Source organism: Acomys russatus, chromosome 2, assembly GCF_903995435.1.
Source record: "Acomys russatus chromosome 2, mAcoRus1.1, whole genome shotgun sequence".
Classification (NCBI taxonomy): domain Eukaryota; kingdom Metazoa; phylum Chordata; class Mammalia; order Rodentia; family Muridae; genus Acomys; species Acomys russatus.
In genome coordinates, this window is record NC_067138.1 from 17,706,138 (window position 1) to 17,767,085 (window position 60,948).

At 46.6% G+C, this 60,948-nt stretch overlaps 2 protein-coding genes across 3 annotated transcripts; one reads left to right on the top strand and one right to left on the bottom strand.

Moving 5' to 3' along the window:
* Positions 1-28,103: 28,103 nt before the first annotated feature.
* Positions 28,104-54,836, bottom strand: Rdh10 (retinol dehydrogenase 10). 2 transcript variants are annotated; one of them, XM_051158768.1, is made up of 6 exons: positions 54,196-54,836; positions 52,505-52,737; positions 31,315-31,413; positions 30,193-30,338; positions 28,384-28,515; positions 28,104-28,299 (listed from the first exon to the last, which is right to left on the bottom strand). In XM_051158768.1, the coding sequence occupies exons 1-6, from the start codon at positions 54,482-54,484 to the stop codon at positions 28,176-28,178; spliced, it is 1,023 nt and encodes a 340-aa protein (XP_051014725.1). In that variant the 5' UTR covers positions 54,485-54,836; the 3' UTR covers positions 28,104-28,175. The 2 variants fall into 2 exon arrangements, with proteins under 2 accessions (XP_051014725.1, XP_051014715.1); XM_051158758.1 differs by having other exon boundaries at positions 52,505-52,740.
* A 1,189-nt stretch (positions 54,837-56,025) lies between these two features.
* Rpl7 (ribosomal protein L7) lies at positions 56,026-59,401 on the top strand. The gene is made up of 7 exons (XM_051158781.1): positions 56,026-56,156; positions 56,804-56,912; positions 57,032-57,198; positions 57,526-57,663; positions 57,756-57,865; positions 58,866-59,075; positions 59,274-59,401. Exons 1-6 carry the CDS (start codon positions 56,143-56,145, stop codon positions 59,072-59,074), a joined length of 747 nt encoding a protein of 248 aa, XP_051014738.1. The 5' UTR covers positions 56,026-56,142; the 3' UTR covers position 59,075; positions 59,274-59,401.
* Positions 59,402-60,948: the final 1,547 nt, after the last annotated feature.

Genomic DNA, 60,948 nt, shown 5'->3' on the forward strand with positions numbered 1-60,948 from the left:
TAGCTGAACACAAGCCTCGGGAAAAGCCAGTAAGCAGCATTCCTCTGTGTCTCTGCTTCAATTCCTGCCTCTAGACTCCTGTGTTTTGCTTATCTTGGCTCCCCTTGATGGTGTAAGCCAAATATACCCATTCTTCTCCCTAGATGCCTTCGGTCAGTGTTTTGTCACAGCATCAGAGAAGCAAACTAGGGTGTTTACCTACATGTGAGCTTCTTCTTTCTTTGCTCCTTGAAATAACTTTTTGCACTGGCTTACCCACTCCCCCAACCCCCCCAAAGCAGATGAGTGGTGGCATGCGCCTTTGGTGTGAGAGGGGGTGGATGGTGTCAGCATGATGCCTTAGAGTGAAGCTGCCACATAAGGGTACCCTGTGCCTGGAGCTGACCTAGTAAATGAAGGAATGGGGATATGTGCTGCATGTGTGTGCTGGGTCAGAGGAAGATTCGTGTCCCTGGCCAGATAGCACAGGATAAAAATATAAAGCTCCTCAATTGTTTGCCTCTGGTATTTTTGTTTTCTTTTTCTTTCTTTCTTTCTTTCTTTCTTTCTTTTTTTTTTTTTAATTTAATCACTTTACAGCCTTACCCCATGCCCCTCCCTCCTTCCTTTTTACTCCCACCCTACATACCCCCTCCCTCATTCCCCCTTCTTCTCAGAAAGCGGGGAGCCCCCAAGGGGTACCAACCCACCCTGGCACCTAAAGTCACAGTAGGACTAAGTACATCCTCTCCCACTGAGGCGTGACAAGTCCCCCAGCTAGGGGAAAGGGATTCTTCATTCAGTGTTTCCCATCAAGATTGATGCTGGGCACCTGAAACACTAAGACAATTCAGATGAAGAAAATTCAGATGAAGGAAGGCTACTGGGAATGGTCTTTCTCCTCACATCCTTTGGGGGGCGGTATGTGTAGGAATTTCTGAGTTTTATGATAACGGGACAACCTGCTCTCAAGTGAGGCTGCTGCCTTTTACTTTCCCACCAGCAATATGGGGAGTTCCAGTCTCTCCACACTCTGATGATGTTTATTTTCTGGAGTTTTTGTTGGTTTCGGTTTTGCCATAGCTGTGACTGTCTTATTGACAAGCTGACTGGATTGAGGGATTCCAGGAGTAAATCATATCTCTGGGGAGACCTGTGAGGGAGTTTCCAGAGGTTCCTGACAGGTAGGACAGTCCCTGAGGATGGGAAACTCAGCCTGGGTGTGGACAGCAGCATACAACAGGCTGGAGTCTCAGACGGAACAGAGAAGAGGGACAGCCAGAGGGTGAGGCCTGGATGCTGCAGCTGCCACCTGTACCCCATCTTCCTCAGCCTTTCCCAGAACACACACCAGCACCAGCAGGATGTGGGGGAGCACCCAGGCCTTCAGCTGCAGCCTGGAATTGCATCATTGCTGTCTTTATTCTGAGACTTTATCCTCCTGAGCCGCGCTCTCTACGAGGCTCTCTACTTCTCCAGTGCTCGGCCAGCTATTGTTGGACAACCCAGGTTCCAATCATGTAAAACAATCTGGTAAATGCATTTAATTTCCTTTGGGTCGTAGTCCCCTCGAGAACTCCAGCACACCCAATACTGTCTTAGAGGTGCAGTGCAGACAGGCTTTGGTTTTGATTTGCATTTCCCTAATGACTTAGCTTCTTCCCACATACTGAGTTGTTGAGTCCCAGGCAGGTTTTTGGTTTGGTGGCTTGTACTATATAGGGAAATGTCTTTTTAGAATGCCAGCTTCCTGTCCCCTTTCCCTTCCTGGCCAGGATGTGAGGTTTCCTTGCCTGGGTCCTGTTTGACCTCCAGGTGTGGCCAACTGCCTGAGTCAAACAAGGTCAGTGGTACCTGGCTCACACTGAAGGCTCCTTAGACAGTGGGGTAGCTGAGGGTGAGAACTGTGAAACCCTTGGGCTGTGACCTTGGGTTGCAGCAGTCCAGGGCACTGACTTAGTTTCTTGTGCATAGCTGACTTTAATAACAGTGACTGTCCCACAGAGTCATTAGATGAAACGAGCTAATATCTGAAGCCAGCAGTCAGCACAGGGTCCCTGTGGCCATGGCACTGCCCATCCATGTGTTCTTCAATCTCCTCGGAGGCCTTTATGAACCATCTCCATTTGAACTACATAAGGACTCTCGCCTCTGTTGTGTGTCTGTGACAGTCTTCAAAAGCAAAGGAGTGTATCTTCATGAGATGGGGCATTTGTGTCTGAGCAAGACTTTAATGAAAACTATTTGATGAAAGGGCAGGGAACAAGAGTGGGGCGAGCAGATAGGAAGGCCAGCCTCCTTCACCGCACAGCAGCTGATAGACACACCAGGGGAGTGGCTTTCCTCTTCCCAGCTCTCCCTCTCCAACTGTGCACACACCGGGACCCTGTGGCATGCAGCTGGGCCAGCCTAACTGAACATTCCAGAATCCACACTGATGACCACACCCATTTCCAACCATGATTTCCTCAATCCTATCTGGGATTTCTGTCACGCTCCCACTTTTGGTCTGAGGCATCCGAGACAGAAAAGCTCTTTATTTGGGGAAGAAAGTTCCTTTGAAATTTTACTTGAACTCCCTCTTTGAAGGACCATGGACAATATTTTGCTTTCTTTTCTTTTTCTTTTTCTTTCTTTTTTTTTCCTATGTGGTGCAGGGGATTGAACTCAGGCCTCCCTAGGTGCTGTGGAAGCTTCCACCACTATGCTAAAGCACAGCCCAGTGTAACCCATTCTTTTCTTTGGGAAGGGGTAACCATGGCCTGGGAACACAGATTCACGCTATTCCAAATGTCATGTTTGAATGCGCAAGCAGGTTCATAAAGCTTTTGTAGTTTTAAGGGACAAAGAAAGTCACAAATCAAGACAAGTTTAAGACACATAGGTGTAAAAATCAGAGAACCAGGCACAATGTGATGGGAGAAGTTTTTGTATGGGTCCAAGATGGAGATCATTCTTGTAGCAAAGAAGCCAGGTACCGACTATCCATGACGGCACACGTCATGAGTGTGTGTGCGTGCGTGCGTGTGTGTGTGTGTGTGTGTGTGTGTGTGTGTGTGTGTGTGTGTGTGTGTTACGGTAATGCCCTGGCTATGAGGGCCTATTCTGCTCGCGGTGGGTCAGGATAGCCACCCAACGACCCTTTCCAGCCAGCTGCAGAGAGAAACACCACACCGGGGCTCAAAGTTGGGGCAACCTTGCTGCTGATCCTCATTTGCGCGATGGGTCTGATGGCTTTGTCCGTGGCCGGCATGGTGTCGGGACAGCTCACATTGATCCCCCAGGTCTTGAAGCAGGTGTTTCCCTGCTCCCCATCCAATCCATTTTGGTGAAAATCCAGATGGCAGCACCCACAACCAGGACAGGAAGACTCCTGGGCACGTCTTGCAAGCTCCAGGCTCTGCTGGAAAGCATCCCAGAGCACTTTCAACATGCCCACCCTACCTGTCCATCTCCTGTGGGCTGTGGGTCTGCATGCGGGAAAGCCCAGGTCTTCCCAGCTTTGAATCATACCTTGTCACTTCATGGGTTACTCTACCTCCCCCAGTGAGCGCCCATGCACCCCTATCGTCTGAGGAGGTTTATATTTCTGCTTCTGGTGGACATTTTTCTCCCCTTCTTTCTCTCCCCAACCCCTCCCTTCCTCCTTCCTTCCCTCCCTTCCTCTTCTTCCCTTATTCTCCCTCCTTTCTTCTCCTCTTCCCTCTCCCATTAACTCAGATCCTGTACTAGGAATTGACAAGAGGCTACAGACTAAATAAAGACAAGTGTCACTGTGGCCCAGGGCAGGCACTCCACAGAGAGGGCTTTAGGCCTCAGGGGATGGCAGCCCAGATCCTGTTCATAGAGTTGGGCCCCACTACAAATCTGTGCACATCCTTTTGCTCTACTGTTTTATCTTCCTTCGTTTACTCTTTGACCAAAATCTAGCTCAAGAGGATTTTTTGTTTGTTTGTTTGTTTGTCTATTTGTTTTGTTTGCCCCATATTCTGTAATCCAGCCTTGAGCAGTCCTTCAGGATAGGTCAGTTAGCTCAGGAACTCTCCAAGAAGCAAAGGAATGTGCCCACATATGAGCATTGTGGATTCACTGTGCTGTGTATATATATATATATATATATATATATATATGCATATATATATTAGGCTGAGGATTGGGGTCTTTCCATAGGGACTGCTCCTCAAAGTGTCTCAGATATGTATAGCATGCTCCTGCCTCAGAACTGTTGGGATGGCTGTTTCCTTTGCATAGCACTTTCTCCTCTCAGAGTTCTCTGTAGAGGAATTTTAATCCAGCAACATGGCTACTCTGGCTGGAATACAGACCTGCCTTTAATCCTAAGAAACAGAGGCAAGCAGATCTCTGAGATCAAGGCCAGCTTGGTAAAGAGCAAGTTTCAGGTAAAGAAAAGCTTAGGTCCAGGCATGGTGGTAGACACCTTTTAATCCCAGCAGCACTCAGGAGACAGAGGCTTGCAGATATCTGAGTTCTGTTCAGGCACTTCAGCTGAGTCTGAGCTGAGGGTAGTGCAGTGGAGTTGAGTTCACTGCAGTTCAGTTCATGGAATTCAGAGTCAGTTTTTAGCAGAAGAGTCTTACAGAGAGGTTGAAGGGCAAACAAGCTAGACACAGGTGAAGAAGCCAGTTTGAATCAGTCAGCTTGGAGAGCAGTTTGAACCAGAATAACCGAGTTGAACCAGCCAGAGAGAGGGGGAAAGGATGAAGTTATTTAGCAGTGAGTCTCAGAGACTGAAAACACTCTAGGCCTAGGTTAGATTGTATGGGGGCTAGAGGCTTCCAGGACTAGGCCTAGGTTAGCAAACGAAGGCTGTCAGCCTCCCAGATGATGGTTAGTTACGTGAATAAAAGATACTTTTTTGTTTGTTTGTTTGTTTGTTTGAGACAAGGTTTCTCTGTGTGGCCTTGGCTGTCCTAGACTTGCTTTGTAGACCAGGCAGGCCTCGAACTCACAGTAATCCACCTGCCTCTGCCTCCCAAGTGCTGGGCTTAAAGGCGTATGCCACCATGCCTGGCTATAAAAGATACTTTAACAGTTCCCTGTGGTTGGCCTTCTCTCTTGCCTCTTGCAAGGTTTTCCTGGCAGACTTGTTTGTCTGAGGAGGACCTGGGATAAGGCATGACTCTGTCCCAGCAGGGACCTTTCCTTGAAGGTTTGCTGAGTGAACTCATAGTGAGTAGATGACACGTGGGGCACCTTTTAGCTTTGAGAGACAATGGTTTGGGATAGTGACGGGAAAGGAGACTGGATACCCAACCTAAGGAGCTTGGTGTGGGTGCCACTTCTGCCCCTCACAGACCAGCTGAAGAACTCAACTGCAAGTATGGGTATCTCCACTCCCTCATAAATAAAATGGGGTCCACACTTACTTGCTGTGTCTATACACTCGCCAAGTGTCCCGCCTGTGGGGCAGGGCACTTTGTGTCTTGTGAGGCAATGTAGTATTCAGTCCATATCTGTACCCATTATCCCCACAGTGGCTCACAACCATTTGTTGGTCCAGTTCTGGTGGATTCAACGCCCTCTTCTGGCCTCCTCAGGTACTGCATGCATAAGGTGCACATATATACATGCGGGAAAAACACCCATACATGTAAAATTTAAAAATAATGTATAAGAAAAAGAAGAAAGCTAGCTGGGCATCAGCATTCATCACTTCCTGCTTCCTGGCTGTGGCTATCATGCGACCAGCTGCTCCACACTGCTGCTTCTGTCCCTTCCCTGCCAGGATGGACTGTACTTTGACCCATGAGTGTAAACAAGTCATTTCTCCGATAAAATGTTTTCATCAGGGTATTCCATCGCAGCATCAGAGTAAGGTGCTAACACAAGAGGCATGGAATATGTGCTTCTTGCTTGCAATGTAGTTAAAAAAAAAAAAGAAAAACATCATTTGGCCAGGCATGATGGCCTGTCATCCCAGAATTTAGGAGGCTGGGGCCAGAGGACCGCTATGAGTTAGAAGCCAGCTGGAGGGCTACAAAGTGACATTCTTTCTCCAAACAAAAAAAGGCAAGAAAAAAAATCATTGTCTATATAGGCAAAGCCTAGAAACAATAGCAATGCATAAAGTGGTCAATGAACATATAAGCCTGTGTCTAACATAGAGAACTATCAGGATGGCAAAGCTCATTGAGTACCTCCCCCTCCTCCTCCTTCCCCTCCCTCTCCCCTTCCTCCTCCCCCCCCTCCCCCTCCCTTCCTCCTCCTCCTTCCCCTCCCCCTCCCCCCTCCCCCAGCTGGCTTTGACCCTGTGCTCCTCCTTCCTCAGCCTCCCTATCTAAAACAAGAGGGTGGCCTCTAACGCCTGTGCCATGGCTGGAGGTAAGAGACCCAGGCAGGCAATACTACACCCTGGCCTTAGAGGGAGAGACTAGTGGAAGTTTGCACTCTCCAAAGACGTTTCTCACACAGTACAGTCTTGGACACTGCTATCCTACCAAGCCCATCACAGCTATAGGGTTATCCTTTTCAGGAAAGCTTCTTTTCTTTATTTTTATTCTTTTAAATCATGTGTATGCATGTGTGTCAGTACGTGGATATGTACACACAGTGCACATGCCTGAAGGACCAGAGGTGTTGGATCCCCCAGAGCTGGAGTTACAGGCAGTTGCTAGGATTCAAATTCAGGTCCCCCCAGGAGAGCCATAGCCACTCTTAACCGATGAGCCATCTCTCCAGCTCCTCCCCTTCCAAAGAATAACTTTTATTCATTCTCTGACAATTTCATACATATATACAATATATCTTGAATATCCCACCTCCGACTAACCCCCCCCCCCACACACACACATCCAATAACCCTCCTACCTTCATGCTCTCTGTTTCTTGTTTAGCTGCCTGCTGGAATGCTGGCTGATTTTGTTGCCTTGATCTGGTGCAGGTAACCTTAACTGTGGTGAGTTCACAAATGCAACAGCCATGCCCTGTCCAGAAGACAGCATCTTCCACTATGCCTTCCCATGCTGCACCCCTTTACATGATGGCCCTGAGCCTTGGTGAAGGGGACAACATAGACGCTCCCTTTGGCTGAGCATTTAGCAGTTACTTATTCTCTGACCAGTTCTGAGTCTCTGCGTTGTGATTGCTATAACAGAGGAAAGATGTGCACACTGGTGCAATGGCGCTGTGGCTGGGTTAAAGGCCCGCTTCATGGGACAGAATACACACCACGGTTCCAGAGCTCATAGACCTGACGGGGAGCAACCGCTATTACTGTTTTACTAAGTGAACATGTTGTCAAGCTGCCTTCTATTTGTGTTTACACCCAGAGGTTAGGGCTATTCTCAGGCTTGACGGTTGCTTTTCTAGTGGCTGGGCGTAGTGCTCAGAGCCTTGTACTTTAGGCAAGGACTCTTACCAGTGAGCCACAGCCTCAGCCCTTATACCTAAAAACACAATCCCAGATAAATAAAGTAAGCTCAGAAGAACAAAAAGCTTACTGTCTGGATGCACTAGGATGTGGGGTTTGATATAAATAATGTCAGGAACTTGTTAATGGTGTGATATGATATTCTGGCTGTGTAGTTCAGGAGATTTAAACACTGAGGCATCTTGAGACATACGCCCACTTACTGTGCAGTCCTAAGAAAGAGGGTTAAATATGAGAAAAAGAGAGAGGGGAAGGTAATGTTGATCTAATTAGGCAGAAATAAAACCACTACGATGGTCAGTTGGTTGACAGGTGCAAGATCTAGGTAGCATTTATTGTATTGTATGCTTTTGCCTTTGAAAACAAAATTATGGTTGTGTGCGCACGTGCGTGTGTGTGTGTGTGTGTGTGTGTGTGTGTGTGTGTGTGTGTGTGTGTGCGCAGCACCCTCAGAGGCCAGAAGAGGGAGTCAGGTCTTCCTGGAGCTGGAGGTAGAAGAATGTTAATTCAGAACATGGTTGTTCTGGCAAGAGATCACATCCAAAGACCTTCTAGGTTTGTGTGATTTGGCTGGCAAGAAATCACATCCAAAGAATCTAGGTCTGGAAGCCTGACATGTGGTACACGCCTTTAATCCCAGCACTCTGGAGGCAAAGGCAGGCAGATCACTGTGAGTTTGAGGCCAACCTGGTCTACAAAGCAAATCTAGGACAGCCAAGGCTACACAGAGAAACCCTGTCTCGAAACACGCCCCCCCCCCCCAAAGAATCTAGGTCTGTGTGATTCAGCTGGAATACAAACATGCCTTTAATCTAGGAGACAGAGGCAAACAGATCTGAGTTTAAGGCCAGCCTGGTTCAGAGCAAGTATCAGGTAAAGAAAAGCTTAGATTCAGGCTGCATGGTGGTACATGCCTTTAATCTCAAAGGAAGGGTAAGTTAGTTTGTAGTGATTTTTGGAAGTGATGTCTAATTGAGTGGCAGAAAAGGTGATGAATCCCAGAAGATTTGAAGACTAGGATACACCCAACTCTCACAAGAGAGTGGAAAGGGAAGCTACTTAAGAAGCGGTTTTACAGAGAGAGGAGGCAGTTTACTGGGACAGTAAGAGAGAGATGGGCTGCAGAGAGAAAACTCAGGTGAACCAGATCAGAATGAGCCAGAAAACGAGGAGAAGCCAGATTAGAGCAGATTGCTGAGTTAGTTTGAGGCCAAGCAGAACAATTCTGGGCCAAGAAAGAAACCCTATTAAATAAATCAGCTGGGAGAAGAGTTTGAGCCAGAACAGCTGAGTAGAACCAGCCAGCCCAGAGCTCAGAAAGAATAAGTAAGGGTGAGCTTATTAAGCAATAAGTCTCAGAGGCTGAAAACATTCTAGGCCTGGTTAGATTGTACATATGCCAGAAGTTTCCAGAACTAGGCCTAGGCCAGCAGAAGGAGGTAGTAAGCCTCCCAGACAACAACTGAAACAGGAGAATAAAAGTTACTTTTACACAGTGCAATCCCCTACCTTGGCTACTAGAAACCAAACCCAGCTTCTCTGAAGAGCAGCAAGCACATCCTTACCTGATGCACCATCTCTCCAGCCTCATTTATTATTATTATTTTATTTTATTAATTTATTCAGATTAGAACTCAATTGTTATCCCATCACTTGCATCCTCCCATTCCTCCCTCCCTCCTGATTTCACCATATTCCCCTCCCCTAGGTCTATGACCGAGGGGGACCCTCCCCCACTATATGGTCATAGGCTATCAAGTCTCATCTTGGTAGCCTGCTTACTCTTGGTTTGAGTGCCATTAGGCCTCCCCACCAAGGGGAGGTGGTCAAATATGGGGCACCAGAGTTTGTGTCAGAGTCAGTCCCTGTCCAGCCTCATTTTTCACTTTTTTGCGTATTAGAAAACTTTTTATAATTAAAAGCTGTGAAACATTTCTAGGTATCTTGGTGTGTGCTTGTATTTCTAGCTACTCAGGAGGCTGAGGCAGGAGGGTTGCTTGAACTCAGGAATTAGAGATTAAGCTGAGCAACAGAATGAGTGCCAATTTAAAAGAAGAGAGAAACAGAGGGAGGGAGAGAAGGAGGGAGGGAGGAAAGGAAGGAGGGAGGGAGGGAGGGCAGCAGGAAGGGAGGAAGTGAAATTCCATTAGTTCTGCCCATTGTGTTCTGAGGGATATGAGCAGTTTCTCAATCAGGGGGCCCTGGAAGGCCCCTCTGCCATACATAGAAGCTGCTATGCAGGCATGAGCTGTTGTGGTTATTGTTGTTGTTGTTGTTGTTGTTGTTGTTGTTTTTAATGTTCCTTGAGGGGAGTTCTGTGCACAAAAGAAGAAATACTACTTGAGGATAGATTTTAGACATTGCATTTAAGGCTGGGAAGGTGGCTCAGCAGCAAATTGCTTTTCATGCACGGATGAGGGCCTGAGTTTAATCTTCAGGTGTGGTGGCTTGTAACCCTGTGCTGGGGAGGAGGGGATGGACCCTGGGCCTCTCTGTCCAGTCAGTCTAGCCAAGATTGGTAAGCTGCGGGTTGGTTGCCTGACATTTCCACACCAGTACCCATACCACCGTACATAAATGTGCACATATGCATACACAAAAACTGTGTCTGACTTATTTAAGAAATACACTGGGGGAAAAGAACTCTTCACTTTCATTAAACTTTTAACTTCAACTAACAACTTTCATTTTATTTATGAACGTAAATCTTAACAGTTGCTTTGAGGGGGTATTTTATGTTTCACTTAATTAAATCCCCTTCTATATTTTAAAGGGAATTTATAAATGTAATATATTTGAGTTTATTTATAAGGACTTCAAATGCTTAACAATCAGAACATTCCCAAACACTTAACCAATTCTAATAAGGATAATAAATTACACTTTAAAACAGTGCATCTCAAGTACTCATAAACATTCCAATATTGTTTACAAATCTAGTAAAATCACAAATCTAAACAATTACTCAATTACACATTTTAAACTGGAATCATGAGGCTCATATATTAAATTCTTTAATACTGACTCTTTTTAAACATTACACACTGAAAATGCCCAATCTATACAGATCGCTGCTAAGCCACACAGAAAAGTATTCCTACTCCTTCTGAACCCTTCCCAAGGTCAACAGACACTTACGCACAGAGGAAACAATTAGGTCGACCCCAGTGACTTGCAGTTTCCACCTTGGAGGCTGAGGCAATGTGGAAGAGTCTTTTTTGTGTGACATTCATAGACAAATCACCATAACAGAGACACCATGGGGAGGGGCACTGGAATCCACTGCTTAAGGGTCCCATTTATTCTGAGTCTCTCCCTCTCCCTCTCTCTCTCTCTCTCTCTCTCTCTCTCTCTCTCTCTCTCTCTCCTCTCCCTTCCCCCCTCCCTCATAGCTTTAATGTATTTACTGATTGCCTAATTTTGGTCAGGATCTGCTCCTCAAATTCTACCCCTACATATTATTCCTGCTTTGTGGGAACACAGCTCTTAGCTGTAAATGACACCCAGATAGAGCCTATGTCTCTCTAGTGGCTTTGTTTAGCTTTATTCAGAAGTCATGCTGGAGGTTGACCAGGACTCCAGAACTCACAGACTGCCTCTCTGCCATGCTGAGGGCTCAGATACAAGCCATGCCTCTGGCCTAGGTCTCTCCTACACTCCAACCCCAAGAAGCCATCTTGGCAGGGTAAGGGCAGGGACCTCTTTCTTCTTTGTGTTTCCCAGATCTGGGAGGATTTCCCTGGTGTAAAAGCGAGTGGTGAGCGGCGTGCGGGAGGCCTCTCCAAACCTCAGGAAAGAAAAACTTTGTCTCTACTTTGCCTGTTCCCAATCCCCCCACCCTCCTTTGTTAGAAGGCAAACACCAAAGACCACCACATCCCTCCCTCCCTCTCTTTATTTTATGTTGTTTCTTTGAAATAAGGTCTTACTATGGAGGCCAAGTGGCCTCAGCCTTGCTTATGCTGGGTGAGATTACAAAGATATGCTACCATGTCTGGATTGCTCCTTCCTTTCCTCCCTCTTTTCTTCCTTCCTTCCCTCCTTCCTTCCCTCCCTCCTTCCCTCCCTCCTTCCTTCCTTCCCTCCCTCATTCCTTCCTTCCCTCCCTCCCTCCTTCCCTCCCTCCTTCCTTCCCTCCCTCCCTCCTTCCTTCCTTCCCTCTCCCTCCCTCCCTCCTTCCCTTCCTCCCTCCTTCCTCTCTTCCCTCCCTCCCTCCTTCCTTCCTTCCCTCCCTCCTTCCTTCCCTCCCTCCTCCTTCCTTCCTTCCCTCCCTCCCTCCTTCTCCTTCCTTCCCTCCCTCCTTCCTTCCTTCCCTCCCTCTCTCCTTCCCTCCCTCCCTGCCTCCCTCCTCCTTCTTTCCTTCCTTGTTCCCTTCTTCTTCTTTCCCTCCTTCATTGTTTTCTCCTTTACTTTTTTATTTTTAGAAAACTATGGAGTATTTCAATCGTGCAAAGAAGAGATAGTATAAAGAAGAATCTATGATGCCTTTTATTGTGTTTGCCTGTGTATTAAAAAGTAAGGCATTTGTCCAGGAGGATCTCTAAGCTCAAGGCCAGCCTGGTCTACAGAATGAATTCCAGGACAGCCATGGCTACACAGAGAAACTCTGTCTCAAAAAAAAAAAAAAAAAAAAAAAAAAAAAAAAAAAAAAAGTCAAAGTAAATAAATAAATAAAAAGTAAGGCACTTGGCCATCTTTACACACTCATCCCTCACCTGATCTTCCTTTTCTCTCTTTGAATCTGAACACTGGAGCTGGTGCTTAGCTGTCATATATTTTAACAAGTGCATCAACAAAACAAAACAAGTGCATCTTCTGTATCACAAGCAAATGACATCATATAATGTAGCCTTTGGCTGTTTACTTTCCGTGTTCAGAAGTATGCACAAACAGGTCATTCCTTCTTTCTCAGCTTTTCAAAGGAGCATGCTACAATGGATCCATTCTCCTTATGATGGACAGGTTCCTTCCATTTTATCTACACAAGCATACTAGAGAGAGAGAGACGGTCTTGCCACATCCTCTGGGGTGCACGTGTGAACCCTTCTCCAGGCAGTTTTATGGGAGTGGGTGGTTGGATAACACAGCACACGCATGTATCTTCTCAGAGTGGGAGGTCGGATACTCCCACCAGTACTGATGGGAGTGCCTCTCCCTCCACACCCCAGAGAACCATTCTGGCTGTCGGACTTTGATAGACATGAAATGATCTCTCTGTGGCTTTAAATTGCATTTCTCTGATTGTCAGTAAGGCTGAGCAGTAACTCACTGACCGGTCCCTGCAGGGTTTTCTAAGCTGTGGCTTTCATCCCCCTGCACTCATGAGCAGAGCTGGCCTGGTTGTTTTTAAGAATAAAGAAAGGGATGAACAGCTTCAATAGCCCTTCAAGAAAAACTTGTTTATTTTTTGATCCGAGGGATCAAACCCATGCTGGCTAGACAAGTGCTCCATGCCCCAAGTCCCACAGTGCCTCCTTACTAGCCTGTGGCTGCAGGGTAGCCATCCTCTGGTCATCTTGTGTTGCCTGCCAGTGTTTCTTTCGTAACCTGGCTCTGTCCCTCCAGCCAGGATTCTTTCTTCTTTGTTTCATTTTGATTTTCTGACAGGGTTTCTCTGCTCTTTAAACCAGGCTGGCCTCAAACTGAGAGATTCACCTGACTCTGCTGGGATTAAAGGCGTGTGCCACCATGCCCAGCTAAGGATCCTTTCTTTAACTGTCCACAATGGCCAAACTTACAAAGGCTTGGTACCTGCATGCAACCTCTTCCTGTGAGCACGTTTTTGTTTGTACCAGCAGTAAGTGCTGCACATCGGAATGTTCTGGACTTTGATGTCTGACCATCTCCTCCCCCACTAGTGCCCGGATTCACAGCACTAAAGAGTAAGTCTTGATATTTCCCAGAAAAGCTCTCAGAAGCGTTCACTGTACTGTAAGAGCATGGGCAGTAGTGAGCCTTTGATACCTGTAAATGCTGGGCTTCTTTCACTTCTTCTCACAAAGAAAGTAAATTAGCATTTTTATCATCAATTATTATAGTTTTAAAAGAACGATCAAACCAGCCAGGTACAGTGGCACATGCCTGTAATCCCAGCACTCTGGAGAGGCAAAGGCAGGTGAATCTCTATGAGTTCAAGGCCAGCCTGGACTACAAAGCCCAGGATAGCCAAGGCTACACAGAGAAACCCTGTCTTGAAAAACAAACAAGCAATCAAACAAACAAAAAGAACACCCAAACCATGTGTGCAGAAGGCTAGCATCCAGTCTCCCGACTGAGCCCAGGGACTCCCCAAGTATAGCCAGACTCTCCATTTGTACACTTGAAATTAGATCCTAGCAAATCTTATATGGAAATATGGACATTCTCACCCATTAATGCTAACATTTGACTATTAAAAGTTTAAGGACTGGCAAAATAGCTCATCTGGTAGAAGCAATGGCCACCAACCTGATGAACTAAATTCAATCCCCAGGGCCGTGTGATGGAAGGAAAAAAAACTAATTGCAGACCCCCACATCCAAGATGTAGCATGAAAGTGCAGACACACACACACACACACACACACACACACACACACACACACACACAAATAGATAAATAAATGTTAGGTGTATTATTTAAAGCTTATTAAACATGTTCTTTTTTTTTTTTTTTTAACATTCTTCTTATTTAAAAAGTTCCATTGGAAAAAATTTACACATCATAAAAGTTGCCATCTTGAAATGAGTGGTTTAATGATTTTCAGTATCTGGAGTTACGTGCACCCATCACCATGGTCAGTTTCAGGTCACTTCAGCACCCCAAAGACAGACTCAGCCCCCTTTACCCACCATCCTCCTATCCTCCACTCACACCCTCAGTCTTAAGCAACTACTGATTTTTCTGTGCCTGTACACTGCCTCCTCTGGGTATTTCATTAAAGTGACGTCATATATCTGGTATGTTATGACTGGCTTCTTTCACTTCACACTAATGTTTTCGAAGCTTATCTTGTTATTTCATATACAGCACTTCATTCCTTTTCAGAGGTCAGCTGATATTTCATGGCATGGATGTACCACATGTGTTTATGCATTCGCCCTTTGATGTGCATCTGGACCAGGCCTTCTGTGAACGTCCATGTATATGTTTGTGCTCGAATACCTGTTTTATCTATCTTCATTTTTTTGTTTATTTTAAGATATGTTCTATGTGTTCCTGTCTTAGAAACTGGAGTGCTGATATGATGTATATGTACCACCAAACCCAGGTCTAAATTTTTAAAAATTCTCTAGAGTATATACTTAACTAGGAGAGGAGTTTCTAGTTCACATGGTAGTTCTGTGTTTATTTTTTTAGGAGCTTCCAAAATGTTCCCTATAAGAATTGCAGTGTCAATCTCCTTTCTGTCCTGTGAATTTGTCTATTCTGGGCATTTCATACAAGTGAATTTACAGAAGCAAGGGAGAGTGTTCCAGGGTCTCCACATTCTCAACAGTACTTCTTCTCTGTTAAAAAATATATTTTAAACCGGGTGTGGTGGCACAGGTCTCTAATCCTAGCACTCGAGAGCAGAGGCAAGCAGATCGCTGTGAGTTCGAGGCCAGCCTGGTCTACAAAGCAAGTACAGGACAGCCAAGACTACACAGAGAGATCCTGTCTCAAAAACAACAACAAAAACAAAAACAAAAAAAAAATATTTTAACCCAGTTGTAGTGGTGCATGCCTTTAATCCCAACACTCAGGGCGGCAAAGCCACATGGATCTTTGAGTTTGAGGCCAGCCTGGTCTACAAAGCAAGTCCAGGACAGCCAAGGCTTCCCAGAGAAACCCTGGCTCAAAAAAAACCAAAAAATAAATAAAAATAAATTGTGTTTTGGGGTGAGGAACAAGAGATAATAGTGGAAGGGAATAAAAACATTATCATAGCCATCCTAGGGAGTGAAAAATCCTTGTTATTGTTTTAAGTTGCATTTCTCAGATGACTAAGATGTTAAGCTCTTGAAAATGACCCCTTGGCCATTACGTATCTTCTTTAAAGATATGTGCGTGTGTGTGTGTGTGTGTGTGTGTGTGTGTGTGTGTGTGTGTGTGTGTGTAGACAATTGTATATATACAATTCTTTTCTCTTTTTAAAATTGGGATGTTTAGCATTTGAGCAATGAGTTGCTTGTATTGTTTCCATTCATATTTTCCCAGCATAAATTATGTGCAAGATACTGGGCTGCAGTGCTTGGGAGAAGGAACCAGGTAGGAATCTTCCTAGCTGTCATGTGACCAGGGAGCCTAGGAGAGGTCAGTGCAGAGCAGGACGTCTCCCGTTCAGCCAGACAATCCTGGGGCCCTGTGGAGGAGGGAAAAGCTGAGTTGAGTGAGCTTGGGAGCCACTTTTGGAGTTGGGGAAATGGTAAGAATGCCTGGCCAGAGTCCAGGGATCCCTGGGGAGGTACTGAGTGTAGAATGCTAAGAGTGGAGGTGGAAGAAGGCATGTGAGTGGGAGCGAAATATGAACGAGAAGATGCATAGTTAAAAAACCAACGAGGTTGGGCGGGGGAGATGGCTCCATTGGAGAGCTGCTGATGAAGCATAGGGATTTGGGCCAGGCAGGCCTGATAGCCAATGCTTGGAACCCACTGCTAAGGTGGTGGAGACATCCCCCTCACCCCCAAGGCTCACTGCCCGGCCAGCCCAGGCAAAGAAGTAAGCCCCAGGTCGGTAAAAGATCTTCCCTCGGCTCCTGAAGATCAATACCAAAGGATGGCCTGGCCTCTACACGCACAAGTACACACACACATGTGCACCTGTACACATTAACGTGTACCTCTCCAACATAAACATGAGCACACACGTGCACACATGCATTAACGAGGTAGGGTAGGGATGTAATTCAGTGCTAGAACACATGCTGGCATGTTTAATCTCCAGCACCATAAAAAAATAAAATAAAACTAAAGTAAATTTAAATTTTTTACAAGATAAATGAGTAACATAAAACCCTCAAACCATAGGACATTTCACCCCATTACTGTTACTACCTGGGGTGTCAGTACTAAGGCTGGACTTCCAAATGATTGCTGGAGTAACTGCGCCCTTGTATAGTCCCAGAAGCAATGGACACGCCTCCAACTGATCTCCCCATAGCAGCAATGACAGTCCAGAGAGGCAGCAAGAGGGAAGTGTTCGGCTTTGTATCTGTGCTGCGTTGCTCAAGCTTATGGGAGTTGCTGAGAATAGAGCCCAAGGCATATTGGCTCCGACTAGGGATTATCACCATTAAATTCTGGACTAGAATGAAGGGTCTGTGACTATGTGTGGCCTCAGTCCCTGTCCCAGGGTTACCGCTTGGCTGTTCAGGAGCCACCCTGGGCTCTGCAAGCTGCCTCCGTGCTCTGGGTGCCTGCCAGCACCTCAGCCGTGTGGCTACTCATCGTGCCTCAGGCTATCTCTGTGGCAGGGAGAATCAGAAGAATAAAGCTCCATGTTCGTCGACCAGAGGCCAGCCAGCTCATTCCTGAGCATTCGCAGGAAGATACGTAGTACAATAGCCACTCTGTCCTGAGGCCTACTGGGTGCCGGGTACTCCATCGGGAACGAAACCAAGGAGGAGCTTGACTCAGGAAGACACCAGGTCCAGCCAGAACCCAACTGTGGGGTGTAAAGACCTTCCTAACACTGCCAGAACTGTGTGTCTCTCAGAACCGAGGCAACTAATGTTGCTGCTGGGCGTAGTCTATGGCTTAAACACTTTTGAATAATTGCCCTCCCCAGACTACCACTCCAAGGGACACAGTTGGGGAAGTGCTGCCCCTGGCCTTTTGTACGCACATGACATTATGTCTGCGTGAATCTGACAGCCACTGAGAAAGGAGACTGGAAAGGCCTCAGTATGCCAGGACACACACACTGCAAAGGTCACTGTGGTAGATGCCTTTATAATATCCCAGGGAGATGATGGAGCTGGGGACACTGATAGGCTCTTGTCATCCTCAGTGCCTAAAGTACCATTGGCTTACAAGTTGTGTGTGTTTTTCCTGTGGTTTCTTCCTTTCTTGTCACACAGGCAAGGGTGACATAGGCTTTGGAGAACAGTGGCTACTTACAGATGCAAGTCCACTCTCTTAAATGTCCTAAACAAGCCAGGCTAGTCTAAAATTTTACATGTATTTGTGGTTATGTCTATAAGAACTTAAAGCCACTTTGAGGTCACCAAGTGTGGTGGTGGCTGCCACTTATAGTTTTTGTTGAGGAGTACAGAGTTTAGGGCCATCCTAGACAACATACAGATCATTGTCTCTTAAAAAACAAACAAACAAAAAAGCAAAACCCACAACATTTTGGCAGAAAGAACAATGGTAGAACAAGTATTCAATATGCATAAGGCATATTTTTTTGGTGTGTGTGTGTGTGTGTGTGTGTGTGTGTTGTTTATTTGCATATGTAGAGACCTGAGTTCAGTGTCAGAAGTCTTCCTCAATCACTCTCACCCACTTTCTTTCTTTTTTTTTTTTTTTTTTTTTTTTTGAGACAGGGTCTCTTATGGAACCCGGAACTCACAGATTTGGCTAGAACAGCTGGCCAGCAAAGCCCAGAGATCCTCCTGTCTGCACCATCCAACACTAGACGTAGAGGCCCAAGATGCAGCGCCTGACTTTTTGTGCTGACCAGCCTTTCATGTGGGCGCTGTTGATAGAGACTCAAGGCTTCATGCTTCATGCTTCTGTGGTAAACTTCACCTCAAGATCCATCTCTCCAGCCCTTGTTCCTTTACCCTTTCAGGTTCAATAACATTCCTGTGTATCTGTTGTGTTTTGTTTGGGTCGTTTTCACCGTTTAGCTGTTGTATTTAATCTGCTAAAAAGAAAGAAAAAAAAAAAAGTACACATTGAGACTACTTGGGCAGGGGCAGGTACACAGAAGGAGAATTGCCGGTTAACATGAGATTTCTGGTTTTATTTTAATTTACTCTGTGCTTTTGGAACCACGTTTCCCAACATAGTTCAGGCTGGTCTTGATCTCAATATCCTTCTGCTCCTTGTCCCAAATGTTAGGATTATAGGCGTCTGGCTCATTTGTAAAATTTAAAGGGCTACTCCACCATCTGGTCCTGCCAACATGGTGGCCACTCTCATCTTGGCCAGAGCTATTTTAAGACTGGAGTGTGCTCCTTAGATTGCTGAAAGTATAGACCTCCCCCCGCCCCACCCGTTGCCCCTTTCTTCATTTTCCTGCCTTCCAGGAGTGGGCTTTAGAGGAATGAAACAAAGCACAAAGAGAAAGTGTTAGAAGCACACTAAGGCTGATTGCAGACCTACGTGGGCTTGCAGTCCTGTGCAGCCATGAAGCATCTAGCAGGCTAACAGGCAGGGCTGTGCTCCAGAATCTCATCCCTTTCTTTTTACCTCATACCTCAGCTATCTCCAAAATCATTTAGTGTCCCCTTAATCCATAAAACACCTCTTTCTTTCTAAGATAAGACATTTCAAAACGACACTCCCTTACATAGGATAACCAGACCGGCCTCAATCAAACTTCTAACTCCGTGGCTCACTGAAACAAACCCTCTGTGGCTTGAAGGAACCATATTCCCAGGTTCTGCTCTAGGGCTTTGCAGTCCCAGCTCTCCTGTGTTCACTCAAGCTCCCTGCTGTCCTGCTGTGTGTGCTGCAGGTAGGAAACTCGGGTTCCTGGGTTTTCAGCTGGCCAGGGGAAGGTCTCCGGAGACACACTGTAGGCAGTGGGGGACAGGAAGTTGAACAGCTGGCGGAGCCGTGGTTAGGGAATGTCCCCTGGGCTGCAGCTTTCGCTCCCTCCAGCTCTTACCATGACAGCCATATTCATTTCTTCACTCCCTGGCCACGTTGTGCATTTCCTGGCTCTCAGGCCTCCAGGAATGCGAGGGCAGTGACTCGGGCTCTGGCGTCCTCAGGAGGAAAGGGCCTCAGGTGCTGTTCCGGGGGCTTTTCCAAGACCCTCAGCATCCTGCCTTTCCGTCTCAGAAAACCTGACAATGCCCAGCCGGCACCGATGGAGAGACGCGGAGGGAAATGAAGCCGCGGGCTGCAGACAACACAGATGTCTGTACTTTCTTTCCTTTACAGACAAGCTCTTCACTGTCACTTCCAGCCAAACGGTGCTTATAGGTTCCTCTCTGCCTGCCTTGGTGCCTGCCCATTGAAAACTGGGCCAAATTTCTGTTTTATTCTCTGAAACGGCAGCTGTCATGAGGGTTTGGGGAGGTTCTCCCTGTTTGAGTCTGATTGACCTTGGCAGGACCTCACCAACTTCTCTGACTTTCTATGGTGCTGAGTCCTAGAGAGCCTGGTAGGAGTCAAAGCCTCCAAAACCTATAGATCTCGAATTTCTTTCTCCTAGCAGCATTTTTCTCCTCTAGCCGAAGAAAACAAGCATGGTCATATGCAGACGACGTGGAAAGTCCCTGTAAGGCAGATGTTGACATGACCCCACGACAAGATCATAGACTATAGGTATCTGAATCACACGGAGGAGCCCAGGCCAACGTTTGCGAAACACAAACTGTGTGTGTGAGTCTATGCTAGGACCAAGCCCTCGGAGGTAAATAAAAGAGAGACCAAGTCCTTAAGGTGTGCAGTAATTATTTCCAGCACAGTATCCAGAGTATAATAGACCATATTTGGACATGGGTACCATTATTGTGTGTGCGCACACGCATAAAAAAAAATTAAATGCTGTCCTAAATATATTTGGTCTTTGCCTTCAGTTCCCAGCATAGAGCTCCTAAAACTCAGAATTTCTGAGGTGGCAAGAATTTTTTTTTTTTTATGCATCAGGCACCTCTTTCAATCATATCCGAGTTTCTGCTAATAGAGATTAGGGGTTACAGGCCTTTGAGATTTCTCTTAGAGAGGGAAGGGACTTTTAACCACCACCCTACTCTAGGAAGAGAAAAGGAGATGGAATCCATCCTGCGGTGGCCAATGATTTGATTAATCACACCTCTATAACAAAAGCCTAGATAACCCATCTTTATTTGATTGATTGGCGGATGGATCAATTGATTGATTTGATACAGGGTCTCTCTCTAGGTTGCCCTGGCTGTCCTGGAACTTGCTATATATACCAGGCTGGCCTCGAATTCACAGAGATCCTCCCAACTCTGCCTCCCCCAGATGCTGGTACTAAAGGCGTGCACCACCCTGCCCGGCTGAATAAAACCTCTTGCACTGATGTGGATGGCTGGTTGTACTAGCACCCTGGAGGTGGAGGTCTGAGGGTCAGAAGGTCAGGGCCAGCCTGGGTATATAGGAAGTTCCAGGACAGCTTCAGGCTACAAGAATAACTTGACTTTGCCCATCTCAAAACGAAAGGCAACACAGACCAGAACAAATGAAAACCGATAACCAAAAGAATCCCTTGAACAGTAAGGTGGAGAACTCTAGGTTGCTGAGCACACTGGGGTTCCTGGGGGGCCTTGGAGTCCTGCACCCCACCCACACCCCTTGCCCTGTGTATTGTATAGCTGGCTGATCATCTGCATTTTTCCACTACAAACCAGAAACACTACAATGTTTTCCAGAGTTCTATTTATCAGTCCTCAGTGGGGTTATGGGGACTCCTGAATCTGTAGTTATATAGATGGGTAGCCTGGGGACCCCTTTTTTGGCTGGTATCTGAAGTAAGGGCAGTATTGTGGAACTGAACCATTTACAGAGGCATATGTGCTCATTCTGAGGAGTGTCAGGAATTGGACTGAACAGTACCATGCCCGGCTAGTATCAGAAGACAGGCAAATGCCATCAGAAACAAAGCAGTACTAGAATCTGGGACTTGAGTGTGACTGCTGCCACTGCCCCTGCTGCTTGCTGCTAAGGTGAACACACACAGTTGCTATTTCATATATACAAAGCTGAGTAAGGGTAGTGTCCTATGTCTCAGCCTAGCTCAAGCTATTGAAAGCTTACAAGGAAGGCCAGGCATGGTGGTGCACACCTTTAGTCCCAACATTTAGGATGCAAAGGCAAGTGATCTCTGTGACTATGAGGCCAGCCTGGTCTACATAGTGAAATCCTGTTGCAAGCAAACAAATAAACAAAGCAAAAAACAAAAGAAAGAAAGAAAAGTTAAAAGAAGGAGGGGGAGGAAGAGGAGGAGGAGAAGAAGGAAGAGGAGGAAGAGGAGGAAGAGGAGAAGTATGCCTGGTAGATGGCCCTGCCTTTAAATCCAACACTTGGGAGGCAGAGGCAGGCAGATTTCTGAGTTTGAGGCCAGCCTAGTCTACAGAGCTAGTTCCAGGATAGCCAGGACTACAGAAGAAACTCTGCCTGGAGATATATAGATAGATACATATGTAGACAGACAGACAGATTGATAATAGATATAGAAATAAACAAAACAAGGAAGAAGGGATACAAGATGTGGGAGGTATCATTTGAGTCCATTCTGGGCATCCCGTCTTACCCCTCAATACTTGATATAGGGCCCTGCTATTATTCCCACTCTGTATACAAAGGAACTGAGGCATACGAACTTTAAGACAAAGGCCCAGACCATCTGGCCAGGGATAAGCAGAGTAGGATTTGAGTTCAAACTGACAGCAGATGCTAAGGTTGTTGGGTATTCAGTAAAAGTATTTCAATCTGGGTGCCTTAAAGTAAGAGGAGTCAGGCTGGGGAGTGGCTCAGCGAGGGTGCCTGCCTCCACACAGGATGCCCTGGGTTCCATTCTCAGCACTGTAAACTGAAGTAACAGAAATCCACTCCTTTACAATCCTGGCCACTGGCCACCCGATATCAAAGTTTCAGCGGGGTTGGCTTTTTATGCTGAGGGATAATCAGCTACACTCTTCTCCTAGCCCCTGGGAGTTGGTGTCTCCTTGATGTCTCCAGGTTTATAAGGGTCACTGTCTCTGCCTCAGTTGTCACTTCTCCATACAACTCCTTACCCATCTCTGGCTTCTTTTGAGACAGGGTCTCATACATCCCAGTTGGCTTTGAACTCACTACGTAGCAGAGGTTGGTCTTGAATTTCTGATCCTCCTGCTTCCATCCAAGCTTATGGGTGTATGCCATACCCTGTTTTATGCTGTGCTGGGAATGGTACCCATGGCTTTTGTACACAGTAGGCAAGTACTCTACTCACTGGGCTACATTCCCTCACCTTCCAAGCCCCTTTTGATGAATGCGTTTAGGGCCACTCTGACACAGTGTGCTCTCCTCTTGGTTCCATCTGCAGATGCCCTATTTCCAGGTGTGGGCACATCCCCAGGACTTCACTACATCTTTTGGGAGGACACAGTTCATTATGCTCCTGCGCAGTGCATCCACAGGATGCTGTGCTGCTGACACATATAACATGTCCATGGTGGCCGAGCATGGTGGCCGGGCACGCCTTTAATCTCAGCACTCGGGAGGCAGAGGCAGGTGGATCGCTGCGAGTTCGAGGCCAGCCTGGTCTACAAAGCAAGTCCAGGACAGCCAAGGCTACACAGAAAAACCCTGTCTCAAAAAACCAAACCAAACAAACAAACATGTCCATGTTGGGCTGAAACGACCACCTGCCCAGTGGCCACCTGGACCATTGAAGACCCTGGATGAGATGGGCATGCTAAAAACAGTGCAGGCACAGGGGGAGGGTTGGGATGAAGGAGTGAGGCTCCCGGCTTTTCCCTAGGGGGATGGGAGGCCTGCGGTGAAATCTAGGTGGACCACCCAGGATGTATGGGCAAGGGGACGGGGCATTTTTCTTGGCTGCTAGGCACATACACCTCTCCCGGAGCAGCATGGTTTCAATCACCTTGACAGCGAAACCTCAAGCTTCGAATCTGGGCCGACTATGCTTTGTTTTTCTTGCTAATCAAGACTCTTGCTTTTGGCTCGTGGTAACAAAGATTTCAACAGGCACAGCTAAAAAGGTCGTCAGGAGCACCTTCCTGGAAGGCATTATGCTAAGCTCTCTATGGAAACAGAACAAGGGAAATAAGAAATAACCTGGGAAGGACTTTGTGGATGGTGGGGCCATGTATCCTTTAGCATGCCCGGAGAGACAAGTTGTGAGATGTTCGAGTGCTTTGCCATCCCCGAATGACTGAAAACCCAGGAAGTGGTAAGAGCGCATAGGAGCTGCTAAACGGAGACTTCAACTCTCAGCGGTGACATTCTCTGGAGGGCAGGCACATCCATCTTGATCCAGGCCCTGCCTTCAGCAGGTCTTGGCCCCCAGTGAGTTTAATGCTTCAGGGACCAGATTAGGAACTCATTGCTGTGAACAGATTGATAGAAGCTGGTCCCGTTTCATGTTTTGTCACACAAAGAGAATGCATTTAAACTACCATGTATCTATCCATTTGGTCACTCCTGAAATGTATTTGGTTTCCCCAGAGTTCTCGTGAAACCCTGCCTGCACATTTAAGCAGGCCTTGCTTCTGAGGCCAAGCAAGCAAGCAAAACTGCCAGAGAACAACAGCTTCCAAGTTTCCCTCTGCAAGGACAGTTCTTTTGGTGTTTTAGCAATCGATTCGGTCACTAGAAGCCCTGAAGGAAGGTTAAACACACCATGTGCTATCTGTTAACACTGCTTTTCACCTTGGGGGCTCCTGCCCCACGGCTTTTTTTTTTTTTTTTTTTTTTTTTTTTTTTCCTTTTTTTGGACAAACTGAGGTTTCTGGAGTGTGACTCAAGCTAGAAACTGAGCTTAGGCAAGAAAATGCTGGTTGTAGTTGGGTTTCAGCTTGAGAGAGGAAGTTTGCTTCCAAATGTCCACCTGTCAGCTTTTATGCTGAGGTTCCCTCAGCTGTGGCCAAACTGGGTCCCTGAGTCTTTTCTTTTCTTTTCTTTTTTTTCCTGGGTCTTTTCTTGTTCTCTCATTACCCCACTAGCACCAACCACACCCCTCCCCCACCTGGGTCTGACTGTTTCACAGCCTCTAGGAGTCTAGAATGCCAGCACCATATCTCTTTCTCCAGGGCATGGGTCTGTGTCCAGCTACAGGCCGTCCTGCACCAAGCATAACTCACCCCCACCCCCCACCCCCAGTACTGGGGCCTGAACCCAAAGCTGTGTACACGCTAAGGTTGCTCTACCACAGAGCTATGTAGTCAACCATGTTCTACCGAGACACGATCTTACTAAGCTGCACAGAATGGGCTTGAACTCACTCGTGTAGCCTAGGCGGCCCTGAACGTCTTGCCCCTCCTGCCTCTCTTCTGTGTAGCTGAGATAAAAAGCCTACACTGCCAGGCCCACCCATAAGGTAGCATTGCTAAAGCTGAGTGGCGTCTGCTCTTTCCCCTGAAGTCACCTTGACTCTTTGTGAGTAATCTGCTGCTCTTCCATCCAGAGAGCTGGCCAGTTAAATCAGTGCAGTTCAGCCCAAGAGCTCTGTTCTCATTCCTCCCTGACTCGCACACTCCCCGGGAGCCAACATGGCTATTGGCAGCAGCTGCCCAATAGCTTCTGGTGTTCACTTGCTGCCCAACAGCTCCCAGTTCCTTCCAGTGTCTTGGGAATCCACAGCAGTCTGGTGGATTCTACCGATTTAATTATTTTGCTTTCTTCTCGAATCAAAAGGAGCTGGTTCTCATTGAGAATGATAGCTAGTCTCAAAATGGAATCTCCTTAGAGAGTGGTGCCCATCCCCCACCCCGCCATGTTCTGTTTTAGCTACAATGAATATACCAACTTCTGGAGCTTCCCTGGGGTGCCTACCAGCCATGTCAGCTGCCACTTCTCCCCTCCCCACCTTGCTGAGACCTCACTGTAAACTATCTGTATCCTGCTGCAGGTGCCTGGTATCTGCAACTTATGGATACACATGGCCTCTGTGCTCCACAGCCACCTCTGCCCTTACAGCGTTGGCTCCCCCAGCCTCCGCTCATTTTTGTAAGCAGGTAGTGTGGACAGTGCATTTAGCACAGAATAGACTTAACCTGCCTCCCCTAACCCCCATCGGTTTTAGATTTTGTTGGAAGCAAAAGCAAATCTCCAAGATTTAGGTGAGCATCAATTCAGAATAATTCCTGCTAGTTGGAAAACAATCGTTGAAAAAGGCACTTCACTTTTTTCAACTTGGGAAAAACTAGAAAGGTATAGCCTTTCAAAGACACAGGAGGCTTGCATGGGCACGCACATACACGCACGCGCACACACACACACACACACACACACACACACACACACACACACACACACAGTGCCTGGCTTTATGTAGTTCAATCATGTCACACTAACATAATCTTGTGTGACAGAGCAGCAGGTGCAGCAGATGACAAGAGCTGGAATTTATCTTTGTCAGCTTTGAAACCTTTGACTTCTGAGTCCTATTCAATATGATTATCATTAAACTGGTTGAGAAACTAGAGAAGGGCCAGGCGTGGTGGCACACGCCTTTAATCCCAGCCCTCGGGAGGCAGAGGCAGGCAGACCGATGTGAGTTCGAGGCCAGCCTGGTCTACAAAGTGAGTCCAGGACAGCCAAGGCTACACAAAGAAACCTTGTCTCAGAAAAAAAAAAAAAAAAAAAAAAAAAAAAAAAAAGAAAGAAAGAAAAAGAAAAAGAAAAACTAGAAAAGACAGGGTCAGTGGGCTATCCAGGGTCAGCCTTGAGCCCTGTGGCCCCAAGTGCTCACAAGAAGCAGTCAGATGACAGCTGTTACTGTCAAGGTGCAAGTGGGTTAAGCGCACGAGGGGAAGGGCTGGGTACAGATGACCAGGCAGCCAGAGAAATCGTCTTGCAATCAATGTGAGAATGGAGGCTTGGGTGGAAGCAATCTCATGCAGAGGAAGAACCACATGCATGCACGCATGCGCACACACATTCAAGCCATTACTTGACTATCGTGCTAGGCGAAGACATACAGCACGTGTGATCTGCAGTTCTCAACCGTCACCAACATTATGCCCTTCCAAACTGGATCTAACCTTGGGAAAGACAGGTGGAAACTCAAGTGAGCTCAGAAGTAACTCAGTGAGGAGGGGACATGGAAAAGACAAAAAGTGAAATGAATTAGGTGTATTGACCTTGGAGATGGGCCACTTTATAAGGGCAACAGCAAAGGAAAATAGATACAGATGAGACTCCAACACATGAGAACAAAATTAAACGTGACAAGGATTCTCCTTGGCTTTAAGGCTGATGAACAAGCTGTTAAATTAGCAGCGATTTCTCCAGGATAGTATTGTATACCTTAAGCCAGCCGGGGAAAGACCTGGATAACTTGAAAACAGCTGTAACACCCAACATTGTTAGAACTCTACTTCAAAGTGCTTATATAAATCTATAATTTAAAGTTAAGCAGCAGCCAGTAAATTTACTGTTACAATGCCTCAAGGTGTGGTGGGTTGTCTGTCATTCATAAGGAGAAGTCCGAATGCACAATCAAGACTGGCAGTGAGCCAGAACCTTCCCATAATGTAGGGCTCCTGAACACTGACGCACCCATGCTAGGACAGACAATAAAGTTTTCTTTTCCCATTTAAAGCAAGTACCTTGGAGAAGTACCTACTATAGGTAGATGGTGAGCCGGGAGGCTGGAGTACGTGAAAGCTGCCCTGAGTGGGACCACACTCAAACACGTTCAATAACCACAGCAGTATAGTTGGGGCAGGGGTGGGGATTGGTGTGTGGGTGGGGAGACGACAACCTCATAATACTTTTCCTTATAATGTTGCCGATATCTAATAACCACGCAGTCAGTTATGTAAGTATTTAATCAGTCCTTTAGAAAACTTCCCGATTAGTAAAAGTTGGCTTTTTTTTTTAACAGCCTTAAACATTGGTCACTATTTAAACAAGACATCCTAAAACAAACAAAAGCAGTCACATAATAGTTCATAGTAATTTACAAGAGGATGGTACGAATGTAGATACAGAGGTAGAAATTCACTTTTACAATGTGTCACTAATACACATATACCAAATTCAAGGCACAAAATAGTTTGCTTTACAAAAAAATACTGTAAAAATGTCATTTGCTGTTCTATAATGTGAATAAACCTTTCAAAGAAATCTTCACACCCTTCCACAATGCTCCATATAAGATTTGTTCCCCACACTAACAAGTTGGCACAAATATGGGGACTTTTTAATGTAGAAATTCCCATTTTCTTTGTAGAGCTGCTGTGTTCTGTAGACAAGGTTCTCCCCACTCCCTTAAACATGGCTCTGCAGCTCCTTGAGGAAAGGGCACTTTCTATATTCAGTAAAATTCACAGGCAGAAAATGTACAATCATTTTGATTAACCAGGTCTCTACACATTTAATTCAGTATTTCAGAGATCGAATTTAAAAATCACCTAATATTTTAGTCACTGTACGTTTAAAAAAGAGACCCATGCCTTTACTGTGATGCTCAGACTGCACTGTCCTCTTTACTCAAGCTAAACCCACAGACACCATGGACAAGCCACTCAGGCTTGCATGAGAAGAATCCAGAACACACGACAAAACAGCACTGTCAGTCCTTGAATGCGTAAGGGTGCCTGCCAGCTGGCTAGACCTTCCTGAAAATGAATGAATGAATTCTGTGGAAGATCAGAAGAGTCACACACATGAAACACACTGTAGTCATCATTTCTAGACTTTCTGTTCATTAAAAAAATAATGATGTCACATAGTGTTTGTCTAAATAATTGGACTCATTTTCAGGGTCCTGTCTAAAAAAAGACCCCATTGGCAAAAACCCAAGCTCACATTTTTCAAGCACTCTAGTCAGTTAATTTACACTTTATTATTTTTTAAAAAGTTGATTAGGAAAAAAAAAAGCATCGACACAAGGTTAGAACCCAGACTGTCAGTACTGCTGATGTGCACGGAAAGAACCGTCCCGGCAGATATGGCGGTCCACACCCAAACTTCTTAGATTCCATTCTTCGCTTCGTTATTGTTTGTGGCTTGTTTTCTTTGAGCAATAAAGGGATACATACACTTGTCCGCTCCTAGGAACCGATACATGCACACGACTGCTTCGAAAGGGAGGATGCTGCCGAGGAAAAGGCACAGTTAGCAAGTGGCAGGCCATGCGCTCACTCAGGGCTGGGGGCACATGGGCAGGGCTCCGAGTTACCTCTTCATGAAGGTCACGATGTACATGAGGCGGGGGGTGCAGATCATGGGCTGGTCAGTGAGGATGGCCTTCATAGCCTGCTTCACACAGTAATCTGGCTTTAGTGGGGGCAGAAAGGGCTCGATTTCTTTCCTGAAAATTCGCATTCAAAAATGAAATTCAGAATTAGCACAGTATAGAAGACTGGGATCAACACAGCAGAATACCATGTGACAAGATTTTGGGGACATTTTTACTTCCTGGTATTTTGCCTCACATTTTCCTATTATAAACACGATTCATTTGTATTGTCCAGTAAGCAAATTAGGAGAAAAATAGCAAAATTAGTTGGCTTTCTGTAAAATGGGATTAGGTTGCTGAGATGCTTTGTAAGATACATATTTCAAATCATTCTGATTTTTTCTTTGAATAGGAAGGTACTTGTCACAAACATTAAACTCCAGCAAGTGGTGCAGCTTTCTGTATTAGATGTGGCTAAACGGTGCATAAGCAGCCATGCAGCCTTTCCTGGTGCGAGACTGTCAGAGCCCCGCCTCACTGTGCTGGCTGAGGACTGCTAAGCTATAGTCGAAGGAGCCTCTCAGGTGAATGAAACTGCATGCTAACTACGTAACAATGTCACTTCTTTTTTACTACTCATTGACTTCTCACAGCTTTGGACCTTTGCTAAACGAAAACAGGATGCCAGCAATTGCTTCCTCTGCAGACCCGAACTGACACGCCACAGGCGCATGGCACACTACAGGTATAGTCAGAGGACATGAGGCAGACCTAGAATTCAGTGTCTTCTCTCTCTCTTTCATTTTCCTTTTGGAGCTGGGAATCAAGCGCAGGCCCTTGCACATGTTTAGCACATGCTAAGCACATGCTCCAACACTGAGCCACATCACAGGCCTTGGAGCTAATTTCTCAGTCTGGACTTAGTGCGGGTTGCAGAGTGGAATGACTCAGAGCACTTGTCGGGCTCCTTAAGTCTAAAGGACAGTCCCCGACAAACAGGGAACTGTCCTGGTTATTGTCCTCTGCAGAGTCACCCAAGCAAACATCAGCAGGTCTTCACAGCGGTGTTCCTTCCCCTGAGAGCCTGGCAGGTAAACCCCGGTGTTGAGGTATTTATATCCCCATATGCTTCCTTCCCAAGTGTGAGGGATTCCTTCCATTTCATTGTTAGTAAATCTAAATGGGTCCATCTTAGCGGGTTGAGTCTAGCCACATACACACTTGCTAGGGGGAAAAAAGCTTTCAAATCTGGAGTGTGACATTCTGTCTTTTAACAAGAAAGGCATGCTAATCCTTTGTGACAGTGACATTGTTTCATATCCAGATTAAAGTCACATTAGGGCTTTTCTCCTGGAGCCATCACTAATAGTAGAGAAATAAAATAACCCTTAAGGATGTAGCTTCTAAGAAAAATCCTGGACATCTGTGCATCCTCTCTGAAGTCAGGGAGAGGCCCATTCCTGTCTGGTGCTCTGAACCAGTCCCAGAAAGTCTGTATGAGCGTGGCATCAAAACCTCACCTGCGAATCCTACACAGCCACGTTACAAACCGGAACTGGAGAATTACAGGTCCGCTGCCCTTCCTTCCCTTTTAGCCAAGTCTCACTTTGTAGCCTTGGTTGAACTGGAATTCATTATGTCGACCAGTCTGGTTTTCAAGTTCTGATGGTTTTCCTGCCCCTACCCCTCGTCCCACACTCAGCTAAGGCTAATTATCCACTGACAGTTAAAGTGCGAGACTGGCTGACTAAAGATTAATTCCACACATCTTCCTAATGTTGTAGCAGTCAAAGGTGTGTTCCCACTGACCTGATTCGGCAGCCTCTGAACATGCCCGTGTCTACAAGGTAAGGGCAAACCAAAGTTGTCTTAATTCCATCCTTTTCAGCAGCCTTTAGCTCATGGCTCAGAGATTCATGAAAACCCACAACTCCAAATTTACTGGCGCAGTAATCCTGGGCAAGAGGAGAGAGAACAGAAAACTGCATCTATGCACGTGTTCCAGCCAGTCTGCAGCTTCCTGGTCCCGTTTGCTTAGATGTTTACGACAAAAAGGTTAGAGGTAACAAAGCAAAGAGAAGGAAGCTGTTGCAAAGGACATATATCTGATGCGGGTCAGTCAGAGCAGAACCATTCTACAGGCAATGACAGAAACAAAACAATGCTTTTTGCCACATCAGCCGAGCGGGATATTTCTTTGAGGGAAGTTACAGCAAATGGGTCTATGAAAGCTAAACGACTGGGGTGAAAAATGCAGGAGCCTCCCTCTGAAGTGCCTGGAGCTTTTACGAAGGGTCTCTTGTTTAGCAGAGGAGACTAAGAAACCTGTGTACTTACACTGATGCAAGAAGAACAAGGACAAGTGCAAGCTGGGCTATAAGCTATGGGTTTGAAGTCAGAACGGCATTAGCACCAGATTTTCTGGACTAGAACTTAAGAGCACATGCTGAAGAAATATTGACATATTTGCAAGAAGTGATGTTTTCAGTTTTCTAGGCATCTGTATGCCAAGTCTTACAGAACAATGTACACAGCTGTTTTGTAATTAAACACAGGTAAGACCTGGTTTAGAAGCTCACTTACACAGCACCTGCCACTGGCCGTAAGTGCCTCATCTAACGAGCTGGCAGCAGGCAGCTCACTTTTGGCAGCTTGACCAAAACAGAATGTGAGCCTTTGACCTCACTTATCTCTTTTCCTCACACTGCCATGTTAGTCCATGAGCCCGTTCTTGACCCTGGACCTTCTGCCATCCAGCAAGGTTGCTAATGAAAATGGCTCTGTGAGGACTGCCCTGGCCTCCTCTACGCTGTGACAACTTGGTAAATTGGTATAGGTAATTTTATAGCAGAGGAGAGGGACTCCCCCTCCTCCATAGCTGACCCTGTGTTAAAGACTGTGAATGTGTAAGATGCTTCTGAGCTGACAAACCTCAACTCCAGCAGTGCTGAACAGGCCCAGGGAGCTCGCCACCGTCACAATGTGGCCATGGTTAATCTCCAGCATCGTCGGAAGGAACGCCTTAGTGGTCTGAAAGAAGTAAGATGCAAGCTTTAGAACTGACATGTCACAATCTCCTCTAAAACCCAGGATCACAGAACAGGCTCTGAGGCGTGAAAATTACATTTCCCAGTTCATTTCGAAACATCCTACGTCTACCAAAAAGAGACGCTCCTTCAAGTGTCTGGTTAACTTAGCACTGTATCAGTGACCTGCTAGGCCTATTATAAGCCGTGACCAACAAGGCTGTAACCCAAGAGCGTTGGGGGATGACGTCCAGAGATGAAAAGAAAGTCATTAGGAGAAGGCTCTTTATCACCTTTCAAGCGACAGTGATCTGCGAATCTAAACCACTGCTGGGTCAGAGGCCTCTTGACGCTCATGCCATGGTGGTTCAGCTGTGTTCTGGTCTGAGCGACTGCCAGCCTACCCATCAGCAGGTGCCCCATACTATTGGTGTCCTTGGGGCAATGCTTCCATGGTGACATACCCGTGAATTAAGAGTTATCCTAGCACTCTGTGACAGCACCCAAGGTTTATGGTCAAAGCAGACTGGCAGGAGGTGAGATATTTTAGAACATAAATCTTATTTAGTATAGAACTCCATTTGGGTGAAAAATAGTGCGATGATATGAATTCTGCACTGCCGGGACCCTGTAGCACTCTGAAGGATCACACTCCACTGAGGAGCACCTGCAGGGTCTCTCCCACAAAAGCAGAAGTCTAACCCACTCAGGTTGGCAGAAGACAGGGCAGGTCCACAACAAGGTGGCAAAATCAGAGGTAGTATGGACTTCTTACTAAACTCCTGTCTCCAGGAGACAAGGTTCTACTTAAACAAAAAGATCCTCCAAATTGCTTAAGACCTATAAACCATCCCACCAGGCTCCCAGCAGTTTTATAACCTGCTTCTTAAAAGAAAGCAGCAAAGAGCAATCTGTCTACTGTTGAGTTATGGTCTCCTGCCAGCACCGGCCCCCATAATTTATGAAGTTGAAGACAAAACACTACACAGCCTACTTGAAGAAGAGCTGTGTTCCATTCCAGACGCTTTCCTGGCTAAGGCATCAGAGTCCGAGCATGACTTTCTAGTGTTTGGATAACTCCTGTGTCCAGGATCACAAGCAGTGCTGTCATTCAGTGTGAAGCTTTAGACACTGGAGTTCATGGACCAGCTGCCGGCTGAGTCCTGGTCAGGTATCTCAAGGTCAAGGTCTTCCCCAGCCTGCCTCTGGATCCCTAGAGAGCCGCCCCATCCCCCAAACACAGTCCATTTGTTGGGGTCTCCTTTGGAACCCATGCCAACTCATTCTTATCCGCCCTCATTTCAGTCCTATATAAAGTATAATATTAACGACTTTTTGTTTAGTTTTGTCTAGTTTTTAAATGATTTAAGTGCTTCATATCACTGCAATTTTTAATACTGTCTTTACTAATTTTTAAAATTCCTATACTTCTTTATTGAAGATATTTTGGTCTCTGTGTATATGACATCAGAGATTGAACCCAGAGCATTAGATAGCATGCACACCACTCAAATACAGCCCTGTGTCATGCTGTCCAATATTATTCTAGACCAGCCTAACTTTATCTACAGTTCTGAAAGCTGTACAGTGTGTATCATTCACCTTAACATATCATTATATATGTTAGTATTTTGATTCTGCTTGTCTTATACTTACTTGTCTGACTGTCCCAGGCAAGCTCAGAGACATAAATTAACCAATCTTCCAAACTCTGGGGTGGACTCCCTCTCATACTGCACGGGCGAGCACACTACAGTGTCAGGAACACCAATGTTTTGGTTCTACTGTGTTTCTTTGTTAAACAGAAGCAGGGCAATTATGATCCTAATAATTACTTTGGTCAACCTGATACCTCAAAAGAACTGGTGCACTGGGTCATTTAAAGGCTCTGTGACATACATGTGGTTGTTATTAGCTCACAGGCCGAACTACTAGCCTGCTAGGTGGTCTGATCTGCCTCTAGGCTGCCTAGCAACCTCTGACATCACAACCTGCCACCAGGTTTGTGCCAGACTATAGAAGGACCGACCTGCCACTGGGTCCTCCTGCTTTCTCTCTCTTACTCTTGCACTCCTCTCTTGCACGCTCTGGGGGAGCCCTCTCTGCCATTCTTTCCCCTGCCTCTGTCTCTCTTTCTCTATCCTCATGGCTCACTCAGGCCCTAATTCCTCTCCCTCAAATAAGTCCCTGCATATCAGATCTGTTGCATCACGCCCTATTTTTATATCCTAATAGTTGTATATCACAGAGCTGAAATAGAGGTAATTTGCACAGGAACATATGCATTCCAACTAAAAAATATATCCTTAGGAATAAAGTCTTCTTTTTCTTTTCTCCTTTTTAAAAATGCGTTTATTGATTGTACATCCTGGTTGTAGCCCACCCCACCTCCCCTCCCAGTCTCACCTTGCCTCTCTCTCCTATTCCTTAGAAAAGGGGAGCCCCTCTTCCCATTCGCCCCAGCCCATCAAGTCACATCAGGACTGAGTGTGTCCTCGTCCCCTGTGGCCTGGCAAGGCAGTCCTGCCAGGGGAAAATTATCAAAAGGCTGGCAACAGAGTCCATATCAGAGACAGCCCCTGCTCCTATTACAAGACGACCCACATGAAGCCTGAGCTGCCCATTGGCTACATCTGTGCAGGGGGCCTAGGTCCAGTCCAAGCATGGCCTGTGGTTGGGGCTTCAGTCTCAGCAAGCCCCTCTGGACCCTGGTTATTGGCTCTGTTGGTCTTCGTGTAGAGCTCCTGCCACCTCTAGATCTTTTCTCCTTCCCCTCCACTTTTCCACAAGACCCTCTACGCATCACCCAATGTTTGGTTGTGAATCTCAGCACCTGTTTCAAAGAGCTTCTGCGTGGGGCCTCTCAGAGGACAACTCTGCTAGGCTCCTGCCTGCAAACATAGCAGAGTGTTGTTAATAGTGTCAGGGGTTAGGAATAAAGTCTTAAGAGTTCTACATCTTCTAAATATCTAGTTAAGATTAATGTTTGCAGATTAGCTAAAAAACCTAAAGTGTATATATTAGCTTTGCTCACTTAAAAACTGTGTGTATGTGTAAATGTTTTCTCTATGTGCAAGTGGTGAGGGTTAGGGTACACATGGATGCATGCAGAGGCAGGCTATACTTCTTTATACTTTATATTTCTATTGCTTTCCCATTTAGTTTTTGAGACAGGGCCTCTCATTGATCCCAGAGCTTACTGATTGGCTAGACAGGCTGAATGCCATCACTGGTCTCCACTCCACCAGCATTAGATTCACACCACCATACTTGGTCTTTATGTGAGTGCTGGGGACCCAAGTCAAATCTGACACTTGTACAGCAAGCACTTTTCCAGCTGAGCATCTCCCCAGCTCCAGAGAAATGTATTCTTAACGTTCATCTGAGGTCACTTCTCGAGGGTTTATGAGCTCTCCAACTCAGCGTAAGTTGAAAGGGCATTTGCCATACCAAATCTACTAAACACTCCAGCTAATCCCGGCCCACTTCAAGTGTGCTCAGAGCACTGTAGGAGTCAACCTACAGCTGGGCACTAGAGCAAACCATAACAGCACCTAACGCCAGCCTGGGGAAAGTCAAAATTCAAGGCATAGTTCCCTTCTGAATGTATTACCATTTCAAATCATCAAAAGTCAAAGGAGCCCAAGTCAAACCATTCTGAGTTGGAGGGATTGTCTATATTAAGTTTGCCTAGTGTTGAAAGACAAGGATAAATTTAGTGCCTTTCTAACTTTTCATTTTCAAAGTTCTTACTGTAGGCAAGTACAAAGACTTGCTCCTAAATGCCAAGAAACTGCATACAGTCTAAAACACCAGTACGATCTCCCTGGTTAGGTGGCTGGTCAGCAGCTGGCTGACTGAAAACCCATACCCCACAGTAGGCGAGATCCCAAGGAGGGACAGGCTTCATGTGCTGGGGTCCTGTCTACAAGTGGTAAGCAGCTAACCTCGGACCCCCAGCACAGAACAGAGGATGGAGACAGTGGGATGACATCTTCCCAACTAGGTTTCAAATGGAATTTGATGCAAAGTTTTGAAACTCATTAATGCCTCCTCCTCCCTTCAGAACAGAGCCTGGTGATCTGTGTATCCATGTGATAAATATTTCCTTAACATCTATTATTTGCAGGCACTGTGTAATGATAGGGCCAAGCAGTAGTTAGTGAGACAGGAGTTGGTCCCATCCCTACGTTTCCGTCTCTGAGGAGAATTCTACACTCACCTGTGCATCAGAGCTAAGCCAGCTAGAGTCTGCCTTGCACATAAGACAGCTGCTACACAGTGTAAGAACAATGTGATCTGGGTCTAATTTCGCCCCAGTTCCTCAGTGTCCATCCTACCCACCTGCAATACTTCCAGAAAGTGAAGCTCCTTTGTGTTTGAGGGAGGTGGGCAGAAATAAGACAATTCAAATATGGCCATATAATGAAAGCCTTTATGTGTGTACTACAAATACACCCCTGGAGAGAATTATTTGAATGGCTAGTAATATGATATGGAGAGGAATGTTTTGTTTAGATCCAAACCTTTTTTTTTTTAGTTTTAATCTTTCAGGTAGCTGTGGGTTGATGTTCAATTTACAGGACAGGATTTCTTCACCTAACAGGCACAAACCTCTGTATGAAGAACATGGACTGTGCCTTTGTATATTTTACATTTACACATCACAACGTGTCTAGTTGTAGGTGAAGCTATAAATCACGACACCAATTCCTGATAATGCCCATTGCAATAGTGCTATTATTGACACTTCGAGGTGAAGCCACCTGAGGCCACAGTCAGCCTGCCGGTCTCTCGCCACTTGCATAAAGCTCTTACCAGGCCTCACCTTTTGCTAAGCAGAGACAAGTCTGAGGTGATCGCACGCACATCAGGATCACGCTGGTGTCCCTGAAGCCTGTGCTCCTAGCCCCGTGACTGCACACCGAAGCTGTCAACCATTCCCGTGCTGCCTGAACGGAAATGGGCAAGTACAGCTCGCAACAAACAAACTCACTTGAGCTATGAGGTACACTACCAAATAAACTTTGACTTTTAGTAAGAAAACTACTGCAAATGGGTGACTAGAAACCACGGCACTTTCAGGAACGTTCTCAAGTAAGCTGACTAGTTTTCCTTTCTAATCGTTCTTGCCCTCAACAGTCTGCTAGATGACATCTGAGATAGCACAGTGTATTCTGTCCTTGACACAGCTTGACAGCACAAAGAAATCTGGCACTTTGCAATGAATTATTAATGTGCACAAATATTGTAGCATGTGTGAGGTGGAGACCAGCGAAAGGTGAAGTGCTAGTTGCCATGACACCAGTCAGTTCAAGCTAAGGTTCATGATCTTTACCTTTGTCTCAAAGAGTCGTTAGAGGAATATACAAGGCAAATGGGAGCCTCACACCTAAGAAACTTCAGGTATGAACTTGAGCATGTGCTCCATGTACGATCTCAAAGGGGCAACTCAGAAAACCTACTGCCCATCAAGCCTGTGCCAAGTCACCTGCAGAGATGGAGACTCTAGCCGGGGTCTCTTATGCACTGTAGCTGCTTGCCCTCGGTAGCTGGTTGATGCCCATGGTGCCTGATAAGGTTTGGGAGACTGACTTAAACTCAGACAACTGCTCCCTGCTTCTGTGTCTTATTCACATGTCTAAAAAACAGAGGAAGAAAGCCAGTGCTTCACTAGAGAAGCTACAATGGGTCACAATACTATTATTTGAAATGCAGGGATTTACTGCATTTAGAGTTGGAAATGACCTGGGATTGTTAAGGGCTTATGACCCCCCTCACAACACAACTCAATTGTAAAAATAAAAATTCTTTCAACAATTGCTCGGGCTATTAGTGTAAAGACAGAACTTCAATAATCTGTGATTAATTTTATCACAAGCCTCCAATACCACAGCTTGCTGGCAGCTAAGGGCTAGTGGTGTGATTAAAAAGAAAAAGAGAAAGAAAAAGAAAGAAAAGCACCTGCATGAATACTGGCCTCCATGTTACTATCTCCATAGCTCCTCAGGGTTCCTCTTCAGAGCCCGGACACTCGGGAAGAACTATAAAGGCAGCGTTTGCACTCTGAGCACGGCCTTCCTAAGATAGGAGCAAGTGGCTGCATGCCACAGCTTGAGGAATCTTTGAAAGCTATGTTCACACCAGATTAACTTGCAACAGCCCGCTGCCCAGACTGCCCTTGGTGCTCTTAATGACACACTGGGAGCAAGGGGGCCGGCAGCTGCAGTGTCAGGACAAATTAGGTTCAAGCCAAAGAGAATGCGAAGAAAGGTGGGATGCAGCAAAACCTGACTTCTGAGATTTGGAGAGGTATCGCACAGTGGAGGTGCAGGTGAGACCTTCAGAATGTATTTCATGTATCTGAGCCTTTTCAGCTATTTCACAGACACTAAGGGAAAAAGTAATTTGTCTCAGCAGAAAGAGGTTTCAGACTATATTTTTTATGCATTTGCCAGACCATTTGATGAACAATTTCAGAAATGCCATCTCTTAAAAAAAAAAAATGATTTCAAAGTATTAGTCTCTCAGTTGAATATTCCAGGAAGAGTAGAAACTCATTTCCAAACTGGATCATGAATTATATTACGGTGGGTAATGGCTTAAGAGCCCTGACGTACAAAGATTTCACACACGGAAATGTTGTGTCCTACTAGTGGCAAGTGCCTTTCCTTGTGTTCTGCTCATTATGCCTGGGGTGTTACCACTGTCTGAGGCCCACAAAAGAATATTGTTACAAGACCATCATGGGATCTGGTGGCACCCCTCTGTGAGGCCTCAGTCACTGTTCCCAGAAAACTATGATTCAACAGTGAAAGAGTGTGTGTGTGTGTGTGTGTGTGTGTGTGTGTGTGTGTGTGTGTATCTGTGCGTACACGAACCAGAGATGACCTCAGGTGCCTATGTGCAGGACAGGAGCCAGGAGCCACTCACCTGGTTTTTTTTGTTTTTTTTACACGAGGCTCCTTTCTGGGGCCTGGCTCTCACAGATAAGACAGGCTAGCCAGCCAGTGAGCTTCAGGAATGTACCTTTCTCCATCTCCCCAGGAATGGGATTACAGATGTGAGACACACCTGGCCTTTTTATGTGCATGGTAGGCATTGAACTTGGGTCTCTCAAAGCACTTTACCAACTGAGCCATCTTCCTAGCCCCTTTTTAAGGCATTAGAAATACAGCTAACTGTGTTAGGAAGGCTAATGAGGTGACACACTACACTCTGTGTAAGGAATACATGGCTAAATACTTTTTTTTTAAACACAGATTTGAAGGTATCAGCTTAATAAATGTAATGATCAAGCTTCAGAACTTCGGCCATACACAAGTGCTATTTGATAAAATACCTTTAGTTGAGAGATAAAGTGTATTTCCTAGGAATGTACTGATCATTGACAGATCCTGCTGTTTAGGTAGCTACATGAGAGCCTGTGCTCCCTGTCCCAGTTGGGCACATTTGCAGAGGCAGAAAGGTCTCTGAATAACTGTGCAACGAAGCCCTGAGGCATTGGAGACTGGGACTACTATTCTTCTAGCCTTAACACAACGTTCATATTAATTACCACTGAGACACAATGTTTGTTTTAGATACAGAAGGGGGACTAAAGAATGTGTCATGAAGCTGGGCGTGGTGGTGCATGCTTTTAATCCAAGCACTCGGGAGGCAGAGGCAGGCAGATCTCTAGGAGTTCGAGGCCAGCCTAGTCAACATGGCAAGTCCAGGACAGCCAGGACTACAAGAGAAAACCTGTCTTGAAACCGCCCCCAACACACACACACACACACACACACACACACACACACACACACACACACACAAAGAATGTGTGACGAGAGTTCCATGTGTTCTGGTGTTGCACTGCCTAGCCTTTAAAACACTTCTGCCAGTGAAGCCATAGGCAATGGCTTAAATCTGAACAGCGTCAGCAGCTAATACTTGACACACATGCACAAGACTCCTACCCTGCAACCAAGAAGCTAATAAAAGCTCAGCTTTTCAAACGAACACCTAGATGATGACACCATTAGTTATTCAGCAAAAATAAATGCTTCATTAACTTGTCTTCCCACTGTTAAAGATGGGATGCATCTAGCCCAGGGCAGAAGCCGTGATACCAACATTCGCTCACACTTAAGGCTTGCTGTGCAGAAGGACCAGGAAGCGGGTGACACATTCCATCTACTGGGGAAGCATGCTGGTCTTTGGAATCCAGAACCCACAATTCCTGACTGCCAATTACTTAACATCCCTCTCTGTAGCATGACAGAACCATTTGTGAGACAAAAAGGAGACCTCCAAGGTTTATACTCTATAGTCCTCAATCCCTTCGTTCATCCCTCAGCGCGGAGCACATTCCTTGCTTAAGCCTCTCGTAAATGACTCAATAAGGAATCAACTCTATTATTGCAGCTGCCAGCATCTGGTGATCGACCCATTAAATATTTATTTGTTGTCGTGGCTGTACCTTCTCACATAGTTTACCATGCACTCATGCCTTTTATCTATTAAAAATTACAAACTGCCAATGAGAAACACTAGCTATTTTTTGTTTGACTTGAGTCTGTGGCACTTTGCACGTGTTACACAATCAGCTGGGGATTGATATGCTGTTCTCCCTGCCCCAACTCCCACTGCTCCCTAGGTGATCAAAGGAGAGGTCCAAGAGCTCTCATGCTTCGGTCCCTCATCTGTTAAATAACTCTTACGGGATAGTGAAAATAACTTAGGGAAGTGCAGCCATATCACCTGATGAGTGGCAGGCTGCTGCCAACCCCTGTGTCTCGCACCTGCACCCCTTCCCAGAAACTATGAGACAGGTCTTCTGAAAGGCAGACACTGCTTCTGCACTAGTGACCAGGGACCACAGCCAGAGCTTGTGGCTGCATGCATAAGCATGCCACCTTAGCCACTGTTCAGGCCATTGCAAGCAGCCATGACCACCAGCCCTTGTAATTCACAAGTGCAAATAGTTCAAATTCTTCACTGCTTTCTAACATGCTTACAAGGAGTCTTTAGAGAGAACTCTTTATTTGACACGGGGTAAGTATAATCAAGGGGTTAACTTCTGAAATACCTACGGCCCCTGCACTGAGTTAGATGCTGCTAAAAACAAAACAAAAATAAATAAATACATGTGAATTATAGAAGCCACCTTTTCCTATAACACAGTGGTTCTCAAAGTCTGCATATACTAGAACTGTCTGGTAAGCTTTCTCCTGATGTCCAGGCCATGTACCACCAGCTATCCCAGAACTCCCTTGGGGCATATTCCTCAGGTGACTGCAGGCTAAGTCTAGGTATAGGATCCACTGCTCTAGCACAGAGCACCTCAGACTCAGGACCACAGGAAGTTTAGCATTTTAGGGGGCACTTGGGGATGCTGAAGGAGCAGGATCACTAGCTTCCAGCTTCACCAGGCTGGCAGGAAAAAAATGTTTCCATAGGTTGTCTGTACCACATGAAGGCGAGGCCGCCTCTTAGAAACTACTAAGGAACACAGCCATCAGTAACACAAGCCCTATGTACAACCAGAATGATTTTCTCTTAAGGTTAGGGATACACATACACTCAAGTGCTGAAAGCAAGCCTGCACACTTGTGCTCAATACCGCATCACTGTTAGCTTCTCCAGCTTGAAGGACATAGGTGCTGATGATACAGCTGGGAACAGGTCAACGGTAAAGGCTGGCTTTGCTGTTTCTTGTGTGGTGCTGGGGTTCCATGCCATGCATACTAGGAAACTGCTTTACTACTGAACAACACCCTTCACTAAAGAACACGAGAAAGCAATAGGGCTCATGAGATTAGTGAGCTCTGGCTCACCTACGCCAAATGCCATTACTAAACTCTGAATGAGAAAACACCCTTTTAAGGGTAGCAAATACATGAGATACCTCCTTCAACAGTTCTGAATGACCACAAAATGCCAGGCTGGGAGCTTGGGCTCAGGCAGAAGTGCCCTCCAGCCAGCAATCCACAGCCAAGGTTCATTTCAGTTCCAAGCAGGAAGAGCAAAGCTCTTCAGTTTCTGCCATATAGCATACGGCAGAGGACAACAGTGGCCTGGAGAGACACGGGAATACACACACCCTGGATTTGCCTAAATTTAAACAAACAAACAAACAAGCCTAGCTGGGTGTGCTGGTGTTTTTCTGGGACCTCTGGACTCAGGAGCTGAGGCCAACCTAGGCTATATACTAAGACTTTATCTGGAAAATAGATAATACATGGCTCTTGGATGGGTAGGCTCAGTGGACAAGCTGCTTGTGTGAGTGTGGAGACCCTAATGTGAAATGTCAGATCCTAAGTAAAACTGGGCACAGTACTGTGTGTGTGTGTGTGTGTGTGTGTGTGTGTGTGTGTGTGTGTGTGTGTGTGTGTGATATCTTGGAGCTCCTATGGCAAAATGGAATGTGGAATGGCCTCCCAATGCACAGGCTGGCCAGGCTGGCATACTCAATGGTGAACAAGAGTGCCTATCGCACAGGGTAGAAGGTGAGGACAGACATTCAAGGTTGCCTCTGATATCCATAAGGGGGGCAAGGAGCGGGTGGTGGGGGGGGGAGACAGAGACCTAGATAGAGACATACACAGATTTTCTTTTTGTTTAAAGAAAGAAATCTTGATTAGGGTGGGCTCCATTCGAAGTGAGATAGGATACACTTCCTAGTGTGCTTAAGAAAAAGGGGAGGAGAGGGGTTGAGAGAGCTGGAAGGCTGGTATGGAAGAGCTGTTCCTCTTCAACACAGATGAGCACAGTGTAGGAAATCAGACACAGATTTCCAGAGGGTAGGCTGGGGACTCTGCCCTCCTAACTCAAGTGCTGTCAATGCTCTAGACCAGCAGCCAAAGTGGACTGTGGATCTACTTTTAGTTATTCAGCGAAGGGGGACACCTACTCTGCCCAGCGTTGCTCTTGCAGTGCCTCAGGCATCACTGTTCACCAGGTAAAGAGCCCTGAGTGCCCTGTATGGAGAAAGAATTGAGGGGCCTGTGGTGTCTATTTGCCCTGGATCCACGCTCTGCACTAGCATGTCCCCATTTCCATTAGAACAAGGTCTCAAAGGACACAACAGACTTCAAAATCCACCGAAGCTCTCGAGGTTCGGCTGTCCTGACAATGGGACCTGAGCAGTCAGTGCCTCTTCTACTTTTTAGCTTTCCTTGGAGCAAGTCAACCACAGCTTGCATGCTCTGGTGAGCCTGTGAGGAAGCACTACATAAAATAGGATTACCTCCGACCAGTCAGGTGATTGGGCAACAGTGTCAGCCGGTGGAAACTGCGATTTTGAAAATCCATGAGTAAGATTTTTAAAGAGAAGCCTTACAGAGTGATCAGGGACTCTGATCCCGTAAGATGCTTACGTAACAGAATAAGGAATTTTTACATTTCCCAGGAGCTACACAAACAACACAAATTTGACCCACGAGACTAGAATTCTGGGCCAAGCACTTACAGGGCCTTGTTCATCTGGCCATGTTGAAGATCGTTTCTCATGTGCTGCCCTCTCAGGTCCGAGATGTTGGCCACTTCCAATATAGACCAAGAAAAATTACAGAAACAGCACAGAAGAGCCCAGAGCCAGACTTTGGTAATAAAATTCTAGTGTGACATCGCTTCGGCAAGCTAGAATTTTACATGCATGTCTAATTTATAGAGCAAACTTTCTGGGGATATTAGCCAGGGTTAATCAGTTATTGCTAAACTTACCATGCTAATAAAAAAGCCTCCCATTTGAAGATTCTTACATTATACCATAGGGCAAAAACTATATGTGAGTCACAGGAAAATCTCCTTTGAACATTTAGTCGGGATAACTACTTTACACGTTCTAACTTGGAGCTCTCAGCTGAGGGTCTGGGTCCTGCCGCCCACCCGCCTGCCTGCCTTCCCCATGTAAGACCTGAAGGACATGCCATGATCTATCTTAGGACGGCTGCTCTATCCACCAATGAAGGGATAATGGGACTTACTCAGACTTGCTGGGGGGCTCAAATGAAAGGCAAGCGTTTACGAAGACTATGCCAGGTGAAATGCCATATAAAAAGTACAGTGAGTGGACAGGCTCGTAAAGGATGCATGCAGGCTATTTTGGTTGAGTGCTGTCTATTTTTGGCTGGGTAGCTTGTTTCTTTCTTCAAGTTCCCGCACTTCCTGGTTCTGACTATGTGTAGCTACCAGTCCTCCTGGCCCTCACAGAGCACCAGCCATACTCCCTCCGGGGTTAAAACCCAGTAACCGCAGCCTCAGAGAGGCCTGTGCCTCATGCTGCTGCGGGGCAGCTGTTTCACACACCTCCCCCTTTCTTCCAGAATCCCAGAGGATGCTGGGAAACAGCAGAAACACTTCACAGTAACACCTCTCTTCTAATTCTTTTCTTCAGTCCTTTTGAACTGAGAGCTGAAAACAACTTTTAAATATGAACCAAAATACTTGAATACCGGTTACAAATACTTTACTACAAGTCTGTACAGAAGTGTTTTTAAAATAACTAATCACACCAATTACCCTAGATGTTTCTTTCCCAAGAGAATTTAGGAGTATCACACTTAAAAGTCCTTGAGAAATCAGTAGGGGGCAGTATGCTAATTAGTTTGCAGGTGGGAAAATCAAGGCTTTGAATTTGAAGTTTCACTTGTCCTCAAAATACCCATGTGTTTATGTAACTTACACTACAAATAGTTTCCCAGCTACACTGATTTGGGAAGTGTTATTTTGAGCCTTGTTGCTTAGAATAACACCAAGAAACCAAACCTCTTAATATTCAAAAATTTCAGAACTATGGTATTGAAGGAAAAGCAAGAAATTCACCTTTTATGCAGATAGCAGAAACAGTTGTGTGATCTTGGAGAGGCCACAGGCCAAGTAATGTTTTGTTTCCAAGTGTGAACTCAAGTGCTTTGTATCGGCAGACAGATGCAGCACCACTCACGTGCCCCAGCAGTCACCCTTGCCTGTTAACCATCCTGGCAGCGTTTGCTCCCGTGCTGATACTTCGGTGATCCTTACCAGGACATTCATTCCATCCCCCAACCCCCCACCCCCCAAGAGCATTTAGGAAAATGGGCCTGACAGGTGTGAACCCCAGGTTCAAGAGAATAGATAAATGTAATGAAAGGGGGGGCGGGATTCATGCACAGGCCACGCTTGAGAAACTTACTAAGTAAAACACGCCAGCATTCCTGTGGGCGAAAGCCTTCTCTGAAGTGGGGATGTGTAAGCCTGCACAAACCCAGAGATCCAGGTGACTGAACCTGGCTGGCCAGGTATGTCCTGGGAAGTGTGACTGAAGGCCAGCAGGGTTCAGTCAGCACACACTGACATTTGCTGATACTGCCTACCTACTTTACATGTTCAGAGAAAGAAGTCAGAGCGTCCATCCTTAGAGCTATTGTCTAACTATGCTTTCAGGAAGGCTTGGTCTGAGAGAAGCTTCTAGGGGGCTGACGAGGGGCAAGACTCTCAAGAGCGTATTACTTGCTGTACTACCCTCTGAGGTAAGAAATCACTAATTAAACCAAACGGAATTAACACATTTTAGTCTGAGTGTAGAATTACAGGCCCAAGCACTGGACTGGACTCATGTTAAGTGAGGCAGGCACTACAGCCTTGTTCCTGACTGTTTGTTTTTTGCCATACTCTAAAGACTAGTAACAGAGGGTCCTTTCTCTTGGGGAAAATCTAGTGTTTGTAGGAAATAAGATAGAAATCTGCCCTTCCATGACACCCCCTAGTGGAACTTTAGCAAACTACACTTTGGGGGTCTAAAAACATCTTGGGTGCAGGTTCTCTCCCTAAACCAAAATTCCTGGAACCAGCATGGTTTAGATGGTTTCCATATTTGCATATGCATAATGAGATATCTTGGGGACAGGACTCAAGTGTAAACACAAAATTATTGTCAGTTTGTCTTCATACTTAGCACGTATACCTAGCCCAAAGGTAATTTTATACAAACATTTTGCTTGTGCTTTGACCTTACCACACAGGCCAGTGTGGAACTTTCAGGTGTTCTTGCATCTCAGGACTTGCAGTGAGAGTTGACTTTCTCAAGGCCAGGTGTACCAGGCACCTGCCTACTACTTATCATTGAATAGAACAAAAAACAAGTAAGTAAATGAACAAAGCGTGTCCTCTGCACATTTACCCAAAAAGCAGGGCTCTGAAGGGAGGCAAACTGGCTGCTTGCCTCAGCTCAAGAGGTCTAATTTTTGTTTCTGAAAGGACTGAAACAGAAATGTACCCCAAGAAAAGCCTTAAAGAAGAGGGATTCCTACTTTAAATTCTTCTAATTCTCAAGCAAGGTTATTAAAGTGCTTCCAAGCAATGTTCTGTCACTAAATTAATTCACTAAGGTCACCAGCTCAATCCACTGGAATTTGCCAAAGATCCTGAAGGGCTCCCAGACAACTGAAGCAAAAACAAATTTAAGGGAAAAGAGTAAACCAAGGGCGCGTGGGTGGCTACGCATCTAACTCCATTTGTAGCTCTTCTCCCCACCCAAGCGACCAGTCCTGCAAGGAACGGCTGAAGACTGCCAGGGGCACTCTCTGCTCAGCCTTTTAGAGAAAGCTCTTCAGTGTTAGCAGGACCATGGGTTAAAGAATGCCCCACTCTGGCATGTCGTCTACAGCAACTTCTACTCAGGCAGATAATGAATAAAGCCCTGAAAATAGAAATTCCCAGGGAGACAGAACAAATACCAACTTTGCTTCAAAACTGAGATAAACAGCACAATTCACTGCACGATCAAACAACAAGAGGCCATTCCTTGAACCAAGAATTCGGGAACTGTCCATCAGGGCTGGCCATCTTGTAGATAAAGACATTATTTGGCCCATGTGGAAACATCTGGAGTCTGTTTCTTTTTCACAATTGTGATATGTATCTGTCTCTCTGAGACAAGGAATCACTCCACAGCCCAGACTGGCCTCTAACTCATGACAATCTTACCACAGCCTCCTAATTTTTGGATTATGGGCATGAACCACCATATTTAATCTTTTTTTTTTTTTTTTCTTTCTTTCTCTTTTTTACTTCTGTGGAAGGTTCAAGACTTTGACCTCCCACCATGAGCAGTATGGCCACACAGACTTAAAGCAGGCACATTTCAAACTCAACACTACTTAGATAACCCCAGTGAGCAGCAAAGAACAGACGCAGGGAGAGAAGCATGGACGCTCTTCACAGCCCAAGTGAGAGATGATGGAGGAGGCACACAATGTGAAGTGGAGATCTGCCCAAAACAGACTTGCTGGCCGATGAACGAGCACAGGATGGACAACTGCTGTCAAGCGTGGTGACTCAGTCAGGTGAGAAGAGTCAAGGAGCCAGTTACCTTCAGTATCAGTGGATCAGGAGGACAGGGAACAACTGAGAGAGCACATGAGCTTGCCAATGGCCTAGAAATCACAGTTGGGCAACCGAGACAGATCACCCAGTTAGAGGCACATCGAGAACTGGCCTGAGCACAGAGCGGAGGAGAGGAGAGAAAGGCTGGATCCCCTGCACTTCCTGGGGGTAGTCAAAGGCATATTATGTGAGAACACTTCCCTCTGTATTGGGCAAGGAGGGAGCATTGCTAACTGTCCAGACAGTAGAGAGCTTAAGGCTCTAGCTTTTTATACGAGACAGCGCCTTGTTCCCTGCTTACTTACTGATGCAAAGTCAATTGCATCGTGCCGTAAAATTTGACTTTTAGGAACAATAGATTTGGGCCCAGCATGTAATATATCAAATATACAAATTGAAATTTCAATGAGTATGTGATATTATTCTGTCTACACAGCACAGTGCCAGAAGCCTTCAAGCAGTTGCCAATCTAGAGAGGTTCCACCAGTTTTCAGCTAGCACAGGAATATGACAAGGTGTGCTGACTTGGACCGCAACCCAGACTCCACCTACGTTTCTAGAGCCATCACACTGCTACACAGGTTATGGACTGAGGAACAGAAGCCAGTTCTGGCACACTTTTAAAAATAGGTTACCAACTCCACATTTTAAGTAGCTATCCTAAAATAGGAAAGCGATATCCTAGAAAGTATTTAGTTTTATAATATTATAGTATGGAAGAGAAAACATTGGACAAATAATTTTATGAGTTTTTTTTAGGAAAAAAAACAAACAAACAACTAAACTCCAAGCCTAAGAGAGCTTAAGCTGAGTCCTCTAGTCTGAGAACACAGGAATGCAGTATATAAGATTAGAACCCAGTGAATCACAAAGAAGTCCACCATCAATGATCAGGGATCGTTCCTGAGACATTAGGGCCGGAGGCAGCGTGCTAATGTCTTTAAGAGCTGCCTTACTCTGGTCTAACTGGTGTGATTTCACTTTTCTCGGATGGATTTTAACTAAATAGACTTTAGATGCTTGGATATAGATAAATGCTGAACTCAGTAATTCGTATTTTAAAACTGTGAAACCTTTTAAGTTAAGTGGTCTATTAATTAACTACCAATTATCTTGTCTGACTACCATATCAATAGAAGTAAATTACTGACTAGCTATCTGACAGATTTGGTCCTTTACCACAGAAAATTTCTTCTGCACATAAAAGGCCCGGGGTTGAGCGCTTTTGCTTTCCTCTTTTGGGTGATAACAGATCAGTTTGCCATCTTGATAAAGCCAAACACAGTTCCTTGGTCAGAAAGGACCTACAGATAGACTCTGGCTCAGAAACAAACAGATTCTCCTCTTGCTCCAGAAAAACAGTGAGTGAAGCTAAGTTAATTATTTTGGGGAAACATGAGATTGCAGTCACTGTGTGCAGGCCTGGCTTCTATGCCACTTGGTGGGATAGGGGTGTGTTTTCAAGTTCTTGCTTCTCACGGATACACAGCATCCTCGTGGATGACTCTGATGCTAATGTGCGCCTTTCTCAGTGATCTGACTAAAGCCTACTCCCACATCACCAGTTTCCTGATTATTGGCCAAGAGAAGGTTCCTGAGAGATCTGCTAGTGACAAAATGACTCAGGTTAGTGTCAAAGCTAACAGGAGGGCTGTGTCAAATCTGCGAGGCAGTGGAGAAGCCTTCAAAGTCTGTGGGAGTCTATGCAGCTCAGGACAGAGGCATCTGCAAACACAGATGCTCTTCTTGAGGCCTGAGTCACAGAGAAAATGAATGATGGCTGCCATGCACACAGTCTGAGTGTGAGTCACACTGGTACACCAACAGCTCTCTTTGAAAAGCCTGAGCCTTATACCAAGTAGTAGGCTTAGTATAGTACGGAAAAATGAGTACACAGGAGGGACAAAATGAGTAAAGAAACTGGGGTAGTAAACAAAAGGAGACGCAGACAATGAACACAAGCCAAGCCTGATTTGAAGTCTCAACAGCTCGAGTTAGTCCAGCGACATGTTTCCCTTTTCAGAGGTCACAGCATGGATCCATGTGGGCGCTGGCTGAATAGGTTATCTTCTGAATATTTATGCAGAAGCTCGTTATGTATGATCAAATATTTATTATCTAAGTTAGAATACAGTTCTGGGTGTGTGTGTGTGTGGGGGGGGGGGGGGCGGTCAGGTATAATATACTACCAGGCAATTTGTCATTACTTTGTTATGTAATGCACAATGTAGACAAATTTCAAAAAGCAATTTCTGTGCACCAAGGGAGAAAAATGACAGTATATGCCACACAAAAGTTAGTGGAAAGGGAGGAAAAAAAAAAAAAAAGCAACAGAAATTTTTATGTAACTCATTGAATTGCAGCTTCATTGGGCTGGGGGTGTAGCTAGGTAGCAAAGTGCTCACCTTGCATGTGCAGGAGCCAGGGGACGGGGTGCTGAATGAGACAGTCCCAAGGCTCCTTACAGATCCCAAACCCAAGAATACCAGTAAAGACAGGGGTTGGGAGGGACACTTACATCACCATCTTGAAATAGACCTTAAGAGGAGAGGGAGCAGAGGAAGAGGGAGTTCTGGGCAGGAAGAGGGGGCCATACGAGCAGTAGCTGGGGCCTGCAGGGCACCTCCAGTGTGGGTGTCCCACCATTCTAGTGTACCCTAGTGAACAGGACCTGGACTTTGAGTCAGAAGCAGCAATACACGTTGTTATTCTATGAAAACAGACACTGACTGCTACTTAAACGTCTGGCTCAAGATGATCTGTCCAAACAGCTGAGTGTACTCTTTGCTCAGAGAACCCACACTTTTAACTGGATGGACCAACTTCTTCCCCACGTCCCACCCCCCCCCCCCGACCCAGGCACAGTCAAAAGACACGCTGGTTATTTTCTTCAGAAACAAAGAGTCGTAGAAGCCAAGGCAAGACAGCTTGGAAAACATACCACTTACATTTTCAACTAAGAGAAACTAGAAGGGAAGGGACTTCAAGTGGCACTTGGCAACGCTACTTAACCCCCCCTCCCCAAGCAATCGCCCTAAAGACAGAAAGCAGCCTTCTTTTATGTTTCACTTGCTAACTCTCAACCTCTCCAAAGGTTTCTTAAGTCTTGGCAAGAAGTCAGAAATTCCAACACTAAAATGAATTTTCTGACTCAATATTGAAAAATAAATTCTTAAGTTTAGATGCTTTGGGGAAAAACAGCTGGAGAATTCAGGAGCCTCCCATAGTTTAATACAAAGTGATGTCATTACCAACCAGGCTTCCAAGAACTCCCTAAATTGTGTGCTTAAGCAACTTCTCGAAGCTCAGTGAGGAGGGTAGGAAGGCAGCTCTCCCTTGGTTCAGGGCCCAGAGTAGGAGTCCATGCAAGTTCTTGCACTAGCCAGCAGCCGGATGCTATCTTTGTATCAGACTGCGCCCCGTTCACAGGAGGCTGCAGGTTTTCTCTAACGCTCTAAGTCAGCACTTATTTCATAGCGTGTCTAGAGAAGATCTGCTGCTGTTCTTTAAAAACCTGGATATATTTAAATTTTTATAAGTTAGCAAAATAATTATGCAGAGAATAGTCAAGATGGTGAAACTTGAGAAAATGTAATGACAGTAAATTTTTGTTTGTTTGTTTTTGTTGTTGTTTGTTTTGTTTTGAGACAGGCTTTCTTTGTTACACAGAGCCATGGCTGTCCTGGACTCTTTTTATAGACCAGGTTGACCTCGAACTCAGAGTGCTGGGATTAAAGGCATGCACCACCATGCCTGGTAAGGTCAAAGTTTATAATTGGGAAATCTTGCATCACCTCAGTCAAAGGTTACTTAGGGGAAAAATCAGTGTCTCTAGTTAATACTAATCTTCCAATGGTTGGGTATGTCAACTGGAATCAACTGGAATTTATGTGGCAGCTCAACCACGCTTGAAATTATGGAAGCTATACTCTACCTGTGGCTTGTTTTTATTTCAAATGCTTACCGTTTTTTGCTTGCTTGTTTGTTTGCTTTGAAGACAGGGACTCACTATGTAGCCCCGGGTGGCCTGGAACTTACAATGTTAGCCCAGGTTAACCTTGAAGCCATAAAGCTCCAGCTAGCTCTGTCTCCTGAGTGCTGAGGTTAAAGATATGTGCTGCCCTGTCTGGCCTGGGAACGGGCCAGGTCCATTATTTTTACTCAGAATTATAAGCTTATGGGATTCTTGACAAGCTGTCCTGCCAGGTCCATTCAGTTGGCCTTTACTCAGCCATGTCAGTGCTATGACACTTGACGCCTATCCCTGCAGCAGCAATCGGCTTGTCTGCTGCTCACGCCCACCGCACACAACTCATGCACAGCTCTGTGCGTGTACGCTCATTCCACCCAACTGTGTATGGTGATCTCTGAACTCATTTAAAGCGCTGAGGGTGGCTAAGTTCATCTTACTCATGTGCTTCTTTCTAGAAGCTTAGAAATAAATTATATAAAGCTCAGGCGTCCAAATAGAACATTAGGGTAAGCTTCATCCAGGACCAGAGAACGGGCTGGAGACTGAATAAGCAATGTCTGAACACTTCTGAAGCCAGATTAAGTTTTTAAGCAGTTGCTAAGAAATTAATGAGGTTTAATGTGGCCTATATAGGAGAAACAGTTCTTTGTTGAGTCCTACTAGAAGACATCTCTGCCTATGGGGGTGAAGCCCTATCTCCTTACCCTTTCTTCCTTTTCCCCTTAGTGACAGGAATAGAACCCAGGTTCTGCACATGCTCAGTTAGCACTCTATGGGTGAGTTACCCCAGTCCTCCTTATCCCCTTTTATGGGATTACTTCTGTCTACAGAAATAGAGAGAAAATACAAAGGAAAAAAGTATAAAACGGATCAACACTGCACGCACAGAATTAGATGGGAACTTTATTGACAACTTAGCTAAAACACTGGTTACGGTGGCCCTCTGGGAACAAAAGACCTCTCCCTATCCCTGGATGCTGCAGGAGTTCTGAGAGCTAAAAGCAGACATGGTCTGAGTCCTGGGCTCACCACCAGGCCCCATAAGCCTCTTTCCCCTCTCCTGGTCCTTTCAAGATCACTCCTCATGCCTGGTGGCACACACCTTTAATTCCAGTGTTCAGGAGGCAGAGGCAGGCGGACCACTGTGAGTTCGAGGCCAGCCTGGTCTAGAGAGTAAGTCCAGGACAGCCAGAACTAAGAGAGAATCCCTGTCTCGAAAAATCAAAAGAAAAAAGAGAAGAAAAGAAGATGGCCCCTCATTTGAGAGGTATTGAATAAGCTTACAAAGTCCTGAGATGTCCACCAGCTGAGCAAAATGGATGGCTGCAGGATGTTAAGTAGCTGCCAGGGTGGCCTGGCCACTCCCAGTGAACCACAAATGCTGACCTCAGGATTTCTGGCACTTTCTAAAATGTGGCTGAGCAGTAGTTTGGAAGCCTAGCCCCTGACTTTACGAATTCATAAGAACCAGGGCTTTACTAACTCAACAGAAAGCTAAATAAACAAAGCCAGGGCTCATTATTATACTCCTTGTTATTTTTACAGCAATCTTTCCAACTAGGTCCCCGTAGTCAACTTCTGCCTCCTTAACAAATACCGACGGGGAGCAGTTTCAAATAACCATCAGACACAGAAACCCACCGTGTGGGAACAGCTCACTAGGCAGATGTCTCATGTGGAAGGTGCAGAAGGTTTCCACATTGGCGCCCAAGTCTCTCTTGCCCAGCCTTCTCATTGAGGAGGGCCCAGGAATAAAAGCAATGTTTATATTTACCCAGAAGTGTGCATGGCAGTTGACCATCATGGTTCTCTCAATAAGCTCATCGGGACATTCCAGAAGGTGGTGACCCGACACCACGCCGGCGTTATTGACCAGGACAGAGACCTCACCAACCTCCTTTCGGACTCTCTCCGCTGTCAGGTAGACGTTCTCCCTCTTCCCCACGTCACAGGTGTAGGTGAAAACCTGCAAGTTACACGGGGGCAGGGTTTCCTCCTCACCGGTCCCTGCTGTCAGCCGAAGTGCAGGTGAGGGGGAGAGCGGGAGAGAGAAGAGGTGCAGAACATGAGCCACATGGCAGTCAGTAGGACTAAAATCACACAAAGGGAAAACACTACAGTGAGCTTCACATTTCTAGCACTGTAATGCTTGCCAATAATTCAGCTTACAGCTGCCTTCCTCCCCTGCAAGTCTTTGGGAATTACAGCAATTTACTGGACAACCTTGCTTAGGGGAAAGTATGTAATTGTGGCAAGTCCAGTGCAAGTAGACCACATGGGATCAACTTGCTGGAGCTAGACACCTGCACAGAACTGCTCTCAGCCCAGAGAATAACATACATTACACATTCCTGTTTTCAGATGGGGGTGGGGAGGAAGCCAGTGGCTGGAGAGAGCGCTGCCCTCAAAACAGAAAGCCACTTCACAGCTGGCAAATCCAAGCCTAAGCAACAGTCTGAACTCATTCAAAGCCAAGAAATGAATGAGAAGTCTCTGATGAAAGACTGCAGGCCACTGGGTTCTCTCAAAACTGATTCCCTTAAGAGCCTCACAGATGACGTTTAGAGGTTAATAATATGCAAGCTTACCACATTAGAGTCCAAACAGCATCAAAATCAACACACACACACCCCCAAATGAGTATTGCTTTCTCTTAGGTTTGGGGGCAGGAAGGCTTAAATGCCTTTCTGCACTAGCTTTGAAAATGTAACATTCTGAACCTTACATAAAAAACACAGGGTCCATAAGTTTGGTAACAAATGACAGGTACAGGAGGGAGAATGGAGTCAACCTAGCTATCAAATTTCCTAGACCAATATCTATAGTTGATCATGATCTCCACTTAGGCTTAAAGAAAGTTTCAGGTGCAACCCTTGGGAAGCACTGGATTGGGGTGCCCCCAAACCACGAAAGATTTTTACAAAGGGGGCTGAAATCATTGAAGCACTTTCTCAAGAGGAAGGAAAGTGCTCTCATGCACTCAGGCTTGGTAACTAAAAACGCTTACTTAAGGATGGGGAAACAATGTAATTGTTTTCCTGGGGCTAAAGCCATAGTGAACATCCGGCCCTAGTCTAAGCTGCTCCGACCTCACAGAAACCGACAAGTGCTTCAGTCCACTGTGGGAACAACTTCCCGCTGAGAAACTGCTCAAGGATCCAAACCCGCGCGGCAGCAAGCTCCCCCTGCCTTACACTACTGGTAGAGTTTTGGACACCCAAGCTTGGGGCCGAAGAAACAGGATCTCCTATGTGACTGGGTTTGGTACACTTTCAGTATTCTAACACAGAAAATCAAGCTTTCTTATCAAGGGGCAAATTCCATTCGCCTTGCAGAAGAACCAGTGAGGCATTCGGTTTTGTTTGGTTTTGTTTTCCTGGAGAGCGAGGCTGCATGACAGTGGGGTGTGAAGACCCTCTGGGATAGGGAGGTGTTTGACCCAACAATGCACGGGCAGTTAGTTACCTTGCAGAGCAGCGGCGTCGGCTGCCTCCAGGTCCCGGTAGATGTGGCGCACCATGCCGGCGGTCTCCTCGTTGCTCTGCGTGTTGATGTCCCAGAGAACCAGCAGCGCCCGGCGCCTGGCGAACTCCAGAGCAAAGAGGCGGCCCAGGCCGCTGCCAGCGCCCGTGATGAGGCACACCTGGCCGGCCACGCTCTTCTCCTTGGGCCGCACCAGCCAACGCGCCGCGGCCAGCACGAACGCCCACAGCACTTTGAAAGTGACCACGAAGAACTCCACCACGATGTTCATCGCGACGCCCCGGGCCCCTCAACGAGCCCAGCACCCGGTCCTTAACCCTCCCCGCGCCAGACAGCCCAGCTCCTGGCCCCGGGGGCGCTTGTCACCGCGATAGGGACGCGAAGGCTGCGCCCCGAGTCCGCCCCCCGAGGTGCCGCGGGGCTCAAGTGCGCGGGGGCCAGTCTCGCCCGGGCTCGGCGCGGTGTCCACGGGCTGTGCCTGCCGCCGCTGCTGCCGCCCGGCTCGGCGCCTCCTGCTGGCGGCCGCTTGCTTGTCCCGCAGCTCCCGGCCGTCCGGTCCCGCTGCAGCGGCTTGTGACAGCCGCGAGTTAGGCGACGCGCGCTGCCCTCATGGCCAAGCCGCCGCCGCCCAAACGTCCCTGGCGCCGCTGCAGCGGCTCCCTCTCCTCCTAGAGCAGGGGTGCGCCGTGCGGGTGGCTCGGATCGCGGGAGTTGTCAACTTGACTCAAGTTGCGGGAGGGTGCGGGCAGCGCTGGGAAGGGGCGACTTGCGGGGCGCACGCGAGGACAGCCAACCGCTCGAGCTGCCAGCGCGCTCGGGTCCCCTGCCCTGCACTCGCGCGGCTGTCACTTGGGCACTAGGCTCCGCAGCGTTGCTACGCCCGCGAGTCGGAGCGCTCCCAGCCGGCTCTGAAGGAGCTCCGCACTCCGCGCTATATAACCCACCACCGGGAAGCGCCGGCCGCTGCAGTGGCATCGGCCCTCCCTCCGCTCGGCCCTCCCCGCCCCCGGGTGCACCCCGCCCCCGGCCCAGACTCCCCTCCTCTGTCCTCCGCCCCCCCCCCCCGCTCCCCCTCCTCCGGCCGCCCCACCGCGCGGGGCAGCCCCTCTCCCACGACCGTAGCCGAAGCCTCCCGCCCTTGTCGCGGCTCACGCCCCCTGCCGTGGGTCTCCGCGGCGTGCGCCTGCCGGGTCCCGCGGCGCGCAGAGCACCCCCATCCTCCTCGGACGGTCCGGCCATCGCTCTTCCCAGGCTCGCCACTTTCGCCAGCCGAGGGACTGTGTGGACTCTGCGGCCTGCGATCAGGCGCTGCGGAAGACAGCCCCGCAGTCGGGCGAAATAAGGACCTCGGCGGGGAAGCCGGGGTGGGGCAGCAGGGCTGCGTGGCCACGGGCGGCAAGGAGTCCGCAGAGGTGGCCGACAGTGACTTCCCATCTCTGCTAGACGCTGGGGACATGAAGGCCTAGATTCCAGCGAGACTAACGGGAATCATCGCCGCGAAAGCTGCCCAGAGGCTAGGTCAATATCTCCCTCCAGCCCCGCGGGCTGTGGAGTGATGCTTGCTGGGACTTGTAGTTCACATCCATGAAACTGCCTTTTGGGTTCAAGAATTCCGCAGGGCTGGAGCCTAACGTTGTCAAACACAACCCGGGGGAATTAAGCCTGGTGCTAACAAGGTGTCTTCGTTCTGTTCATTTAAAAAAATAATAAACTCAGTGCTTTTGTCTTCTCATAACTTTTACCCTAAAATTGACAGGCCGTGACTAAGCCAAGCGGTTGTTAATTTTGCGCCTGCAAAGTGAGCTCTCAATCCTAGATTCTTTTCTGGCTTATCTTAGGACAACTATAAGTCGTGGGGCTTCGCGTTCGCGGACCTTTTAAGGGGCCAGTGCGCATGCGCCGGCTTCCTCTCTTTTTCCGGCTGGAACCATGGAGGCTGTACCGTGAGTAGATTCTCTTTTCCAGAATCTTCCTCCATCCCCGAAACTAGAGGCGTTTTGTCTCCCTCCTCCCTCATCTAGATGTAGCCGGTGCCACTGCCTCCCTGTCTGGCTGTTTGTGACGCCGTGTGACACCAGGGAGGGAGGGAGTGCGGGCGGCCCGGGCGCGGAGGCCTCGGGGATACCCGGAGCGAACAAGGGCAGACGATGCGGAACCGGCCCCTTGGGCGGGTGTCCGTTCTTGGGTGCAATGGATTCCGAGGGATCCTGGAATCGGGTCCCTTCGTGGTGAAAGTTGGTTGGCTTAGGCGGCTACCGACCGGGCCGCCGTCGTCAGCATGTGGGACTTGAGACTGGAACCTAGGGTAGCTGAGCCCTGGAACCCTAAAAGTTAGTGTGCGGTACCAAGTTCTGCAGTTACGGTTTTGGCTGGCTTCTTCAGGCTACTAAATACAGGGCTGATGGCGGGGAATGGGGAGAGTCTCTGTGATGCCTGTACTGAACGCGAAGGCTGTGGGCTTGGAGGAGGTCTCAATGCCGGAACATGCTGGAACAGCCAAGATGCTGGTGGGTAGCAGCAGCGTTGAGCATCTAGTGGGTGATACAGCACTGGGAGGTTTTGCCCTATTAACATTATCTACTAATGGCAGAGAGAAGAAGAAGAAGGTCCCTGCTGTGCCAGAAACCCTTAAGAAAAAGCGAAGGAATTTCGCAGAGTTGAAGATGAAGCGCCTGCGGAAGAAGTTTGCCCTGAAGACAGTAAGTGTAACCTTTGGAGGCCCTTGGTGGGGGTTGAGGGGGGGAGAACTAATTAATGATGCGTTTGGAGTGGGGGGGCGTCTAAGAGTTATGCCTGACTGTTGAACGCTGGCTTGCAGCTGCGGAAGGCGAAGAGGAAGCTCATCTACGAGAAAGCCAAGTACTATCACAAGGAGTACAGGCAGATGTACCGGACTGAGATTCGCATGGCGAGGATGGCGAGGAAAGCCGGGAACTTCTACGTGCCTGCAGAACCAAAATTGGCGTTTGTCATCCGAATCCGCGGGTGAGTTGGCTTCTCGTCCGGGTGCTCTGTTGCCGAGACGTTGACAGTTGTGGTCGCACCTGGAAAGGGGACCAGGAATTACTGAGGGGTGTATTTGTGGAACCTGTGCCTGACATGTCTGCTCCGATTGTGTGGTAGTTCTGGGTCATTCCGGGTCATGCGGTCTTATCTTGAGATACACCAAAGATGTCTACAAAAGTCAGTGTTCAGTCATCTTTTACTATTAACAGAGTTATAAATTAAAAGGTACAGGAGGCAGGTTGGTAGTGGTTTTGCTATTTAAAGTGATGGTAAAAACTCAACTTTTTTTTATTTTTTTGGTGGCAGTATCAATGGTGTAAGCCCAAAGGTCCGCAAAGTACTGCAGCTTCTTCGTCTTCGACAGATCTTCAATGGCACCTTTGTTAAGCTCAACAAGGCTTCCATTAACATGCTAAGGATTGTGGAACCGTACATTGCATGGGGGTGAGTGAGTTTTCTGCTTGGTAGGTTGGATTTATGACTGCATTTCGATGTTTTGGCTGTATACGTAACGTGACCTGGTTTTTGTGTTGTAGGTACCCCAACCTGAAGTCTGTAAATGAGCTCATCTACAAGCGAGGCTATGGGAAAATCAATAAGAAGCGAATTGCCTTGACAGATAATTCCTTGATTGCTCGGTCTCTTGGTAGGTTATGCTTTTGGGGATGGGGGGTAGATGCTAGATCAGGGTCAAGGTCATGTTTTCTGGCCATGCTCTTTTGTTTGTTTTTGTTTTGTGTTTTGTAGCCTTGGCTGTCTTGAACTTCTTTGTAGACTCAGCTGTCCTTGACCTCACAGAGGTCAGCTTACCTTTGCCACTAGCGCTAGGATTAAAGGCCTGCACCACTTTGCTTGGCTCTTGTATCCATGTTGGTGTCACCTGTCTTCCCTGATCCCGTGGGGGTGGGTTCTCCCAGAGTTGCCTTCTGACCAGGCCCAGTCTCTCCATGTGCTGGGATGACGAGGTCACCGGGCTCATCTTGTGTTAAAGGTGCTTCGTTGCATCTGAGTTGCAGTCACCGCCCTGTACAGCAAGCACTTTCTTCTGAGCCATTCCCCCAGCCTGGCCTCACTTAGGACAGATCTTTACGTGTCCCCAAAATCCTTAATGCTTTTAAGAAAAATGTAAAGGCCAGGCACGTTTGCACACTAATTCCAGCACTCTGGGAGGCAAAGCAGGCGGATCTCTGAGTTCAAGGCCAGCCTGATATGCAGAGGGAGCCCAGGACGGCCAGGGCTATGCAGAAACCCTGTTTTGAAAAACAAACAGAAGTAGGAAAGTGTCAAGAGGCTTCACATCCTTCATTTTGAGACAAGGTTTCTCTGGAACTCAGATCGCCTTCCTCTGCCTCCACCTGACGGTATTAAAGGCGTGTGCTGCCACACCCGGCTTGTCCTTTTTGTTTTGTTTGTTTTTTAGTCTATTCAGATTACATCTCAATTGTTTTTCCCTCACTTGTAGCCACCCATCCCTCCCTGCTTTCACCCTACTCCCCTCCCCTAGGTCTGACCAGGGGGACCTCCTCCCCTACTCTCTAGTCATGGCTATCTATCAAGTCTCATCTTAGTAGCCTGCTTACCTTTTTGTTTAATCCATGGTAATTCTGGATATAATTGTGTTTGTCCTGGTACTTTTTATTTTTCAGGTAAGTTTGGCATCATCTGCATGGAGGATCTAATTCATGAGATCTTCACAGTTGGAAAACACTTCAAGGAAGCAAATAACTTCCTGTGGCCCTTCAAACTGTCTTCTCCACGGGGTGGAATGAAGAAAAAAACAACTCACTTTGTGGAAGGTGGAGATGCTGGCAACAGGGAAGACCAGATAAACAGGCTTATCAGACGGATGAACTAAGGTGAGAGAATTGGTCTTTGGTTTTTGAGATTAAAGCCATCATGCCTGGCCCAGAACTAGTCTTAAGGGAGGACATGTGGCCTTGGGTATTTTCTGTTAAATGTTGATTGGGAATATCATGTAGTTTTAATGTGGGGGAATCTGTCTTTAATGAAAGTGGTGGGGGGCGGTCTCTAACTTGTGTTTTTTTTCCTTTCAGGTGTTGCTCGTGGTATTTTTGTAATCTGGTCAGTTAATAAACAGTCACAGCTTGGCAAATTTAAATGTGTTGGAGTCTTTGTTGGCCTGCATTTGGCTTGCCTCTGTAATAGGTAAATCCTAGAATACGGTAAAATTCAGTCAGATCAACAGCTTATGGCATGCAAAGCCAGATCCAGTTTTTACTTGTGAAAAGGGATTTATTAAAGGCTTTTCTTTGAGGAGAGTCATATTTATAAAGTTAGGCTGAGTCAAACTTCAATAAGCGTGTATGGTTGCTGCGGAAATGCTGTTTGGTAAGCTAGATGTTTGCTGCTCACGTTCCATGTCTCGGGCCTTGGTCTCCTAGCAACCTGCACAGGAATGCATTTTTTCCCTTTTCTGCCCCATCTTTAGTTTTTAGCTTTTTCTGTGTATGGATGTTGCCTGCCTGTGTCTGGGCCACGTGTTTGTGGAACCTGGGGTTACCAATGTTTGTGAGCCCCCATGTGGGTGTTGAGGCCTGCGGTCTCTGTAAGAGCAGCCACTGCTCTAAGCTACTAAGCTCTCCGGCCCCTCACCTTGATTCTCTGGTCCTAAGTGGGTGGGTTACTAGTACTTACTAGTGCATATTGGAGCGTCGTAAGTGGTTGCAATGATGAGCTAAACCTAGAAGCTTGATGTTAAACATGTCTTCCCGTCCCCTCCCATTGAACTTAGAATAGCTGAGAAGTTGTCACCTGCTACAACTTAACATTTTATTGTTGATGATCCTGTAAGACAGTTTTTGTGAACTGAGAGTTGTGTTGGGTGTGGTGCTGTGCGCCGTTAATCCCAGCATTCCAGAGGTAGGTGAACCTGAACTCCATGCTGCCAGCTAGGGCTACATAATGAGATTTCTTCTCAGGGCAAAATGCATGAATACCGGTCTGTACTTGTGAGTGGAGAAGGTAAATAAAGGTTCTTGTGAGCAGCATGGTGCGTGCTGCAACAACCTGGGTCCTCGATGAGAGCAGTAAGTGCTTGATCTCTTAGCCATCCTCCAAAGTATGTCTGTCTATTACCTTGAAAAGTAGGCATATTCCTGCTCTTGAAGCTTCCCTGGTTTTCAAGGTTTAGGGGAATAGTGATGGCCTCTGAGAGTTAAGAAGGAATACAGTAAACTATTAGGGGTAGTCTATCAGTGTTAGGGCTGTGTCTGTGCTTATGCAAAGTCTTAGTAGATAGCCTTTCCTGGATTTCATGTAGTTCGGACTTGTTTTAACTTTTTTTTCTAAGTGCTGCCATACAAGTAAGTGCCACCATTTGCAGCTAAAGTGTTTTAACTTGTAAGGAAATTACGTGTTCACAGGAAGTGCTGCCATCATAGGGGCGTGCTTTTTTGAAGTCTTAGAAAGGTTGGCATAGGTAGCAGATACGTAGGAACGCCCGGGATGAAGAATGGCACACGACTACATTCCTTAGGGGACATGTTCTATTTTGTGTGTTGGGTGGGGTAGATTACATGTAAAATGGAGAGTCATCTAGTGGATGGGAAGATCTGCAGAAAAAGGATTGCTACAAAACTAGACTAAGATGTACAAAGGAATACTGTCAGGTGTGAAGGGTCAGTCACCTAGGAAATAGGCTTTCACCTGTCAGTCTTAATGTTTTCTGCATTTAATCAGTGTTCTAGTACATTCTTGAAAGGTCATTTG

What these genes read in the sequence shown, in the direction of transcription:
- Rdh10 (XM_051158758.1), bottom strand. Translation starts at nt 54,484, where the DNA reads ATGAACATCGTGGTGGAGTTCTTCGTGGTCACTTTCAAAGTGCTGTGG. An exon ending in TCAGCACTGCTGGAGTTGAG is followed by an intron (nt 30,339 to 31,314) that starts GTTTGTCAGCTC and finishes CCTCTTGCCCAG; the next exon opens with GATTACTGCGCCAGTAAATT. An exon ending in ATCGTGACCTTCATGAAGAG is followed by an intron (nt 28,300 to 28,383) that starts GTAACTCGGAGC and finishes TTTCCTCGGCAG; the next exon opens with CATCCTCCCTTTCGAAGCAG.
- Rpl7 (XM_051158781.1), top strand. An exon ending in TTTGTCATCCGAATCCGCGG is followed by an intron (nt 57,199 to 57,525) that starts GTGAGTTGGCTT and finishes TTTTGGTGGCAG; the next exon opens with TATCAATGGTGTAAGCCCAA. An exon ending in GAACCGTACATTGCATGGGG is followed by an intron (nt 57,664 to 57,755) that starts GTGAGTGAGTTT and finishes TTTGTGTTGTAG; the next exon opens with GTACCCCAACCTGAAGTCTG.